General features: G+C 36.8%; 5 protein-coding genes across 6 annotated transcripts; 3 read left to right on the top strand and 2 right to left on the bottom strand.

Annotated features, from left to right (window-relative positions):
- The first annotated feature begins 2654 nt into the window (after positions 1–2654).
- LOC110799099 (tRNA (guanine(37)-N1)-methyltransferase 2) lies at positions 2655–10609 on the top strand. The gene is made up of 12 exons (XM_056837055.1): positions 2655–2810; positions 3206–3310; positions 3532–3629; positions 4518–4622; positions 6397–6457; positions 7717–7792; positions 8005–8488; positions 8605–8673; positions 8786–8917; positions 9531–9637; positions 9995–10069; positions 10160–10609. Exons 2-12 carry the CDS (start codon positions 3216–3218, stop codon positions 10226–10228), a joined length of 1371 nt encoding a protein of 456 aa, XP_056693033.1. The 5' UTR covers positions 2655–2810; positions 3206–3215; the 3' UTR covers positions 10229–10609.
- A 9564-nt stretch (positions 10610–20173) lies between these two features.
- LOC110799093 (uncharacterized) lies at positions 20174–21651 on the bottom strand. The gene is made up of 3 exons (XM_022004295.1): positions 21054–21651; positions 20761–20939; positions 20174–20578 (listed from the first exon to the last, which is right to left on the bottom strand). The coding sequence occupies exons 1-3, from the start codon at positions 21649–21651 to the stop codon at positions 20174–20176; spliced, it is 1182 nt and encodes a 393-aa protein (XP_021859987.1).
- A 6844-nt stretch (positions 21652–28495) lies between these two features.
- On the top strand, positions 28496–31047 carry LOC110799094 (glucan endo-1,3-beta-glucosidase 8). Of its 2 annotated transcripts, none has more exons than XM_022004297.2 (2): positions 28496–29184; positions 29758–31047. In XM_022004297.2, exons 1-2 carry the CDS (start codon positions 28853–28855, stop codon positions 30872–30874), a joined length of 1449 nt encoding a protein of 482 aa, XP_021859989.1. In that variant the 5' UTR covers positions 28496–28852; the 3' UTR covers positions 30875–31047. The 2 variants fall into 2 exon arrangements, with proteins under 2 accessions (XP_021859989.1, XP_056693034.1); XM_056837056.1 differs by lacking the exon at positions 28496–29184 and adding an exon at positions 29191–29461.
- A 704-nt stretch (positions 31048–31751) lies between these two features.
- LOC110799095 (syntaxin-32) lies at positions 31752–37716 on the top strand. Its single transcript, XM_022004298.2, has 5 exons — positions 31752–32432; positions 34332–34582; positions 34670–34836; positions 36531–36728; positions 37265–37716. The coding sequence occupies exons 1-5, from the start codon at positions 32186–32188 to the stop codon at positions 37422–37424; spliced, it is 1023 nt and encodes a 340-aa protein (XP_021859990.1). The 5' UTR covers positions 31752–32185; the 3' UTR covers positions 37425–37716.
- Positions 37717–60626: 22910 nt separating this feature from the next.
- LOC130467545 (uncharacterized) lies at positions 60627–70955 on the bottom strand. The gene is made up of 22 exons (XM_056836087.1): positions 70924–70955; positions 70691–70750; positions 70480–70539; positions 69310–69387; positions 69158–69214; positions 68479–68535; positions 68322–68384; positions 67239–68071; positions 67033–67149; positions 66832–66939; positions 66333–66560; positions 66193–66252; positions 66003–66107; positions 65286–65727; positions 64312–64639; positions 64048–64221; positions 62569–63596; positions 62002–62160; positions 61763–61922; positions 61339–61467; positions 61092–61235; positions 60627–61012 (listed from the first exon to the last, which is right to left on the bottom strand). The coding sequence occupies exons 1-22, from the start codon at positions 70944–70946 to the stop codon at positions 60806–60808; spliced, it is 4620 nt and encodes a 1539-aa protein (XP_056692065.1). The 5' UTR covers positions 70947–70955; the 3' UTR covers positions 60627–60805.
- Between the last annotated feature and the right edge of the window lie 161 nt (positions 70956–71116).

Consider the following 71116-nt stretch of genomic DNA (forward strand, 5'->3'; position numbering starts at 1 on the left):
GGTCTCTCTCCTCTTTTCACAATTATGCTATCGTTTTCTGTTTGATTTTTGAAATGCAATCTGTTCCGATAATCGGAAATCTAAACAACAATGGCGACAACTACTTCATCACCAGTTCTTAGCAACAATGGCTCTGAAATTAGTGCTAACACCGGCATACCCACTCCCCCTCCGCCGTGTGCGACACCTTCGGCAGCCGTAAAAAGTCTTGGCCTTCCGAAACCTCAGGTAATCAGCACCACCACCACCCTCCTGATAATCAGCACCATTAATCCTCTGATAATCAGCACCACCACCCTCCTTGTCTTCACCGCCTTCGCCGCCTTCAATAGCCGCCGCAGACTCCATATAACTCCGTCCTTATCGATCAAAGCCACCCCGATTCGCCTCCTCGAATGTTGCTAGAACAATCCCCCTTTCTTCCATCTTCGAAAATCCAGATTAATGTAAACGCCCAAAAAATTAAATGGGGGAAAATTGAAAAATAAAATAAAAAATCAATTCTCCAAACAAGCCACATCAACAAAATCAATTGAATAACAAACGAATCTTGAAAATAAAAGGGGTCTAATTTGCAAAACAGGAACGAATTTGAAAGGTGATGATGTGATGACAATGGATGGAGTAGCAGAAGTGAAGACGAGCAGTAGAAGTGAAAAGAAAACCAACCAAAGTTTTATTTTTATTTTTATTTTTAGATAAAAGTTAATTAAATTTTTTTGGGGTTTAATTAATATAATTAAATGTTAATATTAGGATTAGTAGAGAAAATGGTTGAGTAAGGGCAAAAAAGTAAATTCATGCTAACGGAGACTTAACGGAATGGACGGAAAATGCTCGTTAAGGGTATTTTGTGTTATTGTTTTAAACCTCGTGGGTATTTGGTGCATTCTGGAAACATTAGGGGTATTTGATGCATTAACACAAACCTCGGGGTCATTTCATGAAAAATCCGTAAAAGGTATTAATGGTTGAAATATTGCATTGGCAAACGTGACAAAAAAATTGTGTCATTTAATAAAGAATGGAGGAAGTATTAAAGTGTTGTTTGGTTGACATGAAAATCATAGAATGTGGTTTATTTACTATAAAGTGGAAGATTGTAATCCAGATTTGAGAAAAACAGATACATCATATTTCTCACAAAATGGAAGAACTTCTCATGATAGTTTACCTCGAGGAAGTAAAAATCGCATGCTTTGAGGTATTTGCAAAAACATAACACCAACAAATTGATAAAATAGGGAAAATGACAAAACTTGTTGTTATTATATTATAAATGGTACTCCCTCCATTTCTTTTTTATGTATCCATTTGGAATCTAGTGTGGTTTTAAGAAAATTGGAATATTGGTTTGTATGGGTATAAGTATAATGATTGGGTGTAAGAGATTATAATAAATAAAGGAGTGAGAAAATAATAAAGAAATAAGGTAAGAGAGAGGAGTGATAATGATGGGTGATAAAGGAGGTGAGAGAGTGGGTATATGGGGAAGGGAAAAGAATTAAAAATTATGGGTGGGTAAAATTAGGTGGGAATATGGGTAGAATCTTTAGGTATTTTGGTAATTAGATAGAAATGTAAGAGTATTTTAGGATAAAATGTATGTCCAAAAATAGAATAGATTCTAAATGGATACAACAATATGAAACGCTTAAAATGGAAACGGATACAACAAAAAGAAATGGAGGGAGTAGTATTTATTAAATGAAAATGGTATGTTTTGAATAAGAATGATACTTGTTAAATAAAAATGGTACTTGTTTCTTTAAGAAATGGTACATTTTTTTAAAAGAAAATGACACTTAAAAAAAATGGGACATTAAGTCACTTTCTCTCTCCTATTTTCCTGTCATTTCCCTCTTTTTTATTCATTATTTTTATCCTTTTCCGTTTGTTCTATTCATTTTGTCATATTCCGAATCTGTATATTTATTGGTGCGAAATTACCAAAATGCCCTTCTGTGTGTGAGCAAATAGCTCACAGCATTCCGCTTCTCCGTTCTCGATTTACGTCTCATGTTAAACCAAAAGCTGAACTATTAGAGCGCCACCTAGGATTACTAATGGTTTCGGCCAATGAAAAAGAAGATTTCTAATTTATTTTTGAAGTAAAAAAATCGAGTGCCACGTAGATAATTAATTAGGTGCCACGTAGATATTTAAATTACTTAATTAATTACTAATATATACAATTCCATCCAAAATCAAACGCTCTAATAATTAAAAAATAAAATCTAAAATAAAATTCATCAATAATCAAACACTAATCTAAAATAAAATTCAATCCAAAATCAAACATTAATCCAATATTAGAGCGCCACGTAGGAAATCTAATGGTTTCGGCCAATGAATAATAAGACTTCAAAATTATTTTTGAATTAAAAAGTAGAATTCCACGTAGATAAATAATTAGGTGCCACATAAATATTTTTATTAATTAATTATTAATATGTCTTACACACAATTTCATCCAAAATCAAACACTATAATAATTAAAAAATAAATCAAAAAAAAAAACCAAACTAATCTATATAAAATATAAAATATAAAATATAGCAGTTGATATATATAGGAATTTTATTTTAACGTAACAATTTAATATAAACCGTGCATCCCGGACTAAAATCTAGTTTTTATTTATTAGGAAAAATTTATACATGAAATTTTAGCGGGTAAACTATTAAGAAAGAAACGCAGCGGCAACTGCCAGTGAATGAGTGCGCTAACCCCTAATTTCAATCTGAAAACAGCACCTCAATCCCACTTCCAGAGTTTCTTCTTCCCAACTCCGCAAGCTCTTCTTCTGTGTAAGACTTCTCTCTCCTCTCCTTTTCTATAGCACACTGGAATTTTAGGTTATTTTCCCGCACCCTTTTCCCCAAAATAAATACTAGTAACAATTATTTTGATATTTATTTCCAGTTTGTTTAGCTATTTTGATTCAAATTCATACATTACACTTGGTATGTCTGTATATATGATTGTATTCTCCATTACCAGATTTGAGATGTGTTGTAGTTCTAGATATAACTATGTGTATTTCCATGCACACTAACTGTTCGATGAAAGTCCTCAATGGGGTTGTCATGATTTTTCCGGGATTCATTTGTTAATTCGAATTTAATTGGATGGTTCATAATTTGTTGCTTTACTAAATATCTGTACTTTCTGGAATTCATGTCTGGATATGTGGTTGAAACAGAGAATTAGAGATGCTGGATAAAAGTAGTTTTGATGTGAAGTTTGATCTTTGGGCGCTTAGAGTCCCTCGCGAAATCTGCAAAACCGCCACTCGAATACTTGACGGGTATGCTGATGTTTTATGTTTTGTCGAAATTTATTAAAGTCTAGTATTCCTCCTATAACTATATCCTGCATATTTTGTTTTGCATTCTCTTCTAAGTGATAGAATATACACCGTAGGTTCGTTTATGCAAGAGCTTTGGTTAATACAATGTACTGTTCTTTTCGTTTGCACTACCTCTTTTCCGTGGCTAAAGTTCCTGAATGACCTTTTTATTTATATAGATACTTGTTGGATAGGCCTCGTGTGAAGCCTGTAGCTGAAGATCCAACAACTGAAAAAAATCGTTACATGATATTGTCTGAGAAGATACAGAATCAAGGTGATGTGTTCTAAAGCATAATTACTTTCAGATAGAATTTAGCCATATTTGTTTTCTCTTTTGACATGCTATTTTTTTTGTTGATAGATGCTATGCTGTTTATCTGCATAGTTATCCTTCTGTTTGCTGTTTCTTTTACAACTATGCAATTTTCTTCTCCAGCACTTGGCAGTGTCTGGTGGTTGTAAAGGAACTTTAGCTGCCTTATTTGTTCAGACGTGTTTATTTTAAATTAGTAATGTTGCTTTACCTTGAACTCTATCAAAGTATCAAGCTAATGGTCATTCCGGTTAGCAAAGAATCTACCCTAACCATACATGCTTTCTTGGTATTAAGTTTTTTTGGCTTTTTAAAAGCTGTCCTTTAGTTTGCCACTTAGAGGGGTGGCATTCTTTATGTAGAGCTGTATCTGTCAGAATTATCTATAGTCTATACCATCACCGTAGTGCCTCTAACACTCTAACATGGATCCTGTTTGTTTCCAGTGAGGAGGGGTTATCTTATCTGATAAAGTTGTGGAGAGGCACTTTTAGCTTTAAATTTTAAATCATGAAGAGGCTGTTTCCTTACACGGTTGATCTGAAAGGAAAATGTGACCTACTACATATACAAACTAGAAGTATATGATCTTGGAAATTTCCTGCTATTCAATACAACCGTAAGCTGAAAAATTGTCCTCCAGAGACTCCTTCATTTTTGTTGAGAAAGGATGGATACCTATGATAGGTCGTCTGTCTTAATAAGCAGATTTGAGATGATGCTTTTTTACTTTTGTGATTGTTCTCCGATCTGATTCTTAGTAAGAATAACAAAGTGAGTGCTTAATCACATGTGTACCTTTTTCCTTCATAGCCAGCTCTCATGGATGAATATTGTATTGCTGGACAGATTTGTCTGATATCCCTGAGAGAAAGCTTGATGAAGTCCGGAAGCTTTGTGAAATTGAAGTAGTTCCTTATTCGTTGACCCTTGGCTATTCCTATTGGGGTGCAGGTCAGTTGCTTGCTCTCCAGATATCACAAAAAGTTTTGTTTGATTCTTTTAAAATTTCCTGGTCTATCTATAAGCTACTTTTCATTATGCTTTCCCATTGAGGAATTTGATGTCTTTTCAGACTCATCAAGCATCAGTTGTTGTGTCTGGGTGTATAATTGTTTCCTGTGCTTTCTGTAGTGCTCCGGCTTCATGCAAAATCTCATTGTACTTAGGAGAACCTTTATTCTGTGTTACAAGTGTTTACAAGGCTGAATATGAGTGAAATGAAATTTTAGGAATTCAGATGGATTTAAAGGTGTAGTTGTGAAATTTATAGTTTGTTTTAAAACAGTTGCATTAAGCAAGAGAAAGGAAGACAGAAGAAGAAAAAAGGCAGGTAAACTGCCTGGGTGATGGCAGGTCTGAATGATCATGCGGGGAAGTTGCTATTTGATTCTGGTACTTGAGTGTGGAAATGGCAACTATTTACAGTGAACCTAACATCAAGTGCTTGCATTATTTTTTAATTTAACTAAGCATACATATGTAAAATCGCGCTCTTCTTTGTTAGATCTGTGTGTCTTATGTTAGGGTATTTACATATTATCCTAGAATCACTACTGTAAACGATATTACCTCACACGTGCGACAACACACCCTTTATTTCATTAGTCCACTCTTTATGACATGTAGCAAATTCGTTAGCACTGGTTAGATTATAACTTTGGAATTTGTCTTGCAACCACTACTCCGATATGACCTCTAGTGACCGTTGCAATTTAATATAATTATAACTCAGTACTATGTCATACACTATGTTTGGAAGCAAATGTGGAAGAAAAGGGAGGGAAGGGATGGTGTGAGAAAAGAAAGGGAGGGAAGGGATGATGTGAGAAAAGAAAGGGAGGTGAGGGAGGGAAGAAGTGAGCTTGCACTTTCCTTCCAAATCTTTCCGACTTGGATGCATATGGTTAATTAAAGAGAAGGAAAATTGATCCTTCCAATTCCCTTCCCTTCCATCTCCCTCAAGGCCTCAAGTCATATCCATACAAGGGAAAATAAAGTCCTCACTTTCTCTTCCCTTCCTTCCTCTCCAAATTACTTCCAAACACACTGTTAAGGGGTGACCTTCTTCTTAAAGATTAAGGTCAACTTAAGTTTCATACTTTCGGAACTTGATTTTAAATGTTATTTCATTTTCCAATCATTGCTCATTTTGATATTTAGTAGGGCTTTATTTGAAGAATAGTTTTATAGTTACCAATAATATGATGTATTCTTTTAACAAAGTGAATATTGTAGGATAACCAAGGGAGAAAAAAATGGTATACATAAGGGTCAAACAGCAGTGATTATAAAGAATAATGTAAAGTCGAAACAAAGTACTCTATAATTTGAGTTGTTCAACCGCTGGCTTTATACTTGAGTTAGAACCTTCTGAATTTTAAGACAATGTGTAAACATAAGTCGCAATTGGTGCAATGAACAGGGTCAAGATTTAGCTGTAGTTCAAAATCACCTTTAGAAACAAACTTCTGGTGTTAATAATTTGTTTGAAACATTGCAAAGGCTGGCATGCCTGTTAATTTTTTTTTTCCTGATTATGACTTGTTTGCACAAAACTCAAACAAGTGTTCTAGGACTGTATTTGTGGTGGGCGTAGAGCTTATGGTAAAGTTGTATAATGCTTCTTTTGTGGTGGTTTCTATGAAAGTTAGATGTAAACTGATGGAATTTTCTTCTGTACTGTTACATTAAGCTCTTTGCTGATTCACATGTAATTCATTTGCAGATCATATATTGAAGCAGATTCTGCCTGCAGGAGTTGAGGTGCCATCATCGTTTGAGACAATAGTTAAGTATTCAATCTATTCCAGCTTTTCTTAGAGACATTGCTTTTGCTTCTTTGGCTCATTGGACTATCTAACTACTGCAGTGGCAGCGGTGCTTCATCAAAATTAAAAGAAAATAGAATTTGTAGACAAATGACAACCGTCATCAATCATCATGCCTGATTGTCAGTTCTCTTGGGACCAGTGTTACCAGATTCGCAGGTACCCCCTGCGAATCTCGAACCGGTTCGCCCGTACCGAATCGGGTTCTCCGGCGACCCAATTCACTGTGGTTCGCGAACCATATCGTTGGTATTGTCATGCCGAATCCGAAACCCTAGTTATAGCTATTGAAGGCCAGGGAAGACAAGAGAAGAAAATATATGTGGGGGCTTTTATTTGGGAAGGAAACAACATTTATCTGAGTATTAATGTATGAGTATTAAAATAAAATCTTGAACAATTTTGGTTCAAAAATCCTGGAAAAAAAGAGTTTCAAACCCCTCTTGCGAACCTAAAACCAGCCAACCTGCAAATCGCGAACCCGAAATCGTACCCCGCATCGAAGCGAACCACGAATCAGGTAACCCTGCTTGGGGCTGATGAACATGATATCTTAAACCCAAATTAGGTTTAATAATGAATACAGTAGATTACAACTTGCCCATGCAGTAAATGACCACCTTCCTCATATCTAATTTTCTCGTCATTTTTGTCTTTTGCACACAAGTTAAGAACTCTTAAAAAGTGATCCAGATGGCCAGATATCATCATTAACTACCTGCAGCGATGGCAGATGATTATGTTTGTGTTTACATGAGGGTAAAATATGCATTTTAGTATTTTGCACACAAACAAGAACTCTTAGACCCAGATACTATCATTAAGTACCCTTTTTAGTGTTGGTTATGGATTTATATGAGGGTAAAATAGGAATTGTATTCAATCAGCACTTGTAAAATGATACTCCATACTTAGTAGATCAGAAAAACCGCCAAAATAACATTTATTTCCAGATTAGAGGGAGAATTTGAAAATCATTAAATACATGCTTTTATGACGGCAGTGGCTTACACTTGAGGTTTTCATAAGAGTAATTCAAACTTAAGCATTGAAAATGTTAAAGGACAATTACGAGTATTTTGGAAATAATAACAGCTCTTGAATGAAATTATATTAGATCAAAAAGAGTGTTTGGATTTGTTCTTGCTATAAACTTGTTGGCTCTTGCCATGAGCTCGTGATATGTATATTGACATTTTTGTTTGCTATTATTATGCAGGTCATATTGCACATCTAAATATCGCCGATGAACTACTTCCATACAAGGATGTTATCGCAAAGGTCATTTATGATGTATGTGTGCTAATAACTTGACATTCTTGTGGGGTATTAGTGTAGTACTGTGTCCTTGCTGTTATTATCTATGCTTAATGAGATCATTTTCAATGAAAAAAAAACTGGAGAGCTTCTTGCATATTATCTTCACTGTTTAGGTCAATTATTTTTAGCAATGTTCTCAATTGGTTCATTTTCACTTGACACGGGGTATTATTTGTTATCTGCAGAAAAATTACCCTAGAGTTAAAACAGTGGTCAATAAAGTTGGCACAATTACAAACGAGTTTCGAGTTCCAAAGTTTGAAATCCTTGCCGGTGACGATGATATGGCTACAGAGGTGAAGCAATATAAGGCGAGATTCAAGCTTGATTACAGCTTAGTCTATTGGAACTCAAGATTAGAACATGAACATATGAGATTAGTTTCTCTGTTCCAAGCTGGAGAGACCATTTGTGATATGTTTGCTGGTATTGGTCCATTTGCTATCCCAGCAGCACAAAAGGGGTGCTTGATTTATGCAAATGATTTAAATCCAGATAGTATCCGTTTCTTGAAAATAAATGCAGAAATCAACAAGGTCAATGATTGCATCTTCACGTACAATATGGATGCGAGAAAGTTCATGTCTCAATTAATGACTGTTCTTCCAAATGCTTCTGATGATTGCAGCAGAGAGTCTAAAAGTGAAGCTGATGATAGAAATATAGAAGGTAATACTTGAGAAGCACTAATCAGGTTTATGTTTGCAGCTGAGATTTTATTTTGTTACTTGCACATCAGGTAAAATAGTTACAGAGAAAATTTACAATAATTCCGGATCATGCAGGAGGCAGTAGCAAGAAGATTGATCCATCTATCAGTGCTGCCAAAAGGCCCGCAGAATGTTGTCAAAAAGGTATATAGATTTGGTGATATGGTAGCATGGCCTTATTGCACAGCACATTCATGGATTCACCTATACTATGTGATATGTATAGCTGATGTTCTGCTTTCCTGCTAAACTACAGAAACACCTGATTCTCGCAACACAAAACGTGGCGCTAATAAGAGGTTGAGGGGTTCTGAACCTTCTGTGAAACCATGGGAGCATGTTGACCATGTGGTCATGAATTTACCCGCTTCTGCATTGGAGTTTCTTGGTAATACTGCTCTTACCTGAAAATAATGCATTAATTTCTCACTTCTTAAAGTTGATACAAGTTTTCGATTCTTGAAGTTCCTATTTCATGGTGAATCTTGTTAATAATATGCTTACATATTGCCTTCCGATGAGACATTGCGTTGGAAACTATAATTACCTTTGGAAACACTCAGTCGATGTTAGCCAGTCCCTCCCTTCTTAATTGTTCTACCTTTGACTCTTTTTCTTGCTAGAATAGTGAATTTCAGGAACTAAGTTTTTAATTCATGTTCTTGATTTTTTCCATCCGCATATACAAGCAGAGAACCATGTTATGTTGGATTTTTTACTAGTTTCTTTTTTTGCGCTTCTATCTTTTAGCTCAATGACTGAGTTTCTGTTTTCGTTTTTGCATAAAATCTAAAAAAATAATTTAAGCTGTTTAATTTACATAACTATCAAGTTTCCCATTCCTCATCAGATTGCCAAAGGCTCGAAGAAAAAAAAGAGTTATGAGTACATGAAATTGAGCTGATAATAAAGATTAAGAGAAAGAAAGTTCTTGATAAAGTTTTTATATTGCTGTTCCCTTATGGTAGCAAATTATATGATGTGTGATCTCTTCTTTTCAGATGCTTTTAAAGGTCTGATCTGCCGAAAATATTGGAAGGGACTTCTGCCTTTGATTCACTGTTACTGCTTCATCCGGTCAAGTGAAACTGAAGAGTTCATAATTTCAGTAAGCCATGCTCTCATATGTTCTTCATCCCTAACAATCTAACACTCCTTTATGTTTTCTTTTTTCTCTTCCTTTTGGGATTGTGAATGGTGAAAGTAGTAATTCCCTTCTACTAATTGTTGTAAGCCGAGTAAAGCTGTCTTATTTATGGATTTGATGAGGAATTGCATTCTTAATTTTAAAATTTACCAGAAAGGAAAAACCCGTGAATGATAAATTTGTAGTTGAAATGCATTGTTTCCAGACTAGATTTTGTGATAAGTGTTAATTTTAATGTTAAAGTTAGCATCATTTTTCTAAACGATACTCATGCTAGGCTTCAGATTTTTCATTTCACATATTTGAATAACTTTGCAGGTGGCTGAATCTAGGTTGAACGCTAAGATAAAAGATCCAGTGTTCCATAGGGTTAGAGATGTTGCGCCAAACAAGGTTAATTTTTCATTATATTGCTTTACCAACTTTTCCAGGCACTCTTTTATCTATGGATCTTTTTTATAGACTTGTTTGTTCTACATACAGGCTATGTTTTGCTTAAGTTTCAGACTCCCCGAGGAAGCATGCCTTCACGAAGAAGCTGTTGTATCCTGAAGTCGGGTTTACCATGGTCTTACGAGAGTTGCGACTACTTCTTCTTTACGTGTCCTTGAATTTTATGTTGAAATCTATCTTTGTTAACCCAAGTTTGTGTACTTCAAATATCTATAGTAACCCTGATTTAAGAGACATTTTGATATGAAAAGGCATCACAGATTCACATGTTTAGGTTTAGGTTTGAGTTGAGTTTATAAATTGAAATTAACTTTTGTCTGTATTGGTTACTTTATTTCATAGTCCAAAGTATCAATAATATAGAGCTTTGCCCGGTCAATCTCCATGATTGGAGAGTGAAACATATTAAGGGGTATTTTCGTAAATAAATTGTCAAAATATACAATCTATATATTTAATATGATTTATTAATTAAAACAATTTTTTGATTACATAAACTTTAGTGATTAAAATCTAGGTTATAAAATTTTAAAGATCCAAACTTTAACAAATTTTATGGTGGTTTGTAATCATAGGATCCCAATTAAATTATCAATTAATATTGAAAAACGAAACGAAATCTAATTTATTCGTAATTCAACAAATTAATTATTATTACAAATTAGGTTGCATAATTAACGAATTTAAACCTTAAAATTGTTAAACATATGCAGTATGTCAATTATTAATTCAAGATTTACATACAAGATTCGCAAATATTTAATTTAACATCATAAAAATTACAAATTTTGCATTCGAAAAACTAAAACCTCTGAAAAGTCTTAGTTAGGTTTCGAATTTGGGAATTCTGGGTTCGACGTTTTAAAATGTCGTTTACATGCGGAATACACTGTAAAAACATATGATTATGATCATTATTAACAAAAATGAAGAAAATCATGCAAACAGATAATTAAATAATCACATGAATTTGCAATTAATTACACCAAATTAATTCACCCTTTTAAATCTTTACAAGTTTATAAAATTTAATCCATGTTAACCAAAATTGATTATGCAATTAAATAGAGGCTATGATACCAATGTTAGGTTATGAACAATTATATTTCCGTTTTCGGCAATATTTCAGATTCCGACAATATTTTTTTATTTCCGTTAATATTTTCCGAAACGAACCATATTTCCGTTTCCGATAATATCTTCGATTTCGATAATATTTATATTTTCGTCATTAAACATATTTTCGACAAATATTCTTTCTTTGCCTTTTGATGATCTTAGCTCCCACTAGAACCAATATCCATCATTTTCGAATGTCCGTAATTAGAGTATTTACTGAATAATATATTCATCTAAATACTTGATCCGTTCACGTATATTTGTGTGACCCTACGGGTTCAATCAAGAGTAAGTTGTGGCATTAATATTATTAATTCCACTTGAACTGAAGCGACCTCTATCTAGGCATTCAGATCACTTGATCGCACTGAATAATTAACTTGTTTAATTAATACTAGACCGCATTTATTAGACTTTAGCATTAAATGCATTAAATTCAAACTTGGACCAAGGGCATTATTTCCTTCATACACAACGACTGTTCTTCACAATGACTCTGCTGACACCGGCGGTAGGCTTCATCCCCAGCTTCAATATAGCTTTTCGGCTCTTCTTTTCACCTCTCCTTTGTGTTGACCTACCGCTAGAATCAAGTACCCCTCTAAACAAACAAAACTCGTGAGCATCTAATGAGTGATGAAACATATTAAATTCAAGCAAGGAATTTAACTTATTATTAACAAACAACATGTGAATCAAACTCTACCAGATAAAGTAGCACTTGCTACTCCTTATTGATCACTGTGACTATAATCTGAATCATAGATATTATCATAACTACTACTGAGTACACCAATCATATGGATACCAAATATATGCATTTCTATGAGCAATTTCAATTGAATCTCCAATTTTTTATATCAATTAATCTGAAACACAACTTAGTCAATTTATTTTAACAGGAAAAGGAAAACAAAAACAAAGTTGTACAATCCCACTAAGACCTCTATTCATAACATTCTGCAGATATTACTATGGAGAATCGAGATGAATAATATCACCATATGACCATTGTAGACATCTACTTTTGTCCCCATTCCCGAAAGGGAAGGTTCGATGATGAGAACATAAATCTCCACTTGACAACGCATCTCCTATAAAATAACGAATCTCAATCACCCTTTTCATTTCACCCGAAACCTGCTATTTATAGAAACCTGCTATTTATGGAAACATGCTAAAATAGTAACTGCCGTAATGGGCAGTTGTTAAAAGTGGCAAGTCATAAAAGATAGAAACCTGTCAGAATTAGGTGTTGCACTCCAACATAAATCCTGAATGAGATAGAAGTTGCGAGAGAATCCTATTCCTAATACGATTCGAAAATAAGAGTTACGTATTAAATTAAAATCCTAACGAGCCTAGAGTTCGTAACGTGCCCAGACGCATCCCGTCATAAAATTAATACGCACCAAAAGACTCGATTAAGTCTCATACACTCCGGATTCTAAGAGTCCGAATCTGATAAAGAAACGGCCCAGACCCTATTTTCAACGCCTGGCTCTGGGCGCCGAAATCTTTGACGCCCAGCCCTGGGCGCTGAAAATACCTGGGACGTGTTCTTTCCTAATTCCTCGTGGATTAGAGTTCTACAATTCTATCTTTCCACGAACACTTTTCTATAAATATAGCCCCAAATTCGACACAACACACAATTCATATTCTGAGTATTGACTCCAACCCCTAAGCCTAAGCCTCACGCTGCGAAATTGATCACGCGTTCTGTCGCAATCGATCCAAAAATCGAACAGAACGTATCCTGTCCCGTAGTTTGAGATTCGTTAAATAAAAGGAGAAATAGCAAAGTCAAATTGGTTAGTTTTCTGAGAACCGTGACGCACCTCTCAAGGGTGTGTCGTAATGTGCCCCTTCGCGTGATTTAATTGCTTTCCTCACCTTTTATGAACTGTTAAACTAATTAAATCTGATTGTTCTATCACGCCTAATAAAGATAATATTTTGGGAAATTGGATTATCATGCTAGGTCCCTTAAAACAATCTAAATCAGATAATCCCGCTCGATCTAGTATTATATGTTGCATATTGTTAAAATCAACTCAGATTAGTTTAATAGTTAACGCATGTCCCTTCAATTATTTATGCTGAGCTAGTAAGGATATCCTACCTCTGGAGTTATCAACGAGCGAGTACTCCTCTCGGTAGTTACAGTCCCCCGAACCCTCAATCTCTACCCTGCGGGTGTACGTTGAGAGATCCCCACACCAGGGATCACAAGGGAACCTACGGCCGTCGTGGTCAAACATAATTGCACTCCCTTTATGTCACGATAACCGGGTTTTGTCAGTTTTTCTCATTGTCGTTAAAAAATGAATGACGACTCCTATATTACTAGTCAATTGGGTGTAAACTCACAGGAAATCCAATTACACTTGATTTGACAAAAAGAAACGTCACACCCACGAGGGACGAGGTCACGCATTAGCCTCGTGCTTTTTCGACCCCCTCACAACCATCACTATTATTAATAATTTAACTACTTAATAATATCACCATTCCAATATAACATACTATAGTAGTAATATGAGCAACGCTTCATAAGCACTCTGAATTTGCTAGTAGTAGCACAATTAATCTTCTCTTCTCAAAGAGAACCTTAATAGCTTTGGCTTCTTAAGCACATAGATTATGTCAACATCAAGACTATCTTGTTTTTAACCGTTCTCTACCTTCACCTTGAGTTATGGATGTGCTCTTCCCACACCCATTTCTAAATCAATGATAATCATAATCTCCTCAAACCCGGTAAATACAAAAATTAGGAGATCCTATGATCATTAAAATTTTCAAAACACTACAACATCCTTTTAGCTTTCTATCCTTATGTAACTACAAAAATTGGGAAATATCTAACACACCAATGTTCCTATTTGGCTAAAGAAACACCATCAGTCCATCACTATTAGCTACAAAGAATCTGCTACACACTAACTTCGTATGAAATGAACAAATAAAGGATGAGAAAAATAATGAAGGGAAAATCGAAAAGAGTAGATCAACACATCAGATAAAGAAATAGAAAGAAAAAGGGAGAAGGAAAATCTTGCAACCAATATGAAGTTTTAATTACCCAAATTCCACTTATTAGGATAGGAAATTACGAACTGGGTGAATTCGCAACCACTATTAAAGTTGCTTAAAAACCTGCAAACTACGAACTTTAAATTACCTGAAAATAAAAATCTATAATCAACCAAAATAATTTTAACGTAAACCAGAGAATTTTTTTTTAAAAAAAATAGAATTATTGCAGTCAATTGAATCGTAAATTTCTCGGTTGTTTCGCTATATTTTTCCTTCAAAATTTAGAGAAAAAGAAGAAATGGAATTGTAGAGCAAGCTTGGGAAATAGAAAATCGTTCAATGTAAATTGGTAATTGTATCCATCACGCGTCGACCTCACCGCCTCCAAGAAAGCCATCATCTTCGCCGTCCTCGGCGCCTTCACTCCCACCTGTTCCCAAAAACACCTCGCTGGATTTAACACTAAGTCCGCCGAACCAAAGGCGTCGATACAATAGCTAATAATCGAAGCTCTAATCATCACAATACTACTCCGGTTAAAAAAAAGGAAATTAAGTCAATATAAAATATAAATCACAAACTCAGATCATCAAAACTACAAATTGATTCATCACCCACATTAATCAATACCCGAAACAAATAAAAAAACCAAGCCGAAAATATAGAGCAAATAATAACAAAAAGAACGAGGCTCTTATCATCAAAATTACTCATTAGACCCAAAAAGAAAGCCATAAAAATAGCAAATTAAATCAATCTAAAATATAAATCACAAACCCATATCATCAAAACTACATATTGATTCATCACCCACATTAATCAATACACAAAACAAATAAAATCAAATCAAAACCAAAACCAAAATACAGAACGAACGGACTGAGCACATTATATTGGCAAAAAAATCAACATACCTGAGATAATTGCAAAGATGAATCGAACATGTTGCAGAAGATGAAGAAGATCAAAGGAGAGGATCTGAGGAAGGAGAGAGAAAACACAGAAGATGAAGAAGATTGAAGAAGAGAGAGAAAACGGGAGGAAGGAGAGAGAAAAAAAGAAGGAAAACGGGAAGAATGAGAGAGAAAAAAAAGGAAAGGAGAGCGGGAAGGGTTGACCGGTTGAATGTAGTCTTGTATAGAATAGGGTAGTTTAGTCTTTTTGCCTGGGGACACGAAAAGTGGACTTAATAAAATGTCCCTCCCCTCTTCCCTTGTATAATAGAGATAAGACGAAAGTAAGGTATTGAGTTATTATTTATGGTAAAAAAAATTGATGGTGGGTTAATTATTTAGTATAGTAAAAAGATGATGTTAGTAAATGTGGGACCGCAAGAGTGAGAGAAATATTAATATAATTGGAAGTATGGACAATGACATGCCAAAAATAGTAAGTGTATACGACCGATTATGAGAAGTGTATCTTTTGGTTAAATACGGAGGGGGTACCAAAAAGTATGTACGTAAGAGAATATTTGTAATAAGGGTCAAATGCTCGTAGTATTGATTCATATCATTTATTCATGTGGAGCTGTTAAAATGGTTACTCGAATGGAGTTTGGGTTTGGTCATGTCGGGTCTCGGGTCATGATCCGGTCGGGTCATGTTGGGTCAGTTTGTCACCCGGGTTCAGGTCGGGTTCGGTCAGGTTGATTTCCGGTCGAGTCATGTCGGGTTATTTTTTCATTTCGGGTATAGGTCGGGTTCGGGCCGGAGCTTATTCTGGTCGGGCACAATTCCGGGTTCAGGTCTTATCGAGTTGGGTTTGAGCCGGGCTTGTAATAGTTAATTTCGGGTACGAGTCAAGTTCGGATTGGATAATTATCGGGTCGGGTTAAAATTGAGGTAGGGTTCAATTCACTCTCGGACACAGGTTAAGATCGAGTCTGATAACTATCAAGTCTAGTCAAGTTTTTAACCTATAGTAATATTCTCTTATATTGTCAAAATTAATGATTCATTTATTTCAAATTTGAGTTTTATTTAAACCAGGTCGTCGTGTGTTTTTATAAAATTAATACTCCCTCCGTCCCGAAATACTTGACCTGTTTTCCTTATTGGGTCGTCCCTTAATACTTGACCTGTTTCTAAAAATGAAAATATTCTAACAATATTATATTATTTCTCACTCCACCCCTATTAACCCACCTACCCCCTACTCCATACAAAAAATAATTAAAAATTCAACCCCTACTCTCCCCCAACCCCACCTCTTAATCCACCTCCCACTAACTACATTAAAATAATACCCCACTATCAACTACTACCTATTAAATTAAATAAGTCAATCAAGTTTCTTAAACTCTGTGCCAGTCAAACAGGGTCGAGTATTCCGGGACGGAGGGAGTACATATATAAAGTTAATATGGGATTAAGAGTCAATAATCGATTTGGTCACCTCAACATTTTAAAGCGTAAAATGTATAACTATACTATTAATTAAACATACGCGAAACACATGCATCATGTATGATTTTACATACTAGCAAATAGGTTAAGTTTGTCAAAATAATATTAACTTGATTTAAGTTACTATTTGGTTAGGTCAATGACAAGTCGGTTTGTCAACAGGTCGGGTAGAATCAGGTAAAGGGTTATCATGGGTCGGGTCAATAATAGGTTTCATCGGGTTACAATCGGTTTTGAGTTGACATCGCGCGGGTCGGATGTTGAATCGGGTTCGGGTCATTGTCCGATCGGGTCAATTGTGTTATTGGTTATATTTCGGTCGAATGTCGGGTTCAAGTCCTGGTCATGCACTAACGGGACAAAATCATTCGTCCGTTATAACGGGTCGGATATGGTCGGGTTATGGTTTTCCTGTTTCAACAATATTTTGGATTCCGATCAATTTACGATCCTTACAAATACTGGTCGATTCAGATGGAATTCTTAAATCGGGTCAGTTTTTTACGGCTCTATATTCATGTCATTTTTTTTCTCATATACAAAATCATATGTTTTTTTTATTCAGAAGAGGAAGCAAAACTTCAAAGAAAAGAAAAGTACAGAACTAGCAGAAAGTAAACAGGCTATGGGGGGATGAAGCGAGGTAAGGCTACCCCCCTTGCATCCTCCTCTAAAATACGAACTAATGCTGTAGGAATTGAGTCTAAAACGGTGAAGCATTCCTCCTGTGTGACACCTTGGTTGGCCAACCAATCGGCCGCTCTATTACCCTCGCGATATACATGCATTATCTTTACCTTCCAAGCTGGATTGATGATCAGTTGTTTGCATTGGTTTATCCGATGAGCACATTCTCCAGACCCATTAGCATCGAGCTAAAGAGTTTGGACACAGGAAAGATTATCAACTTGGACTACCAACTGCCGAATCTGAAGGTTCTGGGCTAGCTCCAATCCCCTACAAAGAGCTAGGAATTCCGCTTTAAAAGCGTTGCAATGACCAAAATTAGCAGAAAAGTGTCGTAGTGAAAACACCCATGTGGTTGCAAATGATCGCCCCTCCACCTGTTGGGCCAGGCGAGCCCCGTGATGCACCATCTGTGTTAAGGGTAAACCACCCTTCACTTGGAGCAATCCATCTTATAAAGTTCTCCTCTCCTTGTCTGACATTGGGGAGGCACGCTAAGGGATCATCAATGCTGCTTCTAGTTTCTGCATATCTAACCTGCAGGAAGGCACCATAGTCCACTGGGGGGGGGGGGGGGGGGGCTCATTTCTACCAAACATGATGTTATTCTCCACCTCCATAACCACCAAAGTGTGACCCCAAATTATGTGGCCCAAACAGGAGCTCCAGCTGGATCAATGAAGGCTAAATTATCACTTACCCATTGAATAATATCAGTATTATGGAAAAAGTGGGGCATGTCAGCTGGTCCTCCCACTTTCTTCCAAACCATGCGTCAGCACGGCAATCCCTGAGAATGTGCAAGTTTGTCTCTTCACTTGCATCACAGATGAAACACTGTGGATTATCTGACATATTTCTCTTGTATCGATTTGCATTCCCCATTAACTTGTCATGACAAGCAAGCCATAGGAAGGCTCATATTCTTTGCTGGACTGGAGCATGCCACACCATGTCCCATATCTCATTATCTATGTCATCATTCTCATTTCTAATTATTCGTAGTGCCGATTTTATAGTGAATTTGCCCTTAGAAGCTTCCTTCCAGTATATAAGATCACCATTACTTTGGTCTTCCTGTAACTCATGTGCCTGGATTAATTTTAGCGCTTGTCGTGGTAGGTATTGGGTAAAAATTTCCCATTTCCACCCCATTTCAGGCTTCAACAGTTCCCCCACGGTGGCTCCAGCAATTTCAGTGGGTATTGGTTGGGTTCTAAGGTCATAAAGGGGTGAATCGGATGCCTAGAGGTGGTCCCAGAATAACGTAGCATTACCATTGCCTACTGCTGACCTTATGCCATCCCCCATGAACTTTCCATTCTTTGTGATCCCAGCCCATACATTAGACATACATTTCTTAGCTTCAAACATATCTACGTCGCATCTCCCTTTACAACTATAATACTTATACCTTAGTACACGTGACCACAATTTGTTTGGTTCAGAGAGTACCCTCCATCCGAGTTTAGTCAGGAAAGAGGCATTGGCTTATTTGGCTGAACGTACTCCTATTCCCCCTTGCAGAGACGGCTTTAGCAGGGTTTCCCACGAAATAAGATGTACACCTCTTTTATCCTCCGTACCTCCCCAAATGGACCTCCTAGTTTTCTTGTCTATGTCCTCACAAATCGACCTTGAGATTTTTGCCGTTTGCATAGAATAACAAGCCATGGTTGAGATGGTTGATTTGGTTAACAGGATACGCCCCGCCAGAGAGAGGTACCTTGAATTCCAACCAGTAAGCTTGCGGTCAATCTTTTCGCAAAGATGGCTAAACATTGCCTTTGTCACCCTGCTGGTAAGCGTTGGCATGCCTAAGTACTGCCCAAGATCATGAGTAACAGCCATTCCAAGTGTGTTGCCAATTTCTGTCTTGTCTGTCTCCGAGACATTCTTTGAGAAGTACACACAAGATTTGGCCACACTAACACGCTGGCCCGATGCCAACCAAAACTTGTTGAGACATTCTTGGATAATATATGCTTGATCTAGACTAGCTTCCGCAAAGAGGATTATATCATCGGCAAAGAAGAGGTTGGAGAGTGCTGGTCCATCACGGCTAGCTCTGATTGGTTTCACTTGTTCCCTCACAATGGCCTCCTCGATGGTTTGATACAAACTCTCCATACACATAACAAAAAGATATGGTGATAGGGGATCACCTTGTCTTGTTCCTCTACTAGGTGTGAAGCTTTGGATGGGTTCCCCGTTCCATAAAACTTGCATCGCAGCAGAAGTAACGCACTGCATTATCACATTTATTAACAACAATGGCAAGTTCATTTGCATCAAGGTGTCTCGGATGAAGGCCCAGCGTAGACGGTCGTAGGCCTTCTCAAAGTCAATCTTTATAGCCATGTAGCCTTTAGAGCTTTTTTTTCTTCTCATAGTGTGAATAACTTCCTGTACTATCACAATGTTATTCGTGATTTGTCTCCTAGGAACAAAGATGGCTTGGGTGTTAGATAAGAATCGGCAAGATTGGTTTGATATAGTTAACAATCACCTTCGTTATGATCTTATAGGCCACGTTACACAGACCAATGGGTCGGAATTGGGAAGCTAAGTCTGGTGAGTCAACTTTCGGTATAAGAACGATGAAGGTGTCATTGAGGTGTTCTGGTAACCCTTTCCCTTCCAGTACATTAATTACCAAGTCATGGACATTTTTTGCAATTAGATTCCAGTTCTTTTGGTAAAATAAAACCCGGAACCCATCCGGTCTAGGTGCTTTCAACGACCCCATCTTCTTGATTACCACATCAATCTCTGCTGTAGAGAAAGGTCAGTTGATTTGGCGCCAATCTCTCAATGAAAGTTCTGGGAAGACATCCTGTGGTACAACTTGTAAGTTGCAATCTCCTGCTTCTGTGAATAGATCAGTGAAATAATTCACAATATGGTTCTTAACCAACTCTTTCTCGTACAACCAATCCCCAATTTCATTTTTAATAGCAGTGATTTTATTTTTCCATCTCCTGGCAATAGTACTTAGATGGAAGAAAGTTGTATTCCTGTCGCCGTTCTTGAGCCATTCAACTCGGGATTTTTGATACCACATAACTTCTTCCCTGTCAAGAATCTCATCAAGGTCATGGCGGAGTTTGGATCCTAACTTGATTAGTCTCCTATCATGCTTGAGAGAGAGGGCTCGTTGAACACCCGCAATGCGCGCCAACAAAGTTCTTTTCTACTTAAAGATATTACCAAAATTGTCTCTATTCCAAAGTTGGAGGTCGGTTGAGAGCTTCTGGAGGGCAGTGGGGAGCGGGCTGCTGTGATCCCACTTTTGTTGGACAAAGTCTAGGAAGTGTTCGTGAGTAAGCCATGCGGCTTGGAAGCGGAAGGTGGATGGACTGCAAGGGGGCAAACCCCGTTTGGTGAGATGAAAAGGGGACTGTGATCCGAGTGGACTGCCGGGAGATGCTTCACTTTTGCCGTGTTGAACCGCACTCCCCAGTCACCATTACACAGTGCACGATCAAGACGAGCACTCTTTCTATTTTCAGGCGTTAAGCCTCTAGCCCAAGTATGTGATGCCCCTGTGAACTCTATTTCCAAGAGCTACAGATCATTAATCCACTCATTAAGTTTAGCATACATTCTGATGGTTTCATTGCAAGTGCTACTTCTTTCCGATGGGAACCTTGTGTCGTTAAAGTCACCTGCAATCATCCATGGTTTATTATGAGTAATTGCAAAGTTACGAAGATCGTCCCACGGTTCCTTTCTCTTGGTTGGGTCTGGGCTGGCATAGACCACAGAGAAATACCATGGGGCTGCCCCCACTCTTGTTATGTTCATTGTGATATGCTGGGAGTGCTTAATGATAGGTTCCACAGAGACACATTCTGGTTTCCAAAAAACCCATATGCCCCCGCTAAATCCCACTGCATCAACTCGATCATGGCCGTTATATCCGAGTGCTTTGGATATATTTATTGCTTGTTCTCCCCCCATATGAGTTTCTACGAGAGCGAGCACATTTGGTTTATTGTCACGGATAAGTTCCTTGAGTGCTAAGATAAATTCACGGCTGCCTGCTCCTTGCACATTCCACACTAGGCAAGAAATAAGTAACAAATCAGGGGCTAAGTTAGGGTGTCTATTTGACATGGAGTTAGGTAGGGATGGTAACATGGACATATAGGCTTGAGTGATCAACCTTATCAATCGTTGGGATTCATTGGGGAGCATCACCGTCACCACTAGCTCTGGTGGTTCCAGCTGTGGTTCCATCCACGAGTCAATTCGTATCTCCATCATATTGGCCAGGGGGATCGTTGTCACTAAGTATGGTTGGTCTAGGAATCTACCTAAACATAGTGTCTTCTCCGGGGGGATTTTCAGTTTGATGGCTTCGAAGTGTGGAGGGCTTATAGGGTTCATTGTAGGTGTGAGTTGGGATTGCTTGAGGGGGGGTGATGACATTGCTCAGAGATGGCTTCTGGATTGCATCAAGGGTAGTGGCTCTGAAGAATAAGATTTCGTTTTCCTTGCCTTGGTTAGGGTTAACTGGTTTTGGATTAGGATTCTTGGGTGGGCCGTTGATGTTATTGGGTTTTAGGACTTGGCTTGGACTATTTTTCTTTTCTTGTTAAATTCTGGCTGGAGGCTTATTGGGAAAAGATTTGGAGGAGTCCTTATTTAAGGTACCTACCTTAAAAGATAGATTTCCCTTAATTGTGGGGATATTCTGTTGGGAGTTGATACCCAAATCAATTGTTTGAACGGAAGTAATCCCCTCTTCAGTCTCCATATCTTCGTTGACATTCGTATTCCTATTTTATTCCGTAATTCTTTCCCCAGAATCCTCATTTTGACCGTTTAACACTAGAAACCTTGACCCTAGTCCCCCTTTTTCCGCCACCGGGATATTCGTGGTTGACTTCTTCAAACTTCCATTGTTGGTGTTCTCCCTCACTGTTTCCGTTGCCCCATTGGAACCAATTTTTCCATTCTGTTTATCCGTCCTTGGCAGTCGTTTGTGAACATGTTTTTTGACTAACATCCAATTGCCACAGTCTTCATTTTCTTCCGGCTTATTCAGCCGCGCTGCAGGTGACAAGTTGATGTTTTGAATTTTTTCATTGAGTGCCACAGACTCGCACTGAATAGGTGGTTGTAACTTAGGGCAGTCATCTTCATTGTGGCCAAAAACACCACAAGTATAGCACACCATTCTAATCCCGTCGTACTGAATCCTCCAAATTTTCCACCTGAGCCAAAATTTAGATAAGAGCAGTTTGGAGAGATCAATTTCTACACTCAGTCTTGTGAATTTCCCTCTTTGCGCTTGTGGAGTGTTTCTGTCTATTCGTATTACTTTACCAATCTTGGAGCCAATTTTAGCCAGAAACTGCATATCAAAGTACTCAACCGAGAGGTTTGGTATGCGTACCCACGCTGTGAGGACCTTAATGGGGGCCTCGTCCGGAATGAAATTGGGGATCCATTTCCGAATTGTTAGGTAGCAATCATCAATCATCCAAGGACCTTGAGTGAGCACAAATTATAGTCTGCTTCATTAGTGAAGCGAGCTATGAAGTACTTACATCCAATGTATGTGAGAGATAATTCGCCCCTGATACTCCATTTCTTTTTGAGTTTTCGCATTAGTCCCATGTAACCGAGTTTACCATCAAACATTTTGATGATTAGTGTGTTTTTCCAAGGTCTTCTCATTCTCTTCTTCTCTTCCTTGGTAAGTAGGATCACTGGACATCGATCCTCATTAATCAATTCTTCAGGGGCAGTGTCATCATTTGAAACATCGTCCTCCTCTTCTTGGTTCATCCCTCTTTGGGACAATGCAAGGGCGTTAGATTCTCCTCTTAGCATGTCTCTGAATGAAGGTGGTTGTCTAGCAGGAATGTCTATCGTCATGTCCTCAAGGGTGTTAGTCTTTGGGGTTCCATCTACCTGCGCTTGAGGATTACTGGTAGCGTCTTCCAATTGTGCAATAGGAGATTGATTCCTGTCAAATATTAAGTTTGTAATTTTTCTTTTTGGTTTCTTGTTTGATCTGGTGATCTGATCAATTTCTTGATGGGTTTTGCTGGTGTCTTGGGTTTTCTCCATAGAGAGATAATTTTTACTCTGTATTAGTATAATATAATTGATGTGGTATTAGATGCTGATTTGGTGTTGAGTGTTGAATTGTTTCACAACACTAGCTAATTAAGCAATGCAACTTCATCTCTCTTATATACAAAATCATATGTAGTACGCAGTATCTAACTTTTGGCATGTGAATGATCTAAACTCGAAGTTGTACGATTATATAATCCCCTCTTGTGAATAAACACGTAAGTCACAAAAATATAATTGGTCAAATTAAAAGTGCTCTGAATCTGCTAAATAATAACCAAGTTTTAGGCCTTATTTGGTTCAAATTATTTCAGGACCTTATTATTTATTTCAGAACTTACTATATCAGATTAAGTTAGAAAAAATAAGTTCATATCATGTCAGATCAGATCATATTATTTTTCAGATCCGATCTATATATGCAGATCATGTCCGAATAAGAACCGATATGTCTAACCACTTTGTCTAGATCAATCATGTCCAAATCAGAACCATATATTCAGGTCAAAACGTATATGTCCAGATCTTGTCCGGATAAGAGTTAGTATGTCCAGATCAGAACTCGGTCATATGTCAAGATTAGGGATGTTGACAAGCCGAGTCGAGTATTTGGCTGTTCGAGCTAGGCTTGATACGAAATTTCCGAGCTCGAGCTCGAGCCGAGCTTAAACGAGCTTTCATTTTCCCTGTTCGAGCTTGGCTCGTTTAAGTTTTTCACCTTTCGAGCTTAGTTCATGAGTAGCTTGTTTAAGTTCTAACTCGTGTCGAGCCGAGCTATATCAATAAAACGAGCTTTTTCACAAACGAGCCTTGATAAATGAGCAATACCGAATTTAAACAAACATATTAATAAATGAAGGAAATTTTGGTATTTACTACTTAAAAATACACCATTTTTGTATTTACTGCATTATGAATATTTTATTTTAATTACTACCTTAAAGTATGTTTTTGTTCGGGATCACTACCACTTTACAGTTTTCTCATTTTAAAATTAAGATTTAAGATATCTCTTTCGTTTCTTAATTGTTTAAAGTGATTCGAAACAAAAGCATACTTTGTTAGGACTTACTAAAGTGGTAGTGATTACAAACAAAAGCATACTTTGTTCGGACTTACGATTAAGAAACGAAAGAGATATCTTAATAATATTATTTTAAAAATTTAAAAAATAACCAATTCAAATACTCCGTAAGTTTTTTTCATAGTATATATACTTACTAATACTATTTTATAATCTTGTAAAATTAAAATATTCTAAAAATCGAAATCTATCAAAATAATTGCAACTTAGTTTGAACCCAAAACTCAAGCTTGAACGAGCTTTAAACGAGCTAATAAACAAACATGGATGAGCTTATAAACGAACATGAACGAGCTGCTCACGAGCCGACCACCAAGTTGTTCGAGCTAGTATCATTTATTAAACGAGCTTCAATAATTTGTCCAGACTCGTTTATTTATTAATGACCGAGCTTTGACCGAGGTTGTTTACAGACATGTCAGCTCATCGACATCCCTAGTCAAGATCAGAAATCAATCTATCCAGATCATAACCGATCTGTCCAGGTCTCCAAATCATGTTCAAATCAGAACCCGTATGTCAAAATAAAAATCGATTTGTCAAGATCATATCCAGATCAGAACCGATCTATCCAGATCATGTCCAGATCTTAACCGGTATGTGCAGATCAAAACTCAGAAGTCCAAATCAAAATCGATAGATATGTTTAGATCATGTCTAGATCAGTTTCCTTATGTACAGATCATAATTGATATTTGCAAATCATTTCCTGATCAGACCCATATGCATGTTCAGATCAAAACTGATATGTCCAGATCAGAACAGATCTGTATAGATTATGTTCAGATCAGAACCAATATGTCCAAATTAGAACCGAATATCCAGATCATACCCGATATGTGCAGAACATGTCCAAATCAGAGTTGATATGTCTAATCATGTCTATAAATCAGAACCAATATGTCCAGATCATGTCCAGATCATAACATATCTATCTAGAGAATGTCCAGATTTGTCTAATGTAAGGAATAGTTAGATCATGAGCAAAGTCAAATAAATAATGAGAAATTTTGAATAACAATATACTTTCCCCGTTTCGGAAATATAGCACCATAGTTGACTTTTACTCTTCTAACCATTACTTAATTTGACTCTTAATATCTCAAATCGTGTGCAAGTAAAAAATTATAAAAAATTAATATTTAGAAAATATATATCCATACGAATCTAACATGACTCCGCATGACTAAAATTTCCTTACGAACGAATCACAAAAAATTGTCAAAGTCGTAGTGTGAATAGTGTAAAAACACAAATGGTGCGATAATTCCGGAACGGAGGAAGTATATAAATTTGAATAACATTTATTTTACATGTAAATCGTTTAATATTAATAATTGTATATTTTTATTTAAATCTTAATTTTGAAAAATCAAATCGATCCGTTCAGATCAGATCATATTAGATCAGTTAAATATCAGATCAGAAAAAATAAATTCATATTAGATCAGATCAGACCAGATCAAATCTGATAAGAAGAAATAAGGTAAACTAAACGGGACATAAGAGTGTTTACTACTGCAAGATCATCAAAACTCCCTTTGAATTACCATTATTTAAAATTGAGAGTTTAATGATTAAAGCTAGAAAAAATAACCAATATTTTTTCAGGATAATGTTGCCTTAATATTCATTTGCAGTAGAATGGGAGACAAGAACTTCTTTACGAATATCCTTCCAAACTGGAATTGCACCATAACCTAATTAATATAGTACCAATTGCTCTTTAGTTAAGGTAGAAAAGATGAGAAATTAAAGAAGGAAAATATAAACTAAAAGATGAACTTTAACAACAAAAAAGCACACATAAATAACTGTTTATGTTTGTTTACTTGTTTTATTTTATTTCGGTAGTTTTTATATATCAACCAATCAACCCTCTAACATTTGCTTAATCGCAAGACAATGCTTAGTAAATAATAATACGCCATAAGAGCAGGAGGTGTGTGACCTGAAATATTATGACAGTTAGTAAACTATCAAATGATTTTTTACAAAAAATGGTACATTCTTGCATGTTAACTGAAATGAAAATAAATAATTAATTAAAAAAAAGACAAAATTTTGCATGGGCATGAAAAACACGTAGACTGAAGCTGGAAAGTTGGCATTTCAGACGTGGAACTTTTTACCAAAAAATGCTTACCTCTTGCTGATACCAGCTTTTTAGGGTGGCTAATCTTGTCTGCTAACGTTGGATAATGGATATACCCTATTTTCTTGGGGGACAGTGAAATATTATTTGCTCCAATTTAGATTATTTGATCCAACATTTTAAAAACTAATCTTAATTATATTTAGCGGTAACTAATAATCCTTATACAAAAAAAAATAACAATCGTTTTTTTAAACCTATATACCGAGTAACTACCTTAAAAGAAAGAAAAAGTTTGAATAGACAATAACAAAGATATTGTGCATTGGCTCGTTGCATCTCAAAATGAAACCCGAAGTTATAATAATGGTAGTTGGAAAATTATGAATTTTGGAATCGACAGTAGATAGAAAAAATAAGGCGATAAGTTGCTACGAAGCACGGAGTAGTATATACTTGAAAATGATTAACAACTTTGAAAAAAATAAATTAAAATGGGCGTAGAATTTGCATCTTTAGCACACTAGATTTATATATAGAAGGGTTTCCATCGGATTCAATATGCATAAATCTAGGAAGCATGATATATAGTTTGTTTGCCTTTTGCTTTAGGTTGAGATCAAAAGTGGAATGGTATGACAACTTGAATTTGGTAGAGTAATGTCATTAATTTACTTTAGATTTTTTTTATACTAATAGTACATTTGCTTTAGATTTAGATCAAAATTAAAGGTAAGTTTTTTTAAGGAAAACAAGATCAAAATTAAAGGTAAAGGATATGACAACTTTATGTGGAATTTTTTATACTTCTAATTTCACTGGTATGTAGTACAACTCATTGATTTCTTAACTTAGTCTATGTTCTATTCGACTTACTTTGACTTATTTCAGATGAAATAAGTTCGGATAAGTAGTTCAGAAAAAATAATTTTATTTTATATACACAAATAAGTTAATATATTTCAGACAAAATAAGTTTTTTTAATATAAATAATTTTAGAGAAGTTCAGATAAATTAATGCAGTTAAGTTTAACTAATATAAGTTCAAAAAAAATTAGTGGTATAGAACAGAGCCTTAACTAATTATGTTCAAAAGCTAATCAAGCTAAACTAAAGCTTGTGATATACCTATATAATGAACACTTCTTATAAGTTAAGTTAAAATTCAAAATGCATGCAAGTACTAGTAGAGAAGAACACAAACAAGACACAATATTGAAATACTAGAATCGAGCAACTCTTCTAGTCATCAAAACATTTCAAGATCATACAATTAGAGATAATGGAGTACTTCATACAAATTTTGATGATGGGTAAATAAAACGTATCTACCATGAAGTAAATTAAGCAACAAATTAAATTACAAATGTAGGACATATTAGCTTCTCACAAATAAGCTATATAATCATCCCTAGTAATAGTTCTAAGTTGCATCCTATTCTTATATAAAACGCGATTGAATTTCCTTCCTTAATAGGATATTTCTAATGATTTTTTTAACCTTTTAACTAACATTTCAATTTCTAGTCAATTTTTCTCATTAATTAATATTGAATCTTCCATTAAGTACCATGCATGAACTACACATACAAAGTTTCACAAATCTTTAATTTACTATTCCAATCATCATTATCAAATTCACTAATACTTATCCAAATACTAAGTATGACCTAAGAAAGTGAAACTTTTTAGTTCTAAACCAATTTCCCCAAGAGGTCATTCTCATTTCATAGTGTTCATAAAGAGATGATCTAATGACACTACATGAAACAATAGTTTTTTCTTTTAATTTTTTGAGAAAAGCCGCAATGTCTTGTATTGAAACAATAGTTCTAAGAACACTAAAGAAAACAACATATAAAAAACAGATTATTTTGTCAAATCTGCTCACCGAAAACAAAATCAAAATTAAAAACAAAATAAAATAAAAATAAAAACCAAAACAAACATAAAAATAAAAACATCATTTGCACACACCCCATTTGCATGGCCCTGTAAGTCTGTAACTGAATATCAGAACTAAGGAAAGAATCTCTCTCCTTTTCTCTCCTCCCCTGTTCTTCTCTCTCCTCATCGACCCATTAACAAAAACACCCCTTTTCTTCCAAAATCCCACCTACCCGTTTCACAACTTTGAAAAGGGTATAGAATTCAAAGATACCCATTTCAAGATTCACCCCAAAAGTAGAAAAAAATGGCGTCTTTTTACTACTATACTCTGTTTTTGGTAATGGCGACTGTATGTTCTCAGGGTTTGAGTGTTGGGGTGAACTGGGGTACCATGGCGACTCACCAATTGCCTGCTGATATGGTGGTTCAGATGCTTAAAAACAATGGGTTTGAAAAATTGAAGTTGTTTGAAGCTGATGAATCGATTTTGAATGCTTTAGTTGGTACTGAAATTGAAGTTATGTTGGCAATACCCAATAATATGTTGGCGGAGATGAGTAGTGGTCTTGATGCTGCAGTTTCTTGGGTCGATGCTAATGTCACAGCTTACGTCTACTCTGGTGGTGTTAATATCAAGTTCAGTCTCTTTACTTTCAGGGCCCACCAACTGTTTGATGATTTGCTTCTTTCAAGTTCTTTGTGTTAATGTATTGAATCTTTTATGGGTTTTTCCCGGGAATTTTATGAATTTTGTTTGTTAAATGTGGAATTTCATGGGGTTTTTTCCTGGTTATTTTGATTTTATTTTGCTAGAATTTGTGGGGTTCTATGGGTTTTTTCCTGGTTCTTTTGTCAAAGTTGGTGAATTCCGAAAATTTCTAGGGTTCATCTATTCTGGTGGTGTTAATATCAAGTCCAATCTCTTTACTTTTAGGGCCCGGAACAAGTTGATGATTTGCTTCTTTCAAGTTCTTTGTGCTGATATGTTGAATCTTTGATAGGGGGTTTTCCGGGAATTTTATGAGTTTTGTTTGATAAAAGTGGACTTTTATGGGGTTTTTTTTTGCTAGAAATGTGGAGAATTGAGTGATAAAGATTTGGGGTGTTGAAACTTGAAAGTTTGTTTGATTGCTTGCATTTTGATATGAATGAATGGTTGTTTTGTTGCTTCAAGTCTCAAAATATTGTTCGATTTACTTTGTTCTGCAGCTATGTTGCAGTAGGTAATGAGCCTACACTTCAGACCTACAATGGCACATACCTGAGTTACATGTTACCGGCCCTCAGAAACATCCAAGAGGCACTTAATCGCGCAGGACATGGGGATCGAATCAAGGCGACAATTCCTTTCAATGCCGATGTCTACTACTCTCCTGACTCAGACCCTGTCCCCTCTGCAGGAGATTTCAGGCCTGAAGTTCGAGACCTAACCCTCGAAATCCTCCAGTTTCTACATGAGAACAGTGCTCCCTTCACAGTAAACATATACCCTTTCCTTAGTCTGTATGGGAACAAGAACTTCCCCATAGACTATGCTTTCTTTGAGGGGTCAAATGTGCCTATAAAAGATCAGGGTTTGACTTACACTAATGTGTTTGATGCCAATTTCGATACTTTAGTGTCGGCATTGAACAAAGCTGGGTACCCTGATATGGAGATTATAGTAGGAGAAGTAGGTTGGCCAACTGATGGTGATATACATGCCAATGTTGAGAATGCTAAAAGGTTCAACCAAGGCCTACTTCAACATATAATGAGTGGTGAAGGGACTCCACTTCGTAAGGGGAAAATCAATGTCTATCTTTTCAGTTTGATCGATGAGAATGCCAAGAGTATAGCCCCAGGGAACTTTGAGAGGCACTGGGGGATCTTCGAGTTTGATGGAATGCCTAAATATGAGCTCGATTTAGCTGGGATGCAAGAAGATAGGACACTGATTCCAGTTGAAGGAGTTGTATATATGGTGAAAAGATGGTGTGTTTTGAACCCAGATGCTACAAACTTGGGTGACTTGCCTAATAACATCAACTATGCTTGTAGTTTGTCAGACTGCACGACTTTAGGGTATGGATGTTCATGCAACCACCTCACTGTCAGAGGGAATGCTTCATATGCTTTCAACATGTATTATCAGATTAAGAGTCAGAACATCTGGGATTGTGATTTTGATGGCTTGGCTATGATTACTGATCAAGATCCTTCAGAAAGCAGCTGTCAGTTTCCGATTATGATTGACTATGGCTCCTCTGGGATTCTGCATAAGGGTTTATTTGAGGTTCTATTGACAAGCTTAAGTGTATGCATCCTGTTTTTGCTTGTCCTGTGACTGCACTATATTTTTTTTTGGTAGTCATTGTAGAGGAATTACTGAGAGGAACTCAGAGCATTTGGCTAGCTCTTGTATATTGACATTGAATCTGGGTGAACTGTGGATTGAAGTTGTAAAAATTAGATTCTCCCTTCTTGGGAAGTATTATATTTGAATACTTGGATGTCAAATTGTTGCTCTTCTTTGAGTTTTGCACTTTTGCTGCACATCATCAGCTCATTGTTATGCATTTTCCCCAAATCAAAAAATTTGGATAGAAAAAGTGGCGAAAGCATAAAGCCTTTTGATGCTCAATTAAGTCCTTAAGGCCCGTTAATCTTGATCTTTGAATTAGACAATAATCCACGGTATGAAGCTCGTTAACAACCGATGAGAGAAGTGTAATAAAAACAGTGTCGAGATCATAAGTTTCGTAGTTAGTTTTGCTAAAATAAGTGCTTTAAAAGTAGCAAATTATTTCATGCACCTGAGAGTACCGAGAATGGTATCCTTTACAAAATGTACAGGTCACACCAATTTAAAACTAAACTATTATACTTGTCGCAATACTCTCAAGTGCACCCTTCTGATGTCGATTAAGGCCTTAAGAGCGTTGGCTTAGATTTAGCCAATAACCCACAATACGAAGTTCGTTAACAACCTTAGATGAAAGAAGTGTAATAAAACCGGTTTTGAGATCATAAGCTACGTTATATAATTAGTTTGGCTAGAATAAGTGCTTTCAAAAGTAGTAAATTATTTCATGCATCTGAGAGTACCGGAAACGGTGTATTCACGAAATGCACAAATCCTGAGAGTACCGGTGGTCTATTCACGAAATGCACAAATTTTACAAGTTCAAAAGTAATCTTTACCGTATAGTTTCTGGTGCACCTTATAATCGCAATTACTCTTGTAGAAGTTGATATACTCCGCATTGTTTTGATTACTTGTTAATTACTGTATTAAGCTTTTTTCCCATCACACCGGAGAAAAGGAAAGAACATTTCCAACATCGGACGGCCATAATTAAATCTGCCAGCGTGGCATCTCAAATCATACCCCTTTCTCTTTCTTCTTCAGTTCTTTGTCACCCACCTTCACAAATTTCCTGTAAGTTTTTTTAGGACAAAAAAATTAAAGAAAACCCCTTTGCCTGCCAAGATCCCGAGATCTAAGTCACAAATTCTCATAGTCAAATGAATCAATTGATCAAAAATCCTCAGAAATTAGGGATTTAGATCTTAAACTTCCTAACTTTTCCCCCAATTTTGATATTGTCGGTGAATTTTGAAGATTGCTAGGGTTTATTGATTCCGATTTCCGGCAATGAGGTCAGCGCAATCGTCGTATCGAGATAGAACACACGAGTTTCAGAGCATTACAGAGAGGTTAAAGAAGTCGGTTCCATCAAACGGGCCGAATAATGGGCCGAGTAGCAGTAGCACCACCGTCGGTGTTTCTCAGGTTAATGGGCCTAGATCCGCTGCTATTCAATCGGAATTTAGCAAACGGGCATCGAAGATTGGTTTTGGTATCCATCAAACTTCTCAGAAGCTCGCCAAGCTCGCCAAGTGTGAGTTCTTCTCTCTCCTTTTTTTTTTGCATTTTTCGGGGGGTTTTGATTAATTTGATGAACTGTGGCATTGCTGGAATTTTCTTGATACTTTAGATGCAATTTAGTGTAGTAGTTTTTGCTGGATTTGGATGATTTGTAGTTGCGTTGTGCATACTTCGATTGGAAATGTATAATGTGCGGAATCGAATTCGGTGTTTCTATTTGTTGAATTTGGTAGATGCTTTTTAGGTGGGCCGAAATTGCCGAAATTGCCGAAATGTGGCACTAAGACTCCAGTTTTTTTAATAAAGGGTTTGAGTCTAGTTGTGGCGAGTTGACTATGATCAGGTTTTGTTTACTATGTGAAACCATTATTAAGAAAAAACCATAGTGATCTAGTATCTATGTGGTCGTATAATTTGGTAGATGTCTCATTGTAATGTGGAGGTATGATGGAAACGTCTAATGTAAGTGATCAGATTTTTGTGGTGATTTCAATTCAACCCAGCTAAGGAAGTGCGAGTTGTGTATGTTGGCTCTGTAGAAAGATGCCTTTTGGATTTACTGGTGTTAAATTCGGTAGTTTTCCTTGATGCATTCTGAATGGTTCGATGGGAAGGATGTATAAGTGTTTGAGGTTGGTGTATTTTGATGGAGTTTTGGACTAATTTGTGTTGGTTTTACGAGTTGTAGTTATGTGACTGTATCATGAAGTCCTTGATTGGAAATGTGTAATGGGAGTGATCACAATTGGCGTTATTTCACCTAAACTAACTTAGGAGGGTTGTGTGGTTATTTAGTGGTTCTTGGTCGGGTTGACGCAATACTAGATATGATTATCTTTGGATTGACTTCTTGGGGATTTCACTATTTAGGGCAATTCTGTATTCTGTAATCTCGATATCATGCTTCACTAAGCTACACTATGGTACATCACCGGGAATCGAGGATGATAGGACCAAAGAGTCCATTCCTGAAACTATACGTTGCTGTTACTTTGTACTGTTTGAATGGAAATATACAATCGAGGTGATGTTATCAGATTTGGCATTGATTTCTTTCCATTCACTTAAACTAAGCAATCAAGGAGTTATATGTAGTTTTGTGGGTTTAGGTATTGTTGACAAGTTTGAAATGATTTATTTAATGTTTCCAAATTCCAACACATTATAAACTCCCTCCGTCCCCTAAAGATTTTATCACCCCCAACTTTTAATTTGTTAAGAGTTGTATAGAGAAAGTTGTTAGATTTTTCATTTAGCCGGGATGGTAAATAAAGTAGAGAAATCGGGAGGGCCATGTTAACTGAAATGGAAATGGGGAAAACTTTTAGGGACGGCGCAGAAAGGAAAATGTGCCAATCTATAAGGGACGGAGGGAGTAATGGAAGTTTGAGGAGACATCTCAGGGTGTCTAGGTGAAAGTTTCCTGCATTTTGTATGGTTTGCTTGTTCTGTTATGAGGCTATGAACTATGTAGCATGGAAACAGCTCGTTTTTGGGAAACGGGAAAAGCTCAAGTCCCAACCATTTATGGCCTTTATTAGCATGAAAATGGTTGGGGAAATGAGGAAACCTCATGTCCAAGAAGTTTCTGCGCTTCCTAGGTTGTGAATGTTGGATGTGGTGCTGATGATATCTGAAATCCGTTTGGGTACTGTTATTTGATAGTCATAATAATTGCCGTTGGAGAAGCTTTGACACCCCTTGTCTTGGAGAGTGAGGATCTCAAAGGTTGTCAAAGTGTCTTCGTTATGCTGTTGATTCCTAGGATATACGTCGTTCTTGTTTAGTACTTTGTATAATTTTAAGCCAATCTTACAAAAATAAAAGGTGTAAAAAATCTGATTGCGGAGCTTTTTGAAGTGTGTGTTACATGTGTTACTCTGATTAATATGCACAATCATCTTTTTTCCAGTGGCCAAGAGGACATCTGTCTTCGATGACCCAACTCTCGAAATTCAAGAGCTAACTGCAGTTATCAAGCAAGATATTACTGCGCTTAATTCAGCTGTGGTAGACCTGCAGTTTCTGTGCAACACCCAAAATGAGAGTGGAAACATTTCTAGTGACACCACCAGTCATTCTACCACTGTTGTAGATAACCTTAAGAATCGTCTAATGACTGCGACCAAGGAGTTCAAGGAAGTTCTTACTATGCGAACTGAGGTATGGTGTCGGGAACTGTATTTCTTGGTGCTTTACTCAATGAATTGATGTTCATGTTTTCAACTTCCCTTTTTTGGATATTTGCAGAATTTAAAAGTTCATGAGAATAGAAGGCAGTTGTATTCGTCAACTGCATCAAAAGAGCCTGCAAATCCTTTCGTTCGTCAGCGACCATTGGCTGCCAAATCACCCAATGCACCTGCTGCTCCTCCATGGGCCAATGCGGCTTCAACTTCATCTGCATTGTTTCCCAGGTAGGTACTTTGAATCTGTAGCTCTTATTGTGAAGCTGTCGTCTTCCTATTGTAATAATGCCATATAGCACTTTCTTCTCGGGGTGGTTAGCAATTTCTTTGTTTGCAAACATATCTGGTGAATTTCCATAAAGTTAAAATTTTGTTGGTTAATGATTGTTAGCTTCAAATTTTTGAAGTATCTGTCAGTCCTATAAGGAATAATAGAAGGCTTTCGGGGTGGTTAGCAATTTTGAGTTGTGGCATGTCTGATTTGTTTGTCGGAGATGATAATGCTTTGCTGTTCATCGTAAAGAGAACTATATTCTGAATGTTCCTTCTCCTTGTGACAGAACTTCATAGAATCCTGCTACCACTATGGTGCATTGGTGCCTTTAGAAGTTTAGCACATTTCCTCGTTTCTTTTGCGTACGTGGAAAATGAATGGTTAACTGTGGATAAGTATCTCCTCTTTTATTATGTCAGCACTCATGATACGCTGCTATATGTATAAACTATTTATTGAGGAAACTGCCGTGGGAAATGAATAAAGGTCTGGAGTCTGGATTTGGTTTAATGTAGGAGATAATACCTCCTTTCCATCTCTTGAGGATCAAGAAAAAATGATAATGGAAAATTTTCCTGAGCGACGCTTAGACTTGTAAGGATATTTGTTATTGATGATGCTATTTCAAAATTCCAGCTTGACTTTTGGGCTACCTTCAAAGATGTTGGGGGGGGGGGGGGGGGTTAGGATTTCTATATGATGCTCTGTTTTGTTCTTGTGATAGCTGAATATATACTGGGGTATCCTTGGTTAGTTCTCGCTTTAGTAGTTCCTTCTAGGGAGTAATGCTGATTTCCTGCTACTCTGATAGGTTTCTACATTTCAGTTAACCTTGGTTCTTGATAACTACTTGTGTTGGAAGAGGTTATGTGAAGGGAGTTGTGGCTTTACAGTAGAAGGCCAATATACTTATTTTATTGTTAAAAAAAGCCATTTTACCTCTAACTGATGACTAATGTCTTTTATCTATATTTATTTGCAACTTGAGTGAATACGTGCTCCAAATTACTCTCTCCGTCTCTAAAAGATTGCCCCAAACTACATTTTTCACTTTATTAAGAAAGAAGGCAAAAGAAAAGCAAGTGAGTTTGGTAGTTTTATCTTTTTGCTAATTTAAATAATAGAATGTGAGAGGAGAAAGGTGAGGACCACATACTATAAATGGTATGGGGCAAACTAAAAGGGACGGACCGAAAAGGAAATTGGGCCAATCTTTTAGGGACGGAGGGAGTATGAGGCACAGCGATCCAACTATGTCGCAACCCCTCCTCAAAATAAAAAGAAAAATAAATAATTTGCTGATGAGTCACGGAGCTTTGTTCTCAAATTCTGATTGTCTTTTTTTCCCTTCCCTCCTGAACCATAAGTTTACACCCATTTTGGCTCTTTTCTCATAGACTACTGATTAGCTTTTTTCTTACTGTTGACTGAGAAAAGTAGAAAACTATGTACATATCAATGTCTTATTGATGATAATCATTCAATTAGAGTTGATTTGCTGGATAAGCTAGCGATACATAGTTTAAACGGCTGTTTTCCATAAGCTCATCTTCACTACTTAAATTTATATTAATCAACTAATGTTTCTTTCAAGCATCAACCAAATTAATAAACTTAGCTGCAGACTTCATTGCTCTTAATTTTGCAGAAAATCGGCAGATGGGGATTCCCAGCCATTGTTGCAACAACAACAGAATCAACAGCAACAGATGGTTCCATTACAGGACACTTATATGCAGAGCAGAGCTGAAGCACTTCAAAACGTGGAGTCTACGATTCATGAATTGAGTAACATATTTACACAATTGGCAACAATGGTATCACAACAAGGAGAGATTGCAATCAGGTTTGCTGCCTGTAGCCTAAGATGATTGTTTTGATTGACACAAATAGTGTGCTAAGATTGGCCTATTTCTATGTTGATTCAGAAGTTATTCTTAACATCTAAATCATTTAGTTTTTGCTTTTATTGAATCTACTGCTGAACCTTGTTTGAATGATGTGTGGTGATCAAGTTGACTGCTTTTCCATGTTGGGATGTGCATATGCACAATCTTGCTATTTATTTGCTAATCCCTGAATCTAATTATCAAAATGATAGCATCTGTTTTTACCTCTAAAATCAAAATGTCACCTCTCTGAATTACATGGAATCTTTTGACAAAAGCCACAGTTATGCAATATTTTAAACAGACTCCCTTCGAATATGAAGTCAAGTGTCCTTCAGCCGTGAAAAACACACTTGATATTTATACCATTTGTTTGTTGTGTGAGATTCTTGTACTTCACATTTATCTCTAAGGTGTAATTGATTGGGAAAGTTGACATGCGTCTCCTTCGTAAAACTGAATTTGTGCTGTCCTGGATTCTGCATTATCGCAGGATTGACGAGAACATGGAGGACACACTTGCAAATGTTGAAGGGGCACAAAACCAGTTGGTCAGGTATCTTAACAGTATATCCTCAAACAGATGGCTGATGATCAAGATATTCTTTGTATTGATTGTATTTCTGATGTTCTTCCTATTTTTTATCGCGTAAATGTCATCAAAGAACCTTTTTTGGCTGAGTATATACGATGAGAAAATTCTAAATGACCAATAAAGAAAGGTGATATTTGTAGATTGGGCTTGTCCCTTATGTTAAATTGCGGTATTTCTCTCTTCTTTTTTGGTTTTTATATCTTTGGGGGGAAGAGGATAGTGTGTGGCTAAAGTTGAATTGTTGAAATAGGTAATTTTTTCGGTGAAACAATATGTAATATCTCACAAATATTGTAAACATTGCTTATAGTTTTCTTGTTGAAAGGTTCATGTAGTTTTTCCTCCTGTCATTTCTCTATAGTATTGGATGATTTTGGTTTCTGCCATATCCAGAAACCACTCTGACAAAATTTGGACGAAATGCGCAAAAATGTTTGATTTTCACGTATCTCTCCCTGTATGAACTCATGGTTACTCACTTGCATTATATTTGCTTGATTAAGGTGAATTTGTATATCTTATAATCTAAAATTGTTTATTTGATTTTATTTATTTAACTATTTACTGAATTTTTCTTTCTTTTGGAAATCAATTTGTTGAAAATGTAACTGCTAAATTATGTTGGTTTGACAAAATCTTATTTCACATGACTAAGTTAGTGTACTTGAGGGGGTGAGCTCAAACTCAATTTGTAAAAAAAAAAAAAAGTTCTCTTACCCAAAGTTATGAATTTATGAAAGATATAACCGTAGTAATCGTTAGACATGTACGGTGTAATACAGTTCGTATCGAGTTAAAAACCCAAATGCCCAAATTCGGGTGTACCACGTCTGATGAAATAAAGTTAAAATGATTTGACAACTCGAAAGTGTCGTTTTTAAAATAAAATACCGTTACATTTCGATAGTTCTCATGTTCAAATCTCCCACCTTCATTTGTAATTTATTTGACTTTGTGGCTCATTCGTAAACAAAATAAAAATAACGGATTTTTCATGAAATACCCCTGAGTTTTTACGAAATTCACCAAATGCCCCTCGACTTTCAGAAATTCACCAAATGTCCCTCACTTTTAACTTAATACCCAAACTACCCTTACACTTAACGGACGTTAAGTCGCCGTTAGCTGCCTTTTACTATTTTACCCTTATTTTTCTTGTAGGCGCTATAACCCTTCCCTATCACCTCCTTCCTTTCTACAGTTATAAAAAAAACACTACTCCAACAGTCCAACTACCCCTCTCTCTCTCTCCCCTGTTCTTCCTCATTCATCCACCATAACTGCATCCTTCAATCACCCAAAAGCTTCAGAATTTCGTGTTCTTAGGTTCACGCATCGTGTAAGGTATGTAATGATAATTGCACTGATTTTTTTTTCGATTTTTCAAACATCTGTTGCGCAAATTTTGAGGTTTAGGGTTTCTGGAACTTTGATGTTGGAGATGACTTGTTTGTTTGCATTTTCATGAAATTAAGTATTGCATTTTCATGAAATAAAGTACTACCTCTGTTTCAAAAAGATCTTTACAGTTACTATTTGCACGGATTCCAATGCAATATTTAACTACTAATATATCCAATTTCGCATGTGAAACAAATTATAAAAATTTGATATTCTGAAAATACATCCCGACACCAATCTAACAAGATCTTACATGTAACGTTTTGATGTATATAATGGTGAGAATTTACGGTCAAAGTTTTTATACTTTGGACACATTTTCCAAAGCGTAAAGAACTTTCTGAAACGGAGGAAGTATGAATTAGTTGTTCCTCACGTTGAATTGGATCATCAATTTCCCCATTTCCCCCCAAATGTTTTGTCCTGCCTTCTTCGATTTAATCGCCTTTTTTCCCCCTAATTCATCTTTTTCCGCATTGTTAGATTGATCCTCATGTTTTTTCTGATCAATTTCTAGTTATAATCGAGGGTTTTGATTATGAGAAAATTGCTTGAATTTTTCAGCATTTGGCAATTTTTTTATTCCATTAAGTTCAAAGATGATGAGTATTGAATTGAACTGAGGAATTAATTGGACTGATAAATTAGGAGTGAGAAATGAGCTCATAGGCAATTGGTGATTGCTCGTGAGTTATTGATTTTCATTTTATTGTTTTTCATTTTCTTAAATTTATTTGAGTTATTGTCCCTTTGAATTCAAGCTCAATCTACCACGGAGAACCATCCTTACAAACTATGCAAGACCTGAAATTGACGCACCTTCAGTGCTTCTTACAACAAGGTAACTGATAGAATATTTATTAATGCCGCATATACCTTGGAACATTACATTAACAAGATACACGTATGGGAAGAGAAAATTTGCGAATGTTACTCAGAAAAAATAAGTATTCCTAGCAATGAATTCATTGAAATGATATTGGTTGATGCTGCATTTATCATTTACCTATTTATGCTGTCGAGTTCTCAATTTTTGTTAATTTTTGTTAGAAGATGATCATATAGGAAACAAGGTAGTAGGACTGTTGTTCTATTTAGAAAGAGTCTTGTAATTACAAGAGAACCAACTCCCTTTCTTTTTTCTGCAAACTCTATACAACGAAGCATTTGGTACATCTTACCCCAATATCACATTCATTGAGGTCGCTAGTATTGTTATAAACAATGGTTTGTTTCCTGGAAGAGAGCCTTCAACTACAACTGTTCTTGATAAAATAACAAGCTCTCCAAAATTAACCATTTCGTCGATATGTTGAGGATCTGTTGTTTACCTTCCAACCTCCGAAGACAAGTTCTGCTTGATTTGTGCAGACTGGTTGCTCTGTAAGAGGTGGTTGTAGGCTGTTTTTGTGCTGTGTGATGCTATTTCTCTTGCTGCAGTCTGTTGTTGTGGTGTTGTTGTTGGTTGTTTATTGCAGCTTATGTTTATGTTGGTTTGTGTAGTGTGTGGTTGTTACAGCCGTTGTGTATCTCTGCAGGTTGTTTCAAGTACACTGTCTGCTGCCGTGTTTCTTTCTGGCTGTTGGTTCTGTTGTGACATGTGCTGCTGTTTTTATGCTTCCGGCTGCTCCCCCTTGTAGTTGCTAGTTGTGTTTTTTTGGTTTGGGTTGCGGCCTGTGCACCCTTTTCTGTAGATTGTTGTTTCTTTGTTTGGTTTCAACTGAAAGTAAAACTTCTAAATCTTGCAACATCTGCTTTTTAAAAATTTTCTCCCCTAGCTGATGATGCAATTTAACTTTAAGCTATACAGAAATAGAGGCAGCTAGCCATGCAGCAGGCTCCTATTAATACTAAAACATGAATCATTAATCATGAATTAATATCGCTAAACAAGTGTATTAATTTAGCAACTTCCTTAAATAATCTCTAGTTTTTTTCCCCTTCAAGTGCTGCTTACAATCCCTTCATCACTTCCGTTAACCAAGAAAAGCTTGATGGGGTTATGAGTTTTCTTAAATGGGTAAGATGGATGCATCACTATCCCACATTTTCCAGTGAGCTTATGGACGTTATGGCAAAGCCTAATGTATCCCACATTCCCATTTGTATGACAATTTTGAATGAAAGCTCACGACAAAAATGACATGAAACTATAACAAAACAATTTCTAAGCTACAATAAACACTTTGATCATGGTTATTTATAACCCTATAATAAGCAACAACTACTTTTCAAACCCAAAAACTAGCCGTTGGGCTTTTAAATGCTAATTTTCAGTTTTGGTCATTTGGTGAATTATGTTTGCATTTAGGGGTATTTGGTGAATTAATTTAAATTTTAGGGGCATTTGGTGAATTTGAAAGTAGGCTAACGGAGGACTAACGGCGCGTCATTAGTAGGGGTAGTTTGGGTATTAAGTTAAAAGTGAGGGGCATTTGGTGAATTTCTGAAAGTCGAGGGGCATTTGGTGAATTTCGTAAAAACTCGGGGGTATTTCATGAAAAATCCGTAAAAATAAAGATCGTTACATACTCAATAGCCAAAATTTTCAGCAAGTGTCTATGAACACTCACCAAACAAAAGAACTAATTCTTCTTCGGCTCGGGTGGTGGATAAAGGGGTGGGAGATGCACTTCTCTTACAGTCCTGAGGACATTTTGAGAAACCCACACTGTCTTCGTTGGATGCCACGGAAAGCTGACATGTCAACCATGGCTTCCGATCTATCTGCTTCTGTCTCCCCCCCCCCCCCCCCTCCCCCCCGGTGAAATCATCTAAAGTGGAATGTTGATGCTTCTCTACATGCTACCCTTAACAAAACATCCATTAGAGGAGTTATGCGAGACTCGGATGGGAAATTCGTGTGTATATTCTCTTCCCCCGGTACCACTCATGGAGATCAAGGCAACCGAAATCTTCGCAATTCACAGAGCCTTAAAAATAACAATGAGCCGCCCAAATTTTAACAGCAAAAACCTCATCATAGAGTCGGATTCTGCAAATGCGGTAAAGTGGTGCAATGAAAAAACAAGTGGCCCGTGGAACATTCAATTTGTGCTGAATTTTATCAGAAATGTCTCATCATCTGGTCTTCAGGCAACAATCTGCCACCACGGAAGGGCCTCGAACAACATGGTTGATGGCCTTGCAAAGCAAGGGCTCTCTAGGCGAGATGATTTCATTGCTTGGCTTTAGATGTTTACCTTTGTAATGTTGAGGAGAGGATTTCATTCTTGGGCTTAGCTGATTTATATGTAATGTTGGTAGCAGGCCTGTTGGAGCCCATGAAATAAAACAACCTCCAATTATAAAAAAAAAAAAAACATACTCAATAGTCAATAAACATGGACGCTTATGGCGTGTTCGGTGGTAGCGTTTGAGATAGCGGGTAGCGTTTTGATGCATTCAAGACGCTACTTGTAAAATTTGTAAATGTTTGGCAAAGTAGCGGTTTAGGTAGCGGTTTAGGTAGCGGTAGAGGTAGCGTTTAAGTAGCTTTTGTCAAAAGTTAAAATTAGTTGCTTTTAAGGTAGCGGATAGCTTTTGACAAATTTATAATAAAGTTTTAAACGATATTTTACCTTTTATTTTATTTTAGAAAATCAACCGCTACTTTTAGTCGCTACTTTGACAGCTAACTGTTTACCTGCTACTATTCATCGTTATCCGCTACTCAACCGCTAGCTGTTACCCTCTAATTTTGCCGAACACGGCCTTAGTTTTTTTTTTTTGGTGTTAGCACCCGGTTCACCCTTAGGGCTAATCCGGATTCGGGGCGAGTTTTGGGTGGATATGTTTCATTTCCCTCCCAATTGTTGTTGCGAGGGTTCGAAAACGTGGTCCTCCCTACTAAGTTCAGCCCCAATCACCACTAAACCAACAAATAATTGGTACATGACCTTAGTTAGCATGTTGATAAATCCTTGTAGTAGTTTATAATTATCCCTGATTGTACAAAACGATTACTTAAGTGTTCCGGTGTTGTAAAGATGGAAACAATGGGCTTCTAATGAAGGCCCTTTCGTGTGTGTTGAAGATCTTGCTTGATTGAATGAGTTGAGTCCGAATTCACCTGCACAAGAGCAAAGTCACTAGCCTCGGGGGTGTTTCCGAGGAAAGCCCCTCCGATGCCTAAGTAAGAACGATGCTCGGATTCTAGAGAGAAGTTCTCTAGAAGAGTAGTCTTAAGGCGATAAATTGGACGTACCTTGAGGTGTGAGCCTTGGCGGCCTATTTATAGTGTTTGCATAATAAATGCCCATAGGTCATTTATTGCTATTGGGCCTTGGGCCTTAATGGATGGCTGACTAGCCATTGGTAGGTTTGATGCTGTTGTTTAGAGCCATTGGGCTTTGGACTTAGTGGCCCAATTGAGAATCAATTGGGAGCCCAAACAACATGCCCCTCAGACCCGGTCCATTTAGAATTAAATGGGTGGGTTTCCAGTTGTCAGAAGTCCAAAAGTTCCCTCTTTTTTTTTTTGAAAAGGGATGATTTGCATTGATGACAAGTGTTAGGATTTGCATTGTGTCGTGGAGATCGTGGGTTGAAAAGAAGTTGATACGCTTCCCTTTTCTATAAATACTGGGCGCTAAACTTCCTTCAAACTTTACTTTCTCTCTCTTTTAGACAAACTTCCTCTCTTTTTCCGGCGATCGCGGTTTTCGAGTTTCTTCAGATCTACGAAATTCAGCCAGCTTTAGACTTCGGGAACTTGTGTCGTTCGTTTTGTCGGCGAATTCCGCTTCGGAAAAAGGTAATTTGTTTCTGAATTCTCCTTACTTCTTCGTTCTTTCTTCTACTCCTCAATCTAAACCCTAGACCGAGAATTCGCGACCATGGCAAAGAATAAGGGCAAAAGTAAGTTCGTCGTTGGCTCCTCTAGTGAGAGGGAGGATGTGCCTTCGGGAAGGGTACAGAAAACTTCAAGGGGTTGGCCTTCGGAGAGGCCGGTGGAGAAACGTTCGACTGGTTGGGACGCTTCCAAAGATGGTGCTGTTGGCGGGTCTGGCGTGTCTGAACGCGCTACTTCTGGTAAGAAAGCTGGTTCTTTGGGTGTACGCCGTCCTTACCCTGAGTTTCCAGTTCATTGGACTGAAGCTGATCCGAAGGGCAAGTATGCCCCGATCTTGCATGAGACCACCAAGATCGATGGTCCGTTGGAGAAATCGGTCAGTGGTGACTGGTTAGTGGAGGCGAAGCTGGGGAACTACCATCGGAGGGCCGAGGAGCTATACGGAATCCAGCACGCCTTGGGGTACTGGTGTGAACTTCCCGATCAGGAGCGTCCTCGGGTGACTCATCCGCCGAGGGGGTTTATCTCTGTGTACACTCATCACTTGGAGAACGGTCTCCGCTTTCCCTTGGATCCGTTCATTTCCGAGCTCCTGGTGTCGTACAACATCAGTTTGGCCCAACTTACACCCAAGTCTATGAGGCACATCATCGGATTTAGATGGGTGTGCGACTTCGTTAACTTTCCCTGCTCTGTCTCCGTTTTTCGGGATCTGCACGATCTGTCTTTCAACCATGCTTCCAAGGGTGATGGGTATGGTTGGTGGACCATCATCAACAAAAAGTCCCGAAGGAGAGGGGAGCCGAACTATATTACGGCATACCCTTATCTTAGCTCTGACCATAAATGGAAGACGGAGTGGTTGCTTGTTCCCGTGCCGACGGATCCGAAGCACCCCAATTTTTATCGCCCTCCAAAGTGGTTTGTGACTCCTAATCCTGACATGGGGGGCGTGGCTGCTCCGGATCGGAACCATCAACACTACGTGGATCTCCTCCAGTGGTTCTTGGCTCGGGAGGATAATTATAAACTGCCGTCTAGCTGGCTCCCGAACCTTAACTACATCTTGCGGGAGGACATTCTTGCTGTCGCCGGTCTCAGCAGGATTTTTGACAGGGGTAGGTGTCTTTCGGCTGGGACCGTGTTTCAGTGAGTTTGTCCTCCTCTTTTTTCCTTCGTTTTACTGATTCGTTTTGTACTTTGTTTTTGCAGAGTACGGCTTTAGCTGCCTTGATCCTGAGATTTTGGGCATTTCTTTGGATCTGAAAACTATTCACGACTCGGCTCCTGATTACAAGTTCGGGAAAGAGAATCCTCGTAATCCTCGCCTGAAGGATTACGTGTTATCTCCTTCGGGTGTTGCTCGGATATCCGAAGTTCGAGCTGATCCGTGGGATTCTGCCTCCTCTCCCGAAGCTGTTCCAGTGAAGGCCGTGCTTCCTGTTTTGAGGACAACTTCGGATCCGGTGAGTGTTTCTATCGGCTCAGTTTTTGTTTGTCTTTTCTTTCTCTTTGGTTGGCCGTCGGCTAACGTCTTGGTCCTGGACCATCTTTCTAGGGTCCTGTGACTGACGCTGTGCCGCGTGCCGTTCCTTCGGTTTCATCCCCGGCTCGGATAGATATCTCTTTATCTAGGAATCGGGTACTTCGCCTTTTTCCTTTATTTTCCTTTATCTTCTTCTGAATTTACTGATCCTTTGTCTCCTTTTCTTAGGATCAAAGAAAAAGGAAGGGTAGCACTCTTCTGAAGTCTTCTGCGCATCTGAAGAAGGCGAAGGTTTCTCAGTCCTCGGAGAAGGTATTTGCTCTGACTTAGGACCTTTCTTGTAGTCCGTTTTTTTTTCTTTTCCGAAGCTGATCTTTGAACGCTTGTTTGGTAGGAAACGGCTTCGGAAGACATGCCTCCTCCTAAGAACCTTCTTCACTTCATGCCCTTGCCAGGGCAGAAGTTAAAGAGCGTGGTGGTTGCGGAACTACCACCCGTGGATCAACCGCTGGCCGAGGAAGATACCATCCCTTCTCCGCTAAAGCCGTCTACTGCTTTAGGGATCGAGGTCCAGGATATCACCAAGGTGGTGGAGGCGATTGAAAACGACTCTGTTCCTGGCTCGGATGTCCCTATCGTGGCCGAGGAGAAGAAGGAATCTGCTGACGTTCCTCTCGAAAGAGAAAGAAGTCCAGATAAGGAGATGGTGGATCTCACAGGCCCCGATGTTGAGATTCCCGAGGCTGAGAAGGATGTTTTCTCTGCTGAAGAGGAGCAGCCCGAACAGGGTCTGACGATAAAAAGGTGTCATTCAACTTTGGGGTCTACTTCGACTTCGGCCCTGGACAGGTTGATCCATGCTGACCCTTGCTCGGATGTTCCGCTGAAACGGATCCCCGAGGAAGTAAGGGAGGCGATGGCTCGGTTTGCTAGGGCTCCGGTTTTGGGAGAGAATCCCCTGGCTCATGTGGGATCTTTAGTGGGTCCCGAAGCTGCTCGGGAGAATCTTCTTCGGGCCAATCCGCAGTGGAGGGTTCCTGGAGCTGAAGAGAGGAATCCGGCTATGATGGCCCAGTACTACCTGAATGAGGTAAGTGTTGGTTTTCTCTTTGATTTGTGTCTTTGGCTTATGTTTTTCCTACTCTTTCTCATCTTTCTTTTGCTCCCAGGCTGTTTTCTGGTCCTCGTTCGCTTCCGAGTGTAGCTCGGTTGAGGAGAGACAATTGAGGAGATATCAGGAGGCTTATGCTCGTGATATTCCTATCTTGGACCAGAAGGCTGGGAAGCTCCTCTCCGAGCTTGTGGAAGTCAAGCAGTTGTACCTTAAGTACAGTCGCGAGGCTAGAGCTACCGCTGAGCAGATCGGGGCCGAGGTTGGTAAGCTTACCTTCCGAGTCGAAGAGGATGCTGAAAAAATAGCTTCCTTCGACAAGGAGAAGAAGGATATGGCCGCCAAGTTTGCGAGCGAACTTGAAGAAAAAGAAAGACTTCTCAAGGAGATGACGTCTAAATTTGAGGCGGCTGATAAGGAGAGTAAGGATGCGGAGGTGAGGCTTCAGCAGTTCGTCAAGAATCGGGAGATGATTCAGAACCAAGCTGACAAGGTGCCTGTTCTTAAGCTGACGATCCGAGAGAAGGATGAGACCATTCGGAAGTTGGAGCAAGAGCGAGCTGACCTCTATACTGCTGATCAGTGTAGAGAGAAGTATTGGAATGGTATCCTGGGTGCTCGGCGCATGTTTGCGAAGCACATGCCTCATTTCCCTTGGAATGAGAAAGTTCCTCTCTGGATGCGGGCCCAGGATCACTTGGTGGAATGCCAGGCTGACCGAGACGAAGCTGAAGCCGAACGCCAAGCTGCTCTTGCAGTGGCTCTGGCCCAGAAGGCGGATTCCGAAGGTGACACTACTGCCGGGGGTTCTTCGAAGGATGCTCCCCTAGGGGCTGCTCCTGAGACTCCCAAGAGTTAGGGATTCGGGCAGTCGTCTTCTTCAGAGTCGGTCGGTTCCAGTTGAGGACTTCCGAATGTGTGCTTGCCTTTCCACCTTTTGCCTCGGCGCTGCGTTGTACTTGTTTCTTTTTGCTTTTTAGTACTTCGGTAGGCCGGTATTATCTGTTGATGGCTGCCGATTTTAACTGTTTCATTTTCTTTTCAATTTTTGAGGGTCCTCGGGTGTGTCCTGAGTTGGGTTGATGTATTTGTACTTCCCCCGAATATTGAATAAAAAATGAATGTTCGTTACTTGGCTGTCTCTTTTCAAAAAAAAATTGTGCTTTCCGAAGTTTTAAGTCTGCCTTTGAACTTGTAACTCTCGAGCTTTTCTTTGTGGACTTGCTGAGGGATCCTTTGACCTGTAGATCTACTAAGAGACTCTTCAATTTTGCGAGTTCTTCAAATCCGTAGATCTGCTAATAGACTCTTTAATTTTGCGAGTTCTTCAAATCCGTAGATCTGCTAAGAGACTCTTTAATTTTGCGAGTTCTTCAAATCCGTGGATCTGCTAAGAGACTCTTTAATCTTGCGAGTTCTTCAAATCCGTAGATCTGCTAAGAGACTCTTTAGTCTTGCGAGTTCTTCAAATCCGTAGATCTGCTAAGAGACTCTTTAATTTCCATACTCTTCAAATCCGTCGATCTGCTCAGAGGTCTGAATTGTTCTTCCGGTCTCTTGTGGTTCGGAAACCTGGGCAAGAGATCGCTAGTCTGCCTCTTAGTATTGACTTTGGCGATCCGTGGATCTGAGCCGAAGTTTTATAACTTGATTCGAGCGACTGTTTGTTGCGAACAAGGTTTATCTGGGTATCGCGAATCCGAGGATTCTGGACGATTCCCCGAAGTGTATGATTTGGTCATTTCTTGCATTTTATCAAGGAATGGGCAAAGTCAACCTGCTTTTAGTCTCGGATTGATCAGATCCGAGGCTGCATGTATATATAAAAGGACAATGAATTTGAAATATAGAGATAGGTTTAATGAAACACATGGCGCCAAACGGCTTTCCTCTTCTCATTTAAACAACTTACTTGGTTTACAGATAGAGATCATACAAAATACTTTTTGAGAACATCGGTATTCCAATGGTTCTTCAAGATTGTTCCATCTAACTGTTTCAGCATAAACGTGCCTGGTCTTTTTTCGGAATGGATGATGTATGGTCCTTCCCAGGTGGCTGAGAGTTTGCCATGGATCCGTCATTTCTGAACCGAGGCGGCGTTTCTGAGTACTAGATCGCCGACTTTTAGGGGTCTGGCGTTGACTCTTCGATTGTAATGCTTGTTGACCCTCTGCAAATAAGCTGCGTTGAGTGTCCTTGATTCGTTCCGAGCTTCATCTAGTAGGTCGAGAGCTTCAGACAGAAGTTGGTTGTTGCTTTCTCCTTGGAGTCCATCATACCTGTTGTATGCCTGGATCCTCAAGCTTTCTGTTCCGATTTCCACAGGGATGACAGCCTCGGATCCGTATACAAGGTGGAACGGTGTTTGCCCAGTAGCTTCTTTCTCGGTGGTCCGAAGGGACCATAACGTTCCGGGTAGCTCTTCCAGCCACTTGTTTTTGTCATCCTCGACTCTTTTCTTGAGTGCGTTGAGGATGAGTTTGTTTGCAGCTTCAGCTTGCCCGTTGATTTGTGGGTGGCAAACTGCCGAGTAAGCTAGGTGTATGCCGAACTGTTTGCACCATTTTTGCAGCGGGGTGTTGTCGAACTGTTTCCCGTGGTCGAAGACCATCAGTCTTGGTATGCCGAACCTTGTGATGATGTTCTGCCATATGAACTTGCCGACCTGAGGTTCGGTGATGGAGGAGACAGCTTCGGCTTCGATCCATTTGCTAAAATAGTCTACTCCTACAATCAACCACTTTTTCTGGTTCGTAGCTGAGGGGAAGGGACCAATGATGTCTAACCCCCACTGTGCGAATGGTAAGGGATATAGTGTTGATTGTAAGGTTTGAGCTGGTTGATGGATAGCTGGTGCAAACTTTTGGCATTTCTCGCATTTCCTTGCCATCTGCTTTGCCTCGGAAACCATAGTGGGCCACCAGTATCCGGCCCGAAGGGCTTTGTGTGCCAATATCCTGCCTCCGATGTGGTTTCCGCATATTTCGAGGTGGATTTCTCTTAGGATATAGTCAGCGTCTGCTGGACCCACACATTTTAGCAGTGGAGCGGAGAATGATTTCCTCATGAGCTCTCCTTCGGCGTTGATGATGAACCACTTGTTGAATCTTTTCAGCTTTCTCGCCTGTAGCTTATCTTCGGGAAGTTCTCCCCTTTCTTTGTATGCAATTACTGCGTCCATCCAGCTAGGTTCGGTACGTAAACTGCATACTGTGGGGAGTGGCAAGTCAATGCTTCTCTCTTTGTGAACTTCCACGTGGACCGACCTGTTTAGGTCGATGAGTGTTGAGCTTGCGAGCTTTGACAGTGCGTCTGCTTGCGTGTTTTGTCATCGGGGGATGAGAATGACTTCAAAGGATCTTAACTTTGACGTTAAGGATTTAATTTTCGCTAAGTAAGCTGTCATGCTGGGCCACTTGACCTCATACTCCCCTCGGATCTGGTTGGCTACAAGCTGGGAATCAGTTTTGAGGCAAACATGCTCGGCCTCCAGGGATAAGCAAAGCTCTATCCCTGCGATTGCGGCCTCATATTCGGCCTCGTTGTTAGTTGCTTTGAATCCGAACTTCAATGCATACTCTATGCTTTTCCCCGTTGGGGGGATTAATACAACTCCTGCTCCTGAGCCGTTTACTGTGGAAGATCCGTCAGTGAAGACCTCCCAAGTGCTTTTCGTATCATCCAGCATTTCTTGGTATGAGCACTCGGCCAAGAAGTCTGCCAACGCCTGTGCCTTGATGGCGGTCCTCGGCTGATATTTGATGCCGAACTCTGATAGTTCGAAGGCCCAGGCGGCCAATCTTCCTGACCTCTCTATTTTGTCGAGTACTTTCTCGAGTGGTTGGTCGGTCAGTACTGTGATCTGATGGGAGTCGAAGTATGGCCTCAGTTTTCGTGCAGCTACCACCACTGCATATGCAACTTTCTCCATGAGCGGGTACCGAGTTTCGGCGCCTGTGAGTGTTCGGCTGGTGAAGTAGATTGGTTGTTGCTTCTTCTCTTCTTCCCGAAGAAGCACTGCGCTGACGGTTCCAGGGCTGACTGCGACATATAGATACAGGGTTTCCCCCTCCTTTGGTCTGGCCAGTGTCGGCAGTTGAGCTAGGTGGGCTCTGAGTTGCTGAAAAGCCTCTTTTTGCTCCTGCTCCCATATCAGCTCGGGGTCCACCTTCCTCGGGATCCCCTTTTTCTTGACTGGTTCTGCTTCTCCCCCGGGGAGGCTCTTTGGTTTTAGTGCTTTGAAGAAAGGGGCTCCCTTGTCCGAGGCTTTTGATATGAACCTTGTTAGTGCGGCTAACCTGCCGGTTAGCCTCTGCACGTCTCTCTTGGTCCTCGGCTCGGGTAGATCCAACGCTGTTTGGACTTTGTCCGGGTTCGCATCGATTCCTCTTTCGCTCACCATGAATCCGAGGAACTTCCATGACTTCACCCCGAAGACACATTTTTTTGGGTTCAGCTTCATGCTGTATTTCCTCAGATATCCGAAGGTCTCTGCCAAGTCTTTGACATGGTCTTCCTCCTTAATGCTTTTTACGATGGAGTCATCCACATAGACCTCGATGTTCCTCCCTTTCTGGTCGGTGAAGACGTGATCAACTAGCCTCTGGTAGGTAGCGCCGGCATTTTTCAAGCCGAAGGGCATCATTTTGTAGTTGAACACTGTTAGGTTATGATACATATGACAATTCATAAATCATGCGGAAAAACCATTTAGCCAGGAATACATATTATTTACACATAATCATATAGCATAGTTTAGATGCATACTCTTTGTTGCGTGCCTTCCCTAGCTGCGCCCGAACCGAACAAGAACAAGTCTTTAGGACTCCAAGTGTCGTCCCTCCGTAGATAGTCCACAGCACGTCCGGATCCGCCTTAAGATTGACCAACTAGAATCGCCCTTAAGGTACTAAAAATTCGGCACTTTTGAGCAAGGAATGTGACTGAATTTTTCTCTCAAAAACTCACTTTGAATACTTGAAAACTCGTTATAAATTGTGAACCCAGGCCACATATTTATAGGGGTATGGAAAGAGAATTGGAATCCTATTAGGATACGAATTAATTAAATTAGAATCATAATAAAACTCTTATTTAATTAATTTATCAAATAGAATTAGGAATTTAATCATTAAACGAATCCTGTACGTTTTAGGTTTCGTATGTGAACACAAACACCCACGCACGCACAGCAGCCCACGAGGGGCGCCATGCGCGCGCGCGCACAGCCCGAGCATCGCAGCCCACGACTGCCGCAGCCTTGGGCGCGCGCTGGGCCTGCCTTGCGGTGGGCCTGGCGCAGCCTTGGGCTGGCGTGTTGTGGCGCGCGTTTCCCTTGCTGGACGTGGGCCTGGCTTCGTGCTGGGCCTTCGTCTAGCAAGCTCGTCCGATGCTAATTCGTACGACGCGCTTCCGATTAATTTTCCGATTCCGGAATTCATTTCCGATACGAACAATATTTAACATTTCCGATTCCGGAATTAATTTCCGTTTCGAACAAATATTTAATATTTCCGTTTCCGGAATTATTTTCCGATTCCGATAATATTTCCGATTCAGACAATATTTCCGTTTCCGGCAATATTTCCGATTCCGGCAATATTTCTATTTCCGATAATATTTCCCGATACGTACCATGTTTCCGTTTCCGGCAACATCTACGACTTGGATAATATTTATATTTCCGATACGATCCATATTTCCGTTTCCGGCAATATCATCGTTTCCGGAGTATTCATTTCTTGCCTGTGACGATCTCAGCTCCCACTGAAACCAAGATCCGTCGATTCTGAATATCCATAGATGGAGTATTTAATGCCATTAAATACTTGATCCGTTTACGTACTATTTGTGTGACCCTACGGGTTCAGTCAAGAGTAAGCTGTGGATTAATATCATTAATTCCACTTGAACTGAAGCGGCCTCTAGCTAGGCATTCAGCTCACTTGATCTCACTGAATTATTAACTTGTTAATTAATACTGAACCGCATTTATTAGACTTAACATAGAATGCATACTTGGACCAAGGGCATTATTTCCTTCAAACACTCCTGCGCTCGTGATGAATGTTGTCTTCGCCCTGTCGTCGGGGTGCATGAACACTTGATGGTAACCTAAAAAGGCATCCATGAAGCTGAGTAGTGCATGGCTGCTGGTGGAGTCAACCAATTGATCTATCCTCGGCAGGGGATAGCAGTCTTTGGGGCAGGCTCGGTTCAGATCTGTGAAATCCACGCACATTCGCCAAGAGCCGTTTGCTTTCTTGACCATCACCACGTTGGCCAACCATTTTGGGTACATGCATGGCTCGATGAATCCGGCTTCCTGCAACTTTTTTACCTCTTCGGCGATGGCTCTGTTTTTCTCCGAGGAGTAATTCCTCTTCTTTTGTTTGATTGGCCGAGCTTCAGCGTTGACGTCCAGCTTGTGACAAATCAGCTTCGGATTTATCCCTGGCATATCTGCTGCTGACCATGCGTAAATGTCTTTGTGATCCCTGAGCAGTTGGATCAAATCGATTCGGAGCCCCGAGCTTAGGCTCTTGCCTATTCGGACGCTCCTGTCTGAACCCTCCTCGAGGAAGATATCCTCCATTTCTTGATCTGGCTCGGGAGATAGGGTTTCGGGACGGGCATCGACCTCTGCGGGAGATAAGCTGCTCGTGCCTGCCTTTCTCCTTTTTGCCTCGTTCTCCTCTCCTGGAGCACCTTTCTCCGCCTCGGAACCGTCTCCTAATTTGGGCTTTCGGACGGCGGTGTGGCAGGTTCTTCTTGCAACCTCTTGATTACCTCTAATTCGTTCGGCGAATCCTGCGTCCGAGACGTATATCATCAGCTGATGGTATGTGGAGGGGACTGCTTGCATCTTGTGAATCATGGTTCTTCCCATGATTACGTTGTATACGGAGTCGCAGTCCATCACCAAAAATTCGTCCCGAAGGGTTTTTGCTGCTTGGCCTTCGCCCACTGTGACTGGTAGGGTGATCTTGAGTTAATTTTCCCTTCGATTCCTGAGTTAATTTTCCTTACCTAAAAAAATCCTATAAATATCGATAAATTTAGTTCGTTAGCCTTTTAAAGTTGTAATTTTCTAAATAGACTGCAGAATACAACCGATTATATAATAAAAACGGAAATTTCATGAAATGCCCCCGAGTTTTGCTGTAATTCATCAAACGCCCATCAAGTTTCAACAATTCATAAAATACCCCTCACAATCCGTACAAATGCCCACCATACCCTTACTACTAACGTGCCGTTAGTCCGCCGTTAGTTAAGTTTCTAATTCACCTAATACCCCTATTTCTAAATTTAATGCACCAAATGCCCCTAATCTCAAACTTATTTCACCAAATGCCCTAACATTAAATTTAGCTAGTTTTGGTCTTCCAATGACTAGTTTTTATATATGAAAAGTAGCTGTAGGTTCCGGTAGGCTATAGTTTTTCTATGCTTCATATTTGACACATGAAAAGCTTCAATTACCCCTCTCATTTAAGCACTATATGAGCTGAAAGAATAGTGTGACAAAATTTGCGCATCAATAAGATTTTCCTAGATACACAGATTCTCAACAGTCATAACATTCAGTCAAGCTGGCTGCAAGAAAATCCCCTTCAAGGCGTATAACCACAAAATTCAGACCTAAATTTTGCTCTTCCTAGTAACGATTTTTGGCACTGTAATGTGCATCAGTTACAGGCAACAAAAACAAATGGGAATCCTCTGAACTTAAAAGGAACCTGAAAATACTAGTTCAGGTTTATAAGTTCTGGTGCATCATCTTCTCCCCATCAAGTAGTGAGACTTGGCAAGTTTTGTACTATCTTCACTATCGGGTCGAGATCTTTTCAGAGAATTCTTGGCACTTTGAGCTCCTTCAACCTCATCATCATCACTATCGAGCACTTTACATCCTGACTGAATTATCATGCTGATGCGCTTCGGAAGATATACGTTGAGATAATAGCTGTACCACAAAATTATGTCATTACCCCAACCCAAGTCTCCCACTATATGTATCAGTAAATATCAACTACCAAATCCACCAAATCAACGTATACGCCACATTGAATCGACCAAATGGATCCTTCACCACTGTTCAGCTCCATTGATGAAAACAACGGTCCTTCCAATTTTGAATAGACCAAATCAATTTCATTTCCAATTCCAAAACTTTTTTCCAAACTGCTAAAATTTAATCAACAATAAATTTTCTTGGCACAGATGTAGGCAGTAATACACATAAAAATAAGTTCATATCACTAAAATTAAAAATAAATAACCCAGAATTTGAGGCTGGATTAAAAACATGAGCAAATCTATAAAAAAAAAAAAGAACACCCCCGCTTCTGACGAACCCGCAATTTAATTGAATTGAATTATCGCAAGATTCTCATACAGTCAGCTCAAAAAAGATCCAAAATCAAATTATATAATTTGAAATCATACAATAAACTCACTAATCTTTCTAGGTTAAATCCAAGCTACCCAATTAGTGCTTTGAGCTAAATAACAATGGAAAAAATTACAAAACCCAGTTCAAAACTATAAAGAACAAGAGACCCATAAAAAAAATACCTTGCTTTGTTTCTCAGTGCACCAGAGCTCCAGTTCCCGTTGAACTCGTCTCCCTCAATTAAACAGAGGAGATATAGAAAAGAGGAGAACGAACGAAATGGTTTTTCGAAGTGGGTTGAAAAAGGTAAGGAGGAGGAGGAAGGAGGAGTTGCGGCGGAGATGTTGGTGGAGGCGGTGGCGGTGGTTGTGGTGGTGGTGGAGGCTAGCTGCCTAAACTGGTTGAGGAGGAGAAAGTAGGGAGAGAGAGCCCATATAAAAACCCAGAAAATGGTGGAAGAAGGAGGAAGAACAGGGGAGAGAGAGAAGAAAAGCTGTGGTCGCGATTTTTTTGGAATGGGTAACCAGGGGTAGGGAAGGGTTATGGAGCCCAAAAGGAAAATAAGGGTAAAATGGTAAACTCCCTCTAACGGAGAGTTAACGTCTGTTAGCAGTAAGGGTATCGCAATTTTTTGGCTGCCCTCGGGTACAGCCAAGCTGGCTGTACCCCTAATCAAACGACGTCGTGTGATGCGGGTACAGCCAGCGCTGGCTGTACCCCCCCAAAAACGACGTCGTTCAGCGTATTTTTATCCCCTTCCTGAGTTACCTAAGTTAGACAACTCTTTAATTTTTTGTTTCTTCTTCTTCAAGTTGCGATATATCTTGTTCTTAGGGTTTATTTCGATTTTTTCTCTCCTATTTTCTCTCTCCTCTGTTTCCATGGATCTCGCAGTTATGGAAAATTCTGAAGCTCTTTTCGAATCTAATTCTGGAATTTTAAGTACATTGATGTCAGAACGTAAGTTTATATTTTTATTATTTTCATTTATTTGTTTTGATTTCAATGTTTTTGGTTTTGATTGTTTTCGATTTTATATTTTGATTTTGAATAAAATGTGTTTAGAATTTTGTTATTTTTCGTGTTTTCGCTGGATATTTCGATTTTGATTTGTTTCTTTGTTTTTGTTTTCTGCAGATTTTCTTATTTTTTTGCAATTGTACGTTATTTTTTGTTCGATTTTTATTCATAATTTTATTTATTATCAATGTATATAATGTTAATGAATTTTTACCTCAGATCTTATGAACATTATATATTTTGATAAAATACATATTATGTTATGAATTTTTGAATTGTTCTGTCCCAAAAGAAAATATTGTTCATTGTTTACTTATAACATTCTTAACAAATATATGAATATTCAGTTCAAGGAAATTGAACATTGTCTACAACAATAATGAACATTTTATTGAATGACTTTGAATGTTACGTATATTAGTAATGAACATTGCATTAAAATATATTGAATATTTTTTATTTAGATAATGAACATTGTATTGTATTATATTGAACTTTCTATTAAGAGTTATTGATCATTACCTATGTTACAATGAACATTTAATTCAAGTATTTTATCATTATTTATAATTTATAATGAACATTTTATTTAATGATTTTGAATATTACCTATGTTCGTAATTACCATTTTATTTAAGTACATTGAACAACACCTAATTAAGCAATGGACATTCTATTTTTAACATTACTATTTTAATATTGAATATTTTATTTAAGGATATTGAACATTTCAATATTCCATTGTTAGTTATTATTGAAATTGATCATTCACTATTTTAACATTGAACAATCACTAGTTTAACATTGAACATTTCTTCCTTTCGCAATGAATAAGGAAGTAAGTGTTTTTGTTGAAGGGTCAGAATCTATGTTAATGATGAAGGAAGTTAAAAATGAAGACGAAGCTTATGATTTGTATAATGAATATGCTTTTAGTAAAGGTTTTGGTATTAGGGTTGGGAAAGGTCGGAAGCGTCAAAACAGTGAATTTTATACTATGAAACGGTTCTTGTGTAGCTGTGAAGGGGTTAAAGATGAAAAAAGGAAGAGAACAAGGTCTTATGCTAGATTGGATACGCGTACTGGGTGTACTGCTTTTGTTCAGTTTTCTATTGGTAAAGATGGTGTATGGACGGTTGTGAATCATAATATGATTCATAATCATGCTATGGTTCCTCTAAATAAGAGGCATTTGATAAGATCACAAAGGAAGGTTAGTAAGGAGGCTCTTTACTTTATGTCTACTTTAAAAGCTAGTGGTGTTAAAGTGTCTGATACCTTGAGGGTTTTGAGGAAAGAAGTAGGCGGATCACCTATGGTCGGTTTTACAGCTAGTGATGCTTATAATGCTTTATCACGTGCAAAAGCTAATAAACTTGAAGGTCATGACTGTCATCAGTTAATCAAGTATTTTGCTCAGAGAAATTCTAGTGAAGAAGGTTTTTATTATGACTTTGAGCTTAGTGAAGAAGAGGGACTTTTAAGTTTCTTTTGGCGTGATGGTCGGATGAAGAGAGATTATGATTATTTTGGGGATTTATTGGTTTTTGATACTACTTATAGGACCAATAAATATGATATGATTTGTGCTCCTTTTGTTGGTATGAACCATCATTCTAATAATGTTATGTTTGGAATGGGTTTTGTTATCAATGAAAAAACCGAATCTTTTAATTGGCTTTTTCAAACTTTCCTTACATCCATGGGTGGAAATCCCCCAATAACCATTATGACAGACCAAGCTCCATCCATTGCTGCTGGGATAAGGAATGTTTTTCCAGATGCTAGACATAGATTATGTACGTGGCATATTGGGGAGAATTCAAAGAAGCATATTGGGCAGTATAGAGCTTTAGATGGTTTTTCTGACATATTCAATTATCTTCTGAAGTATTGTGAAACTGCTGCTGAGTTTGAATATCATTGGCCAAGGTAATTAATTTGGATTACTTATTTACTTTTAATTAATAAATAATATGTACTTGTAACCTTATGAACATCTACTTACAAACAAATGAACATTTAGTAATTTCATGTTATTACTAAGTTATATGCTTTCTGACTTTGATCAAATAGGTATATTCCGATGAACAAATTTGATTTTTATATTGAACATTTTGTTTTTCAGAATGTTGACTCACTATAAATGCGTTGAAAATCCATGGTTGAAGAATTTATATACAATTAGAGAGATGTGGTGTCCTGCTTATTCTAAGAATTATTGGTCTGGTGGTGTGTTATCATCACAGCGATGTGAAACTACCAACAAGTCAGTTTCCCATCGACTTGATAAGACACAAGGGTTATGTGATTTTTATCATGTTTTTTTGGATGTTATTTCTGATTGGAGGAGCAAAGAGAATGGTCATGACTACAGAAATTGGAAAGGTAGACCAGAAGTTGCAGCTGCAAATTGCGGAATTCTTCTTCATGCGAGAAAGATTTACACTATAGAAGCATATGTTTTGTTTGAAGAACAATTTCTTAAAGGGATGGCATGTTCTCAAGAAGAAATACGTGGAAACACAGCTATAGAGAAAAGTTATTATGTGTGGAGGCCTAAAAAAGACTTGATTAAACATGAAGTTCGGTTTAACCAAGAGACTTTTGCAGTGGATTGTACTTGTCAGTACTTTACTGAAATGGGTTTTTTATGTTCTCATGCGCTTCGTGTTTATCATGTGCATTGTGTCCCAGAGATTCCCAATCTTTATATATTGAAGAGGTGGACAAAAGCGGCTATGTGCAGTCATTTGGTTGAAGATGATGGGGAAAAGTCTAATATAGTTGCGGCTTCTGTTTGGAGGGCACAGACCCTTAGGAATTTTGTTAAGCTTGTTATGTCTAGTCAAGATTCTCTTCAAGCTAGGGCTGAGGTTGATTCTGCCTTTGGTCTTTTAAAAGAAAAAGTGGAGAGTATTAGGGGTACTATTGATTTTTCTGATCCTAAAGAGGGTGAAGATATCTTTGTGCCGTTAGTAAAAAACCCACAGAATTTAAGGAAAAAATGTGAGAGGAATGACAGATTGAAGGGTACAGTTGAGAAAATCTACAATAAAGCTAAAGGGAATTGGAGGAGGAGGAAAGCAAAATTTACAGATGCAACAAGGTTTAAGGCTCAATCTGCAGTCATGGTAAATATTTATTAATATTGAACATATATGTTTTATAAACTGATCATTTGCTTATAACTAATTGAACATTTTTGTTTTTTTTTTTTTTTTTTGCTTGGTTTTTGCAGGAGTTGGATGAAGTTGGTGCTCCTGTGATTTTTTCTAATTCTCTTAATGACTCATATGATCTAGTTGTACTAGATCCATCACTATTTCAGGTTTTTTTTCTTGCGAAGTTTGAACATTTAGTTATAAATATAGTAACATTTACTTGATAAATGATCACTATATTATTTCAGGTTGATGCTTCTTTTCCAAAGCCACCTCCAAAATATTTTAGAAGAGGTGCAGCTGTTGATAAAAATGTAGAATCATCGGACAAGGTAGATATTAATATTTAATTCTTTAAAGTGAATATTTAAATTTCTGTTTTTGAATGTCTTTACATTTTGTGTCAATTTTAGGAAAACAATTCAACAAATGAAACATCAAATGATTCATATGTTCATGGAAATACTAAAACCGATGCATGTACAAAAGTTAAAGCACCATTGGCTACTAAAGCACCATCGGCTACTAAAGCAACATCGGCTACTAAAGCACCATCGGTTAATAAAGCACCATCGGCTACTAAAGCACCATCGGTTAATAAAGCACCATTGGCTACTAAAGGAACATCAGCCACTAAAGCAAAAAAGGATCAGCAGAGATTTGAGTATAATATCAAGAGTGCATTTGACTTGGGACTTTCACCAACACCGATGCTTACTAAAGTTTCATCTGTTACTAAAGCTCCATCTTGTACTGAAGCTAAAGTTCAACGACCTATTCATGCTTCAGAAATTATTCAAGTAGTACCTACAGTTCACGGATCTATTCAGGCTGAAAAAATTACTCAAGTTGGATCTAAGGTTCAAGGACCTCAAGTTTCATTGGTTACTAAACCTCCGTTGGGTACTAAAGGATCTCATCAATCTGCTAATGATCAAGCTTATTTGAAATTTAAGTATGATGCTTTCTTAGCTCTTTTTGATGAATCAATGGTTGCTGAAGAAGCCATTAAAAGTCAATGATTTAGTAACTGTTGATTATTGAGTTGAACATTTAGTTTTAATAGAATGAACATTGAGTTCAAACATTTTGAACATATAGTTTAAATAGAATGAACATTTAGTTCAAGTAGTACGTGCTCTTTTTCTGTTTGATCATTTAGTTTTAATAGAATGAACATTGAGGTCAAACATTTTGAACATCACCTTTTTTCATAATATTTTATGTTTGAATTTTTTTTTTTTTTAAGGCATCCTTCTGAAGTTTATGAACATTTTAATCAAATATATTCAACATTATCTACTTTTGTTCACTTGATTTTGAACAATACGTATTTGTTAATGTGTTTTCTTTAAAGGTTTTGAACAATACGTATTTCAAAGTGAATATTCTATATGAAAATTTTGAGCATTAAGTATTTTAATAATGAACATTTTATTGAAATACAATAAATATCAGTAATTTAATAATTGAACGTTGTATGAATCATATTGATTATTACCTATTTTTACAATGAACATTGTTTAACGATATTAATCATTATATGTAACTTTCATCAATCAAGCAGTTAAAAAACATTTATTTTGTATGCATTATTGATTTGGAGTATTTGTTTGTGCATTGGATTTTCTACAGCAAAGGAAACTGAATATTAAACATAAAGGAAATGAACACCAAGTTATATGTTTTTGAACAAACCACCAAAATACCAAAATATTGTCTTTACATTGTACTAAAAATCTATCTATTGTTTGTTAACCTTGAAATACTATCTGCTTAATTTTTCATTAACTCCTCCATGCTTCATTTATGTTTGACTCATGCATTTCATTTTGCTTTGAAAGCATTAGGAGACCACAGAAAGTGACACAAAGCTTCCTTATTTGATTTGTCTGTATATCAAAAATAAAAATAAAAAAATTAAAAATGTTTTATAAAATCCAAATATTAAATTATAAATTTGAGGAATATAAAAGAAATTCAACAGGCAGAACAATAAAACAGAAAAGACCAAAACAATAAAAATAAATGAACAAAATACAAAAGAAGAATGAACAAAATTCAACTTACATCATTTGCCTTCAAGTCACATATCCATTCATGTTCTGGATCACCAGTATAGGTCTCCATGTGCTTCATGACATACACACCGCAGTTTGTATAGTCTTTCATGCTTCTCCATTTCATCTTGACCAAATTCATTTCATACTTTTGCATTGGTTCTACCTCATATCCAAATGTGCCCATATATTTTGCAAAAGCATCCAACTGGAATTTATGTTCATAAATGTAAGATAATTATCTACGATGTTTCAAATATACATTTTATGAATGATTTATTTCTTACCACAACTTCTGGGTGTCCCTCATATTTATCCTCAAATTTTACATTTCTTGGTAGAGGCCTGTTGTCAATTACATCCACAGTTGCATTGTAATGGTTGATGACTAGGAGATAGAAGTGTTTTGCAGCAAGAACAGGGATGAATATCTGAAAAAGAGGTAATTATTTAACTTAAAAACAATGAACAAATTACATACATTAAAATGAACATTAAAGTTTGAAGAATGGGTTAGTAGTTATATAGGTTTACCTGTTTAAATTGATGAATGTTTTTGAAATTATAGTTAACCAGTTCTTCGTTAACCCTTCTGTTAAAATCCTCAAGCCTTTTTTCGTAGGAGGATCCTGCTGGACACACCTTGTTTGTGAACATAATATGCTGCATTTAAACATAATCAACATTCAATTATAAATATATGTAAAATTAGTTACAATGATAATGAAAATTTCAATTTAATCATTTGTAATTTTTATCTTAATTTTGTAGAACATTAATTATTTCAATAATGAATATTGTATTTCAAAATTTTGAACATTATGTATTGTAATTATGAACATTCTATTTAAATATATTAAACATTACTTGTTTTAATATTGAACATTCTTTTTAAGAAAATTGATCATTTTATATAAACAAAATGAACATTTTAAATAACATCAATTATTATACTTACATATGGAACTGTTGAAAGGAAGAGTTTATCTTTATGGCCCTTTGCATTTAGATACTTTGACCATGAATCAATCACACAGTCAACCACTTCCGCTTCATCAACCAGTGTTTTCATGTCCTCTCTATTGATGTAGTTGTATCCATCAAAATAAAGAACCTCACTACAAACAGGAAGTAAATTAGGAGGAAGTATAAGAATTTAAATTTTAAATTATTTTTACGTGAAATTAAAGAAAATACCTATTGTCCTGACCACTTAAGACATAATCTGCTAGGCTTTGATGCATTGTGTCCAGATTTTTGAACAAGTCTCGATACTTGACCAAATATGGAGAAGAGAAGGCAGCCGGTAGTTTGTGAATCCTTTGAGGTCTTTTTCCTTTGTCACCTTTCTCATTTCTGTATATACAAAAAATTTAACAAAAAATCAACATAATTATAAATTGAACATATAAGATTAATAATATGAACATATAAGATTAAGAGTACCAAAAATTTAACAAAAAATCAACATAATTATAAAATGAACATATAAGATTAAGAGTATGAACATATAAGATTAAGAGTATGAACATATAAAGTAAAAAGAATGAACAAAAGGTACAAAAAGAAAGAACATAACATTCAAAAAGAATGATCCAAAAAAATTTAACAGGTTTGAAAAAGATAGAACAAAAACTAGAAGAGTATGACATATTATTATGACATTTTAAATAACCAAAACATTATTATGTCTTTAAAATAGTTTTCATAATATAACCAAAGTTTCACAAATACTAATTCAGTTTTAATACAGTTAAAATTTACCCTTCTCCTTCATCTTCTTTTTCTCCTTTGTCTTCAAAAATTTCGTCCAATTTCAAATCTGTTTTTGTGCTTGAAATTAATGTTGATATTGAGACTTCATTCAATGGAGTTTTTGGTGAAGGAAGAGAAGATTGTTCTGCACCAACAGATAGTTCAGCTTCCACTGGTTGTTGCACCTGCGACTGTGTAGGAGTATGAGGTTCTGCTGGCTCCTCAACCATTTGTTGTGCAACCGTGTTCTCAAGCACTTGTGGTTCAGCACTTTCATTTTTCTTATTTTTTGCAGGCTGCTCCTCGACCCCATCTGGTGTAACCTTCTTCTCAATCACTTGTGGTGCAGAAACCTCTTCATTTCTCACTTCTGGTGCAGGCTCCTCTTCAATTACATTAGTTACAGGCATCATTTCTGATACATGCAACTCAGGCTCCACTGTAGCTTCATCCGAGCTCACAATCTTCTCTTCTTGTACAACAATCTCCTCCACTGTTGTTTTTGGTTTTTCTGAAGCTGGTTCACTCACTTCTGATTCTGCTTGCATCATTTTCTTAGCTTTTGCAATTTCATTTTCTTTTTTCTCTTCCTCCCTTCTTTGTTTTAGATTCAGCATAGCAGAAGCCAAAGATTCATCTATTTCTTCAAGTGACAAATTTGGCGTAGAGGTGGATGTACCAGCTTTCTCACGTTTCAACTTGTCATCATCTATTATCGGTGATGGTGAAAGTCCCAAATCGAATGCATTCTTGATATCATACTCATATCTCTGCTTATCCTTTTTTGCTTTGTTTTTCTCCAGCTCAATTGCATCCAACAACTCTTTTTCTTTTTCCAACAGAGCCTTAATGAAGTCATCAGACCACTCATCTTGGCTTAATGATGGTTCTTTTGCCATTTTTGACAAGAACTCTTCCACTTTAGATACCAACTCATTTCCTGGGAAGAATTCTTGCGCCTTCTTCAGTGAATCAGAAAGCTTTGACAAATTGTCACCAACAGCTTGAATTATACCGACAAACTCATCCATAAACTCCTGTGTTTTAAAACCCATTGACATATATTAGGGAATAGTAAACTTTTAGGTGTTTCAGTTTGAACATTTAAAAGTAAAAGTATGAACAACTATATATACTGAATGACACTTGTGCACATATACAATATATAAATAAATAGGCTTGAACACTTATTTTTTATCATTTATTGATACAGTTTGAATAAATAACTAAAGAAGTTTGAACATTTTATCTTTATATATTGCACTAATTCTTCATTATGTTATGTTATGATATGTCTTAGAGAGGTATGAACATTATATGCAAAAATAAAGAACATTTAAGCAAAGGGTTATGAGCATTTATTTATATATGTTCTAAAAATATTATTTAACATATTAAAGGAAGGAACATAAAATTAATATTACCCATATTTATATTTGGCAGAAGAATTAAATTTAATCTATTAGAATTTGATGTATTTAGTAATACCTTGCGAGTTTGTTTTTCTTCAATATTGATTTTGGGTAACACCTTCCCCAATCCAAAGCCACTTTCCTCCAATTTATTCCGTTTGTGTCCTATTTCCTTTGTCCAGCAGGACACAAGTGGAATTCGTCTTGGAGGAAAAAAGTTCATTCTTTGAACTCTGTCAAAATAGAAAATCTGACATACAAAGTATAAGTGTTAGAAAATCCCTAAGATTGATCAAGTACATTAAAATCATCAATTTAGAAGGTGTAAATGAAGTTATACCGTCAATAACGGCAATGGTCCTGTGAAAAATGTTGCTTTGTCCTTTTGTTTCAGGTTTTTCTTATACTGTGCAGTAGTTGAGAGCAGCGCCTCCCACACATACTTGCACCAATTCAAGTTCCGGATCTGCTCATGATTCATCATTGAGAACAAAAATTTGAAGTATGCTTGGTTTGACAACGTGCTCTTGATCAACGTGTTGACAGTGACCACCAAGAAGCTTGTAATGAAATTTGCATCCGGTCCAGCCTCAATTTGGTCTTCTTGACTGTAGTACTTTAAAATTTTCTGAACTGATGGGACCTTATTCCCAAAGATCTTTTTCCAACTGTTTATTTAAATGAGCAAAATTTAATGAAGATAAACATTCCCAAACAGAAAGAACAACCAATATAAAAAGAAAGAACAAACTCAACAACAACTATGAACAATTATGAACAATTATATGAATCAGGGTTATAGAAAAAGAACAAGCATAGACATATGAACAAAATTTAATTAAGAAAAACAAAATTTAATAAATATGAACAAAATTTATTTAGGATTCCACTTTTCATGTATTACTGTCTTCTTCCATCTGTTTTTGTTAATGAACAAAATTTAATTAAGGAAAACATTTTGAACATAAGACTAAAAACTTTGAACATAAAGGAAAAAAACTTTGAACATAATGGAGAAAAGGTTTGAACATATTGGAGAAGCTTTTAACATATTAGGGAAATTTTTTGAACATAATTGATAAAAACTTTGAACATAAGAAGGAAAAACTATGAATAATTCTATGAGAAACACAGAAAAAACTTTTTCTCATTATAATTGTAGTAAAACTTTCAAATTCTGAATGTATATTAAGCCATACACAATTGAACAAATAACTTTAAGAAAAAGAACATTTGTAGTACATGCATAATGCAGTTAGATTTTTGAAGTCTATAATATATTGAAAATATAAGTATAGATTTAAGATCATTTACCTTGCCATGAATGCAGAAAACTCTTCACTAGCCTTGTCAGACTTTGCCTCAACTATGTCTACTTCACCGCTAGGAAGGCCATATATCTTTTTCACGTCCTCAAATTCTATCAGGATTTTCTCATTCTTCGGCAGATAAAGATATTGGCTGTTTTCCTCAAAGTTGTTACATAGCCATGTAACAAATTGTTGGGATGAAGTAGGTAGCTGGAAATCTAGCAATGCTCCTAGACCGATATTCCGAACGGCCTCCTTCTTCTGTTCATTCATCATGGAAATGAAACTGATGAATTTTCCATGTCCTCCTCTAACTCCAGTTTTTTCTTCCTCTTCTTCTGCTACTTTTTCCTTGTAAACAGCAATTGATTTCTTTGGTTTCTTTTTTGCAGGAACTTCTTTGGTAATCATCGCCAAAGGGGAAACCTCCCGTTCCACAATTAAAGCTGATTAACAAAACCAAAAATTAATGATGAATATTGTATTTCAAAATTTTGTAGAACATTAATTATTTCAATAATGAATATTGTATTTCAAAATTTTGAACATTATGTATTGTAATTATGAACATTCTATTTAAATATATTAAACATTACTTGTTTTACTATTGAACATTCTTTTTAAGAAAATTGATCATTTTATATAAACAAAATGAACATTTTAAATAACATCAATTATTATACTTACATATGGAACTGTTGAAAGGAAGAGTTTATTTTACCTTTTTCTATATTTTCTTCCTTCACTTCATATTCTTCATCAGTTATTTTCCTTTTTGTTTTTCTTTCAGCAGGTAGGTTTGCTTTTGCTGCTGTTCTTTTTGATGCTGGAAAAGGAACACGTATAAGTAAGTTTTAATAACAATTGTAGAATTTTTAATTTTATGGAGAACAAATAAATTTTAATTTTACCTATTTTTTGTCTTTGTTTTTCAAACTGAACCAACCTCTCTTTCACCGGTACTGTTTTCTCTGTTGGAGAAGAACATACAATTAAGAAGTTTTGATAAACATGTAATACAATGTTTAATATTTTAGTATACTAAATATACCTTTTGGCATCTTGTTTTGTTCTTTTTCTTCTTCTTCTTCCCATTCTTCATCTTCCTCATCTTCCTCATCTTCTTCCTCTTCTTCCTCTTCTTCCTCATTTTGTTCTTCCTCCTCTTCTTGCTCTTCTTCATCATTTCCCTCTAACTCCTCTTCTTCTTGAACCTCTTCTTCTTCTTCCTTTCTTTTTTTCATTTTCCTTTTTCCTTTAACATTGACTTTTGCAAGTTCTGTGAACAGAACAAAATAGTAAAAATGTTTGAACATATTACCCAAAAACTTTAAACGAAATAGTAAAGCTTTGAACATAATGGAGAAAACTTTGAACTTAATATAGAAAACTTTTGAACATGATGGAGAAAAACTTTGAACATATAACCAAATAGTTTGAATAACTGTGAGATAAAAACAGAAAGAATTTTTATCCAAACAAAAATAACATTTTATGATAACCAAATGAACGTTCTTTGAAAAAACTTTGAACAATGTTAAATGTAATACCTGTTTTCTGATCTTCTTTCACTTCTTCAATATCATTTTTCTTATTTCTTTTCAATGCACTCCTAAGAGGAAGAATTCTTCCCTTAACAGGTGCTTTTTTTTCAACTCCTGTAAAAAAAATTACAATGTATTTAACATATTAACATTTTATCAATTATCTTAAATTATTTTTTAACAATGTTTTTTTGTAAATATGTTTACCTTTTTGTTTTTTTATTTTTATTATCTCAACATCCAAAGGCTCATCCTCATCTTCTTTCTCAGCCGCTTTCCTTTTCTTTGGAGTATTTGTTACTTTGGAAGTAACTCCAGAAACATCTACATTATTAACAAATACTAAGTACAACTTACATAATAATATATTTTGAATATTTATTGAAATAAGATTGAACAATGTAAATAGTTACCTTTGCCTTCAAATTCTTCTTTGCTAACTACTTCAGCACCAACATTTTGTTGCACTTTCACCATTGATCTTGTACTTCTTCTCGGATTGTATGAATCTGATATGTTGTGCAACTTCTTTTGTAGTTCTTCATCCATAGTAATACTTAGAATGGTGTTCTTCTTGGTAGCTGTTGTCTTCTTTCCTCTTTTTGTGCCTTTACCACCAATGGTTTGAGCTTCACTCTCTGAAGCATTTACATTTTCAACCACCATGGCAATTGCTTTTGTGGCATCATCGTCTTCTTTTTTCTTTCTCTCATCTTCTCTTTTCTTTCTCTCAGCTTCTTTCCTTTCCGCTTCCTCTATCAACTCTTTGTTGTTTTTAGCCATAAGCTGGCTCATTTTTTCTTCATATTCTTTCTTTCTTTCCTCTAAATCCTTCTTCATTGCTTCAGCTTTATCTTCTTCTTCCTTCTTCTTATTAGCCTCGATCCTCTTGTTTTCAGCTTCTTTCAGCTCAGCTTCTCTTTGGGCATCAGCTGCAGATGCCTTCTCCTCATCCAGTTTTTTCGCTTCTGCATCAGCTGCAGATGCCTTTTCCTCAGCCACTCTTTTGGCTTCTTTCTCAGCTGCAGACGCCTTTTCCTGAGCGACTCTTTTGTCTTCTGCATCAGCTGCAGGTGCCATTTTCTCAGCTTCTATTTGTGCTGCAACGGCAGCTGTATCTATCCTTTTGTCAGCTTCTTTGCTGGCCATTGCAGCAGCAGCAGCTGCAGCTACCATTTGTGCAGCCTTTTTTTTGTTGTTCTGCTTTATGCTCTTTGCTAAAAGTTGTTTCAGTAAGTTGTTGCCCCTGATAAACAAAGAACAAAAAAATTCAATAAATTAAAACGACAAATGTGTGATCATATATATGAAAACGTATGAAAAATATCATTTATATATAAAGTTACAAATAAAGAAGAAAGAAAGAGTCGTTCAATAATAAAGAATAAACCATATAAAATAAAGAACAAACAATTCCAAATGAATGAACAAACAATGAAACTATTATGAACAAATATGCAGAAGAAAATGAATTGTAAAAAAATGCCAAATTCTACCTATTTTTTGTAGCAATCTTTCTTTGTACCAAAGATTTTGAAGACTCTTCTTGATCTTCTTCACTGTTATTTGAATAATATATTTTTAATATACATGCTATTTTATATAAAAATTATGAACGATTCAACTAAATTGAAAATTCATATTAATTTTTACCTTGATGTTTTTTGAACTTCAGGCTGTGATTTTGACGAAGATTTCTTATCTCCTTCACTGTAATTTGAATAGTAAGGTGTAAACGTACAAGTCATTTTATATAAAATTAATAAAAAATTATTTAAAAAGCTAAAAATGGACATTATATTATACTGTGAAATTTGAACCCATGACTAAAAACTTGAACATTAGGGTAAAAACTTTGAACATAAAGGTAATAAACTTTGAACAAAATGGAGAAAAGTTTTAAACATAATAGGTAAATTTGAACATTTGACTAAAAACTTTGAACATAAAGGTTAAAAACTTTGAACAAAATGGAGAAAAGCTTTGAACATATAACCAAATAGTTTGACTGAGATATAAACAGAAAGAAAGGCTTTGAACATATGACTAAAAACTTAGAACATAAAGGTTAAAAAATTTGAACGAACAATGGAGAAAAGCTTTGAACATATAGGAGAAGCTTTAAACATAATAAGTAAATTTTTTGATCATAATTCATAAAAACTTTGAACACAAGGAGGAAATTTTTTGAACATAATTCATAAACGCAGATGAGATAAACTTTCAATTTATGAATGAATATTAAGCCATACACAATTGAACAAATAACTTTAAGAAAAAGAACATTTATATTACATGCATAATGTAGTAAAAAATGGACATTATATTATACCTCAATGGTTTTTGAACTTCTGTCTCAGAAGTTGTACATGCCTTCCCATCTCCTTCACTGTATTTTTTATTAATATGATGTTAATGCACACATTATATTATATAATATTAAAAATCATTCAAATTTAATAAAAAATTGATATTATCTTATACCTTAATACTTTCTGAACCTCTGGCTGGGATTTAGTTGGTCTTCGCTTAAATTTGAGTATTAACCTTTGTGGTTGTTCTCTAGATTTTATAAATGTATAACTAATGAGTGTCCAGAGCAAAATTCAGTTTGAAGAAATGAATATTTTATGAAAACAAAATGAACATTTAACATAAAAACAGTTATCATGAGTTTTAATAATAAAAAGGACTGAAGAAATGAACAAAAGTTCAAACATTGAAATTATGAATATAGTAGTTGAAATAATTGAAGATTTCTAAACCAACTTAGTATATCAGAGTAAACGAACATTTTATTAAAAAGAATTGAATATTTTAGCAAAATAAATTGAACATTTTTCGCAGATGAGTGTAGATTTAAAATTTTACTGTAGAAAAATTGAATATTAGTACAAAGAACATTTCCATTATGAATATAATACTAGAAATAATTCATAGTATATTCCAAAACAAAACTCTGTAACAAAATATATTCCAGAAAAAAAATTGAACATTTTATAAAAAGAAAATGAACTATCAAAATATATTGAATATTTTATAAAAAGAAAATGAATATTTTATCAAAATATATTGAACATTTTGGAGACAGACAGTTACCATGATTTCTGGATTTAGTTTTTGGACATATGAATGAACAAATGTTCAAATTATTTTAATTATATATATAACATTCGAAATAATTCAGTATTCCTAAAGAAAATCTCAGTAGACCAAAAAGGATATCCAGTTTGGAATATATGATCATTTTCCAAAAAGATATTGAATATTCTGCTATAATCAATTGAACATTTTGCATAAGATAGTTATCATGAGTTCTAAAGACTTAATTTATTTTACAGAGGAATGAACAAAACTCAGTGGACCAAAATGAATATCTAGCTTAAACAATATGAACATTTTACACATAAATTGAACGTCTAACATAAGATTAGAAAAACTTAACAAAAGTTCATCACATTTACATTATTATAATAATATTTAAATTAATTGACATTCCCAATCCAAATTTTAATCATCAATAAGATTATTGTTAAATCTCTATGAATATGAACAATGTATCATTAATTTGTATTTGTATTGTATCAAATGTCAAAAACGGCACATTCGCAAATTAAATAGAAATAGATATTCAAAAACATAAAAATTACTTACTGGAATGTGTCTATTTGCTTTTCAGCTTCAATTTCCTTCTCAATTTCGTATTTTCCAGTTCTGTGATCAAAAAACCAATAGTTAGGGTTTGGTTAAATCATCACGCAACGAAAATGAACATTAAATTAAAAACGATTGAACATTAACATAAAATTGATTGAACATATGTAAATTAAAATGAATTTATCTACGAAAACTTAAAATAACTTACTCCTTCATGTCTAGTTGCTTTGCATTCCCGATTTTTTGCTCTTCACTAGATCTTCCAGTCCTATAGCCAAAAAATCAGAAGTTAGGGTTTGCTAACATCATAAACCAAAAAATTGACCATTATAATGAAATTATTTGAACATTATAAAGAAAAATACTGAAAATAACTGAATTAAACAAATATTTAAGTAATAAAACAGTTGCATGTTCGAAATCTGAAATTAAATTACATACGTTTCCTTTTTTTCTTTCGGCATCTTCGTTTTTATGAAATAGAACGAAAATAAGCAAAATTAGATTTCATTTTAGTTCGAAAATAAAATCGAAACATCAGAATCAATTGTAATTACTTACTTTTTGCTTTTCGGTGGATTTTAAAGCTTGTTCATGTCAATTTCGTCACGAACATCCATTTTTCTCTTTTTTT

This window comes from Spinacia oleracea, chromosome 2, assembly GCF_020520425.1.
Source record: "Spinacia oleracea cultivar Varoflay chromosome 2, BTI_SOV_V1, whole genome shotgun sequence".
NCBI classification, from domain to species: Eukaryota; Viridiplantae; Streptophyta; class Magnoliopsida; order Caryophyllales; family Amaranthaceae; genus Spinacia; species Spinacia oleracea.

Excerpts from the sequence above, each read along its gene's own strand:
- LOC110799099 (XM_056837055.1), top strand. The coding sequence starts at position 3,216 with ATGCTGGATAAAAGTAGTTTTGATGTGAAGTTTGATCTTTGGGCGCTT. Across the intron at positions 3,630-4,517 it reads TGAGAAGATACAGAATCAAG|ATTTGTCTGATATCCCTGAG; the intron begins GTGATGTGTTCT and ends ATTGCTGGACAG. Across the intron at positions 8,674-8,785 it reads CGCAGAATGTTGTCAAAAAG|AAACACCTGATTCTCGCAAC; the intron begins GTATATAGATTT and ends GCTAAACTACAG.
- LOC110799093 (XM_022004295.1), bottom strand. The coding sequence starts at position 21,651 with ATGGAGATACGAATTGACTCGTGGATGGAACCACAGCTGGAACCACCA. Across the intron at positions 20,940-21,053 it reads TAAACCATGGATGATTGCAG|AGTTCACAGGGGCATCACAT; the intron begins GTGACTTTAACG and ends TCTTGGAAATAG. Across the intron at positions 20,579-20,760 it reads TTTTCATCTCACCAAACGGG|AAAAGAACTTTGTTGGCGCG; the intron begins GTTTGCCCCCTT and ends ATCTTTAAGTAG.
- LOC110799094 (XM_022004297.2), top strand. The coding sequence starts at position 28,853 with ATGGCGTCTTTTTACTACTATACTCTGTTTTTGGTAATGGCGACTGTA. Across the intron at positions 29,185-29,757 it reads TCTGGTGGTGTTAATATCAA|CTATGTTGCAGTAGGTAATG; the intron begins GTTCAGTCTCTT and ends TTTGTTCTGCAG.
- LOC110799095 (XM_022004298.2), top strand. The coding sequence starts at position 32,186 with ATGAGGTCAGCGCAATCGTCGTATCGAGATAGAACACACGAGTTTCAG. Across the intron at positions 32,433-34,331 it reads GCTCGCCAAGCTCGCCAAGT|TGGCCAAGAGGACATCTGTC; the intron begins GTGAGTTCTTCT and ends TCTTTTTTCCAG. Across the intron at positions 34,583-34,669 it reads TTCTTACTATGCGAACTGAG|AATTTAAAAGTTCATGAGAA; the intron begins GTATGGTGTCGG and ends GGATATTTGCAG.
- LOC130467545 (XM_056836087.1), bottom strand. The coding sequence starts at position 70,946 with ATGCCGAAAGAAAAAAAGGAAAC. Across the intron at positions 68,536-69,157 it reads GAAGTTCAAAAACCATTGAG|TGAAGGAGATAAGAAATCTT; the intron begins GTATAATATAAT and ends TTCAAATTACAG. Across the intron at positions 68,385-68,478 it reads GAAGTTCAAAAAACATCAAG|TGAAGAAGATCAAGAAGAGT; the intron begins GTAAAAATTAAT and ends TTCAAATAACAG.